The 72,089-nt window shown below is 37.7% G+C and overlaps 5 protein-coding genes across 6 annotated transcripts in view; 4 read left to right on the top strand and 1 right to left on the bottom strand.

Annotated features, from left to right (window-relative positions):
* The window catches only part of cgref1 (cell growth regulator with EF-hand domain 1), a 16,169-nt gene extending 8,044 nt beyond the window's left edge, over positions 1-8,125 (top strand). For both annotated transcript variants that reach the window (XM_059355707.1, XM_059355712.1), the window contains one exon: positions 7,154-8,125. In XM_059355707.1, coding sequence (XP_059211690.1) covers positions 7,154-7,396 — 243 coding nt within the window. In that variant the 3' untranslated portion in view covers positions 7,397-8,125. The remainder of the gene's footprint in view (positions 1-7,153) is intronic.
* A 6,282-nt stretch (positions 8,126-14,407) lies between these two features.
* LOC131990568 (XK-related protein 5-like) lies at positions 14,408-28,705 on the top strand. The gene is made up of 13 exons (XM_059355653.1): positions 14,408-14,547; positions 16,306-16,395; positions 17,043-17,148; positions 18,033-18,199; positions 18,763-18,896; positions 19,023-19,101; positions 20,190-20,359; positions 21,739-21,850; positions 22,958-23,125; positions 23,705-23,895; positions 24,062-24,136; positions 24,288-24,468; positions 27,776-28,705. The coding sequence occupies exons 1-13, from the start codon at positions 14,439-14,441 to the stop codon at positions 28,432-28,434; spliced, it is 2,241 nt and encodes a 746-aa protein (XP_059211636.1). The 5' UTR covers positions 14,408-14,438; the 3' UTR covers positions 28,435-28,705.
* A 10,623-nt stretch (positions 28,706-39,328) lies between these two features.
* ctsba (cathepsin Ba) lies at positions 39,329-48,862 on the top strand. Its single transcript, XM_059355694.1, has 11 exons — positions 39,329-39,478; positions 43,091-43,218; positions 43,290-43,375; positions 44,298-44,412; positions 44,721-44,836; positions 45,334-45,419; positions 45,596-45,742; positions 46,911-47,027; positions 47,202-47,330; positions 47,751-47,832; positions 48,142-48,862. The coding sequence occupies exons 2-10, from the start codon at positions 43,096-43,098 to the stop codon at positions 47,822-47,824; spliced, it is 993 nt and encodes a 330-aa protein (XP_059211677.1). The 5' UTR covers positions 39,329-39,478; positions 43,091-43,095; the 3' UTR covers positions 47,825-47,832; positions 48,142-48,862.
* A 965-nt stretch (positions 48,863-49,827) lies between these two features.
* adpgk2 (ADP-dependent glucokinase 2) lies at positions 49,828-62,588 on the top strand. Its single transcript, XM_059355656.1, has 7 exons — positions 49,828-50,029; positions 53,142-53,301; positions 55,988-56,178; positions 56,254-56,350; positions 57,442-57,578; positions 58,552-58,688; positions 60,009-62,588. Exons 1-7 carry the CDS (start codon positions 49,834-49,836, stop codon positions 60,564-60,566), a joined length of 1,476 nt encoding a protein of 491 aa, XP_059211639.1. The 5' UTR covers positions 49,828-49,833; the 3' UTR covers positions 60,567-62,588.
* A 3,517-nt stretch (positions 62,589-66,105) lies between these two features.
* efcab2 (EF-hand calcium binding domain 2) lies at positions 66,106-70,627 on the bottom strand. Its single transcript, XM_059355721.1, has 7 exons — positions 70,479-70,627; positions 70,209-70,293; positions 69,661-69,733; positions 69,374-69,450; positions 66,727-66,769; positions 66,509-66,575; positions 66,106-66,427 (listed from the first exon to the last, which is right to left on the bottom strand). The coding sequence occupies exons 1-7, from the start codon at positions 70,498-70,500 to the stop codon at positions 66,309-66,311; spliced, it is 486 nt and encodes a 161-aa protein (XP_059211704.1). The 5' UTR covers positions 70,501-70,627; the 3' UTR covers positions 66,106-66,308.
* Between the last annotated feature and the right edge of the window lie 1,462 nt (positions 70,628-72,089).

The following is a 72,089-nucleotide window of genomic DNA, read 5'->3' as shown; positions in this document are numbered from 1 at the left end:
AAATTTACCTCTAAAGTTCTGGCTGTAAACTCCATGAGGCCAGTTTCAGTTTGATGATGATATACCAAGTAAATCTGGAGACAAGCTCAAATATATTTAGTATAAAACGATAGAACTGGATGGAACCCTCTTATATGTTAGATTTGACACCTTTGTTCACATTTGCAACATTTACTGTAAAATTCTTTATTGAGCATGATAGTGTTTTGAAAGTAAAAAAAGATTCAAAATCACATTTTATGCTGGACTGAAGGACTAAAAAAGACACAAAATGACTTACAAAGACATGAAAAGACATGAAAATGATTCAAAAATGGACAAAATAGCCTCCATAGAGACAATGTTTGTGATGATGTTCTTCATTTTTCATTTGTTGGCCATGAATTTTGGTCCTTTTTTGTACAACACTCAGTACAGAAAGTGAATGAGCCATGTCAGAGCAGCTTTGCAGAATGTTTATGAAAGAAGAAGATAGTGAATGACAGGATTTGCAGTAAACACTTTACTGTATTGCAAATTAAAATGACTTACAGTAGAGTAAAGAGGTAAAAAAAAAATCAGCTGTCATTCATTACTGTATTGCCAAATAGACAAAAAGAAAAAGGAGCAGAAGCTGTGATCAATGTAATTTTCAATCCATTAGTTTTGAACATGAGGTTTTCTGTTTTGACAAACCGTGTGAAAGCAATTGAAAATTCACCAGTTAATATCTACTGTTTTGGTCTTGATTGAGCTTGTGTGTAAAAGGAGTTAAAACTAATTTTAAATGTGTAAAATGTGTGTATTTTGTGTCAAAAGAAGAAGAATTGTGTTAATTGTATCGTCCACACAGGCTGATGTTGTGGTAACTGTGTGAAGAGTTTTGAAAAAGCGGTAAAAGTATTGAACAACGGGTCATAGCGGTTGTGAAAAACTGTAAGTTGCCCATCCCTGCTGTAGGTATAGTAGTAAAGTCATTCAGTATTATTTTTAGCCACAAGAGGGCAGGAATGGTGGCCATGTACTTACTGGACAGTCACATGACTCCTGGAGGAAGCTACTTTCTTACAGTTTTTCACAACCGCTATGACCCGTTGTTCAATACTTTTACCGCTTTTTCAAAACTCTTCACACAGTTACCACAACATCAGCCTGTGTGGGCGATACAATTAACACAATTCTTCTTCTTTTAACACAAAATACACACATTTTACACGTTTAAAATTAGTTTTAACTCCTTTTACACACAAGCTCAATCAAGACCAAAACAGTAGATGTTAACTGGTGAATTTTCAATTGCTTTCACACAGTTTGTCAAAACAGAAAACCTCATGTTCAAAACTAATGGATAGAAGATTACATTGATCAGAGCTTCTGCTCCTTTTTCTTTTTGTGTATTTGACAATACAGTAATGAATGACAGCTGATTTTTTTTGTTTACTGCAAATCCTGTCATTTACTGTATTCTTCTTTACTTTCTTTACATTCTGCAAAGCTGCTCTGACATGGCTCGTTCACTTTTTGTACTGAGTGTTGTACAAAAAAGGGACAAAATTCATGGCCAACAAATGAAAAATGAAGAACATCATCACAAACATTATCTGGAGTCTTGCGCTATTTTGTCTATTTTTGAATCCTTTTCATGTCTTTTCATGTCTTTGTAAGTCATTTTGTGTCTTTTTTTGGTCATTTTGTGTCTTTTTTAGTCCTTTAGTCCAACATAAAATGTGATTTTGAATCTTTTTTTTTCCTTTCAAAACACTATCATGCTCAATAAAGAATTGTAAATGTTGCAAATGTGAACAAAGGTTGCAAATATAACATATAAGAGGGTTCCATCCAGTTCTATCATTTTATACTAAATATATTTGAGCTTGTCTCCAGTTTTACTTGGTATATCATCATCAAACTGAAACTGGCCTCATGGAGTTTACAGCCAGAACTTTAGAGGTAAATTTACAGTAGGGCTCCACGCTGCTTTGTTTTCTAGTCTGGATGTCATGAAGAAGTCTGGATTTGGTGCTTTTGGAGACTCCAGAGGGTTAATTTAAATGTATGATCAATACAATAATCTGTTGATTGTAAAAGAAAAAGGAAAAAAAGTAGATAAGAAACATGCAAAGTGATTCGGTTTGTGTTATTCCATCAGTTGTCAGTGTTTTTTATGACACTGTGCTGTGACTGACTAAATGTTTCTGTTGGAAGACAACTTGTGTCAGTGTTCTGGTAGATGTGGTGAACTGTGTTAGTGTATTATTGTATTTTGGAAGTGTGTCTCTGTGTTTAGTTACACTGGGTGATTTTGACCATGAAATTAACTTTTTGGGGAATTGAGTGTATCAGGTGTGATGTGCGTTAACAGTTTTGAAAAAGTTTTTAAGGTTCTGACAAACGGGTCATAGCGGTTGTGAAAAACTGTATAAAGCATTGTATTCAAAGGAAGGTATTCCTGTTTTAGCTGATTTTCCAGTTTGCTTACATATCACATCGTACATGTAGCAGGTGGAAAACAACAGTGATACTTAGTGAGCCGCCCTGCTGCTCTGTTCATGGTGTATCAAGTAGCAGTCTGCTGGTTCAAACCACTGTATCCTGCTCAAATGGAAACACTTGTTGACTGAAGTTTCTGCCTAAGATTACAGTTTTTCACAACCGCTATGACCCGTTTGTCAGAACCTTAAAAACTTTTTCAAAACTGTTAACGCACATCACACTTGATACACTCAATCCCCCAAACAGTTAATTTCATGGTCAAAATCACCCAGTGTAACTAAACACAGACACACACTTCCAAAATACAATAATACACTAACACAGAAGACCAAATCTACCAAAACACTGACACACGTTGTCTTCCAACAGAAACATTTAGTCAGTCACAGCACCGTGTCATAAAAAACACTGACAACTGATGGAAGAACACAAAACCGAATCACTTTGCATGTTTCTTATCTACTTTTTTTCCTTTTTCTTTTACAATCAACAGATTATTGTATTGATCATACATGTAAATTAACCCTCTGGAGTCTCCAAAAGCTCCAAAGCATGACTTCTTCATCATCCAGACTAGAAAACAAAGCAGCGTGGAGCCCTACTGTAAATTTACCTCTAAAGTTCTGGCTGTAAACTCCATGAGGCCAGTTTCAGTTTGATGATGATATACCAAGTAAAACTGGAGACAAGCTCAAATATATTTAGTATAAAATGATAGAACTGGATGGAACCCTCTTATGTTGTATTTGCGACCTTTGTTCACATTTGCAACATTTACTGTAAAATTCTTTATTGAGCATGATAGTGTTTTGAAAGTAAAAAAAGATTCAAAATCACATTTTATGTTGGACTGAATGACTAAAAAAGACACAAAATGACTTACAAAGACATGAAAAGACATGAAAATGATTCAAAAATGGACAAAATAGCCTCCATAGAGACAATGTTTGTGATGATGTTCTTCATTTTTCATTTGTTGGCCATGAATTTTGGTCCTTTTTTGTACAACACTCAGTACAGAAAGTGAACGAGCCGTGTCAGAGCAGCTTTGCAGAATGTTTACGTATGAAAGAAGAAGATAGTGAATGACAGGATTTGCAGTAAACACTTTACTGTATTGCAAATTAAAATGACTTACAGTAGAGTAAAGAGGTAAAAAAAAATCAGCTGTCATTCATTACTGTATTGCCAAATAGACAAAAAGAAAAAGGAGCAGAAGCTGTGATCAATGTAATCTTCAATTCATTAGTTTTGAACATGAGGTTTTCTGTTTTGACAAACCGTGTGAAAACAATTGAAAATTCACCAGTTAACATGTACTGTTTTGGTCTTGATTGAGCTTGTGTGTAAAAGGAGTTAAAACTAATTTTAAATGTGTAAAATGTGTGTATTTTGTGTCAAAAGAAGAAGAATTGTGTTAATTGTATCGCCCACACAGGCTGATGTTGTGGTAACTGTGTGAAGAGTTTTGAAAAAGCGGTAAAAGTATTGAACAACGGGTCATAGCGGTTGTGAAAAACTGTAATCATCTTACAAGGGAAAGAAATGTACATTTGTTCATCCAGTCTGCACGTCGGCTTACTGTGAATCAATGTGCATTTTTTGCCAAATTTTCTCAGTCACTTTGGTGCATTTCTCACATCACTATTAACATTTGCACAACAGTTAATGCATTTCTCAAAACAATAAGTAGTTTTGAACATGAGGTTTTCTGTTTTGACAAACCGTGTGAAAACAATTGAAAATTCACCAGTTAACATCTACTGTTTTGGTCTTGATTGAGCTTGTGTGTAAAAGGAGTTAAAACTAATTTTAAATGTGTAAAATGTGTGTATTTTGTGTCAAAAGAAGAAGAATTGTGTTAATTGTATCGTCCACACAGGCTGATGTTGTGGTAACTGTGTGAAGAGTTTTGAAAAAGCGTTAAAAGTATTGAACAACGGGTCATAGCGGTTGTAAAAAACTGTAAACACAGACACACACTTCCAAAATACAATAATACACTACAGTTTTTCACAACCGCTATGACCCGTTTGTCAGAACCTTAAAAACTTTTTCAAAACTGTTAACGCACATCACACTTGATACACTCAATCCCCCAAACAGTTAATTTCATGGTCAAAATCACCCAGTGTAACTAAACACAGACACACTCTTCCAAAACACAATAATACACTAACACAGTTGACCAAATCTACCAAAACACTGACACACGTTGTCTTCCAACAGAAACATTTAGTCAGTCACAGCACCGTGTCATAAAAAACACTGACAACTGATGGAATAACACAAACTCAATCACTTTGCATGTGTCAAATCGACTTTTTTCCTTTTTCTTTTACAATCAACAGATTATTGTATTGATCATACATGTAAATTAACCCTCTGGAGTCTCCAAAAGCTCCAAAGCATGACTTCTTCATCATCCAGACTAGAAAACAAAGCAGCGTGGAGCCCTACTGTAAATTTACCTCTAAAGTTCTGGCTGTAAACTCCATGAGGCCAGTTTCAGTTTGATGATGATATACCAAGTAAATCTGGAGACAAGCTCAAATATATTTAGTATAAAATGATAGAACTGGATGGAACCCTCTTATGTGTTGTATTTGCGACCTTTGTTCACATTTGCAACATTTACTGTAAAATTCTTTATTGAGCATGATAGTGTTTTGAAAGTAAAAAAAGATTCAAAATCACATTTTATGTTGGACTGAATGACTAAAAAAGACACAAAATGACTTACAAAGACATGAAAAGACATGAAAATGATTCAAAAATGGACAAAATAGCCTCCATAGAGACAATGTTTGTGATGATGTTCTTCATTTTTCATTTGTTGGCCATGAATTTTGGTCCTTTTTTGTACAACACTCAGTGCAGAAAGTGAACGAGCCATGTCAGAGCAGCTTTGCAGAATGTTTACGTATGAAAGAAGAAGATAGTGAATGACAGGATTTGCAGTAAACACTTTACTGTATTGCAAATTAAAATGACTTACAGTAGAGTAAAGAGGTAAAAAAAAAATCAGCTGTCATTCATTACTGTATTGCCAAATAGACAAAAAGAAAAAGGAGCAGAAGCTGATCAATGTAATCTTCAATTCATTAGTTTTGAACATGAGGTTTTCTGTTTTGACAAACTGTGTGAAAGCAATTGAAAATTCACCAGTTAACGTCTACTGTTTTGGTCTTGATTGAGCTTGTGTGTAAAAGGAGTTAAAACTAATTTTAAATGTGTAAAATGTGTGTATTTTGTGTCAAAAGAAGAAGAATTGTGTTAATTGTATCGCCCACACAGGCTGATGTTGTGGTAACTGTGTGAAGAGTTTTGAAAAAGCGGTAAAAGTATTGAACAACGGGTCATAGCGGTTTTGAAAAACTGTAACACAGTTGACCAAATCTACCAAAACACTGACACACGTTGTCTTCAACAGAAACATTTAGTCAGTCACAGCACAGTGTCATAAAAAACACTGACAACTGATGGAATAACACAAACTCAATCACTTTGCATGTGTCAAATCTAATTTTTTCCCTTTTTCTGATTATTGTATTGATCATACATGTAACTTAACCCTCTGGAGTCTCCAAAAGCTCCAAATCCAGACTTGTTGACTCCATCCAGACTAGAAAACAAAGCAGCGTGGAGCCCTACTGTAAATTTACCTCTAAAGTTCTGGCTGTAAACTCCATGAGGCCAGTTTCAGTTTGATGATGATATACCAAGTAAAACTGGAGACAAGCTCAAATATATTTAGTATAAAATGATAGAACTGGATGGAACCCTCTTTTATGTTAGATTTGACACCTTTGTTCACATTTCAAATTCTTTATTGAGCATGATAGTGTTTTGAAAGTAAAAAAAAGATTCAAAATCACATTTTATGTTGGACTAAAGGACTAAAAAAGACACAAAATGACCAAAAAAGACACAAAATTACTACAAAGACACAAAAAGACACAAAATGACTAAAAACAGACACAACATGACCAAAACAAGACATAAAAAGACACAAAATGAAAAAAAAGACACAAAATGACTTACAAAGACATGAAAAGACATGAGAAGGATTCAAAAATGGACAAAATAGCCCAAGACTCCATAGAGATAATGTTTGTGATGATTCATTTTTCATTTGTTGGCCATGAATTTTGTTCTTTTTTTTTGTACAACACTCAGTTCAAAAAGTGAGCGAGCCATGTCAGAGCAGCTTTACAGAATGTTTATGAGAGAAGAAGACAGTAAATGACAGGATTTGTAGGAAACACTTTACTGTATTGCAAATGAAAATGACTTACAGTAAAGTAAAGAGGGAAAAAATCAGCTGTCATTCATTACTGTATTGTCAAATAGACAAAAAGAAAAAGGAGCTGAAGCTGTGATCAATGTAATCTTCAATCCATTAGTTTTGAACATGACAAACTGTGTGAAAGCGATTGAAAATTCACCAGTTAACATCTACTGTTTTGGTTTTGATTGAGCTTGTGTGTAAAATTAGTTAAAACTAATTTTAAACATGTAAAATGTGTGTATTTTGTGTCAAAAGAAGAAGAATTTAATGTTAATTGTATCGTCCACACAGGCTGTGGGGTGTGGTAAATGTGTGAAGAGTTTTGAAAAAGCATTAAAAGTATTGAACAACGGGTTGTAAAAAAACTGTAACTTACTATTTCAACCACAGGACTCAAGCAACAACAATGCATCTGACCAGGAGAAGCTGTCAAACCCCAGTACTGACGAGGAGGAAGCAGCTGCAGCAGAGCAGAGGGAGGAGCCGCAGCCTCAAGATGAAGGAAAGACAAAAGAGGAGGAGCTTATAAACCAAGTAGATGAACAGCATGGACAACAAATCCCAGAAGCCCTAGCAGCAGAACATAAGCAGGACCACCAAGTCCCTGTTCATCAGGGGCAACCAGAGATGTGAATGTACACATAATCCACATAATAACTTCTCCTGAGTCAACAGAGGACTGATAACAGAGCTAAAAATACCACTAATACAACTTATTTTTATTCTACATCCCCACAGATTACCTTTCTTTTTTTCTCTGAGATTCCACTTTTCATTTCATTTGACTGTTAAACACATAGGCATTTGATTAATGAGAGAATGAATGTATTGAAAGTACTCCTGTCAACGTTTTTTTTTTCTGCAAACATTAATTATACGTTTTAATAGTGAATGCAAAGATCTCTAGAGTTGTGTAAAGGACAAAAGTGCTGAATTCAAAATGCAATATTATTCCTATTAGTAAAAGGGAAGCCATCATAATAGGGATTAGCACTTAGCTTTCTTTTCCTAGCAAGTAAAACAGTTGATCATCTTTTTTTTTTCATTTGAAAAGTGTAAAATGTGTTGGCCTACTTTATTTGCACTAATTGGATTTATTTATCTTTTTCTGTTATTCCTATAAACACGATCCTATTTTGAATGCATGTGTTGATGTAGAGACTTGTTTCATGTACACACTGATAGGCCTTATTGTGTCTGACTGACCCACTTAAGGCTACGATTTGCACCAAGTAGTTATGCACCAGACTGTTAATCAGTTAAACTGGTCAATTTAGCCATGACATTACATTTGGTCTTTCTTAAGTATTTTCTCAGTGTACACAGTGACTTCATTTACCAAATACAATTACGTTACTATTGGCTACGTCTTTCTTTTGATGCACTTGTATATGATTCAGTGAGGATTATATTTTGATGAGGATTTTAATGTGCCTGAATGAATTGGGATCCATGGAATTAAATAACAGTACACTGACTGAGTGACACCCTTGTAGAACCTGATAATGTAATAAATTCCCGATAATGTAATAACCCCAATAATGTAATAAAAATCTGCACTTGAGTCCATTGAAAATGTAATAAAACCTGATAATGTAATAACTTCCCGATGATGTAATAAAGTGCATTTCCCAATAATGTAATACACTTTTTACCAATAATGTAATAAAGTATAACATTAATGGGAGGTTATTACATTATCAGGTTAGCCTTCATTTCCCAAGTCCTGATAATGTAATAATTCCCCAATATTGTAATAATTTAATTTAAAAAAAGTGTATTGCATTATTGGGAAATGCACTTTATTACATTATCGGGAAGTTATTACATTATCAGGTTTTATTACATTTTCAATGGACTCAAGTGCAGATTTTTATTACATTATCAGGGTTATTACATTATCGGGAATTTATTACATTATCAGGTTCTACAAGCCTTCTACAACCACTCTAAAGAACAGGCTTAAAAAATGTCATCTTCATTAATAATGAGCTGAAGGAAGGCTCCATTGAAACACAGGTAATAATGGATGTAATGTTATAATAAATGTGGTTTTATTCTGCAAACTTGAAATGTGTTTACATTATAAAAGGGTTTACTATTTTGTTGTATTTTTTCGTTTGCCCTTTTTAAACATTTATGTGTTTATACAGCTGGAGAAAATAAAGCAAAAAATGTTTTGCCACTCTGTCTTTACTGTACCTGCTGTTTCTAAGATCTGTTGGATTTGTCAGATTTCAAAATAAATCAGTAAAAGTCTAAAAGGCACAAACATAGTATCTAAAAACACTGGATATTACTCTGCAAATAAAATAGGGAAAACTTCAATAAGAAAAACAAATTGATGGTTTGCACAGATTAATTATGTGTACTGGGACAGCGATTATTTTTCTTCATATAACTTAATGCATGAGACTTACTGGTGATGAAAAGATTTATGAATGCTACAAGAGCCAGCCTGAACTTAACTGAAATAACATCTGATTAACAGCTAACAACTTGTCATCTAACATCATATTTCCACCTTGTGTCGCACCAGTTTTTTATTCACAAGCTGCCATCAAATCAAGAACTGAATTTTAAGTGTGAGATATGAACAGCTGAAAAGAAAAAATCTTTATGCCCATACCAGTTTTCATTTCTGAATCTGAAAAAATTAAATACAAAACAAATTACTAATATAAAGCAACATAATACAATACAAAACATTACAATCTAGGGATGAAGAGCAGGCTGTATTTAGAGTTGGGTGATATAAATCGGTCCTCTGTCTCAGTAAATGAAATTTTATACAATGATCTAAAATATCCAGATGGAAATGCTGACTGTGGGCTAACTCCATAAGTAAATTGAATGACAGTATATAATATTTTAATGCTTTATTCAAGTCAAGTCAATTTTATTTACATAGCCCAAAATCACAAATCACAGATTTGCCTCAAAGGGCTTTGGAGACTACATGTTTCTGTGAATGTTACAGATGCTGGTACTGGTTTTGTTTGGAACCTCTCCTAGCACCACACCACAGTTCAACTCGTCACTAGCACTTATAGAATAGAATGCCTTTATTGTCACTATACACATGTACAATGAGATTTGAGAGCTGACTCCAAAAAGGATTGCGACAATAAATAAAATACAAAAAAAATATACAATATAAACATACACATACTTAGGCAAGTAAATGTAAAGACATTTTTTTTAATGTAAAACATAGGCATGAAAGGGAGGTAAGGTGCACAGTCTTCAATTCAATTTGCCAGAAGCAGATATGATGCTATTTAGTATTCATAAATATATTGCACATTAAAGGACAATTTATTGCACAAATTATTGCACATTGCCAGTTATAGCATTGTAGAACCTGATAATGTAATAAATTCCCGATAATGTAATAACCCCGATAATGTAATAAAAATCTGCACTTGAGTCCACTGAAAATGTAATAAAACCTGATAATGTAATAACTTCCCGATAATGTAATAAAGTGCATTTCCCAATAATGTAATACACTTTTTACCAATAATGTAATAAAGTATAACATTAATGGGAGGTTATTACAATATCAGGTTAACCTTCATTTCCCAAGTCCTGATAATGTAATAATTCCCCAATATTGTAATAATTTAACAGCAGACCACCCATTACTTGGGTCCAAGTGGTGATACTGTGTAGGCAACTCTAGCTCAAGAGCTCTAGCGCCACCAACAGGTCAAAGTTGAATGTTTATTAACTTTTGACCCGTTCATCTGTTTTTCGCAAACGAGGTATCCATGACACACGAATGCATTCAACAGCTTCTTGAAATCTAAAGGTGCTTGGTGTTATACTTTATTATATTATTGGTAAAAAGTGTATTACATTATTGGGAAATGCACTTTATTACATTATCAGGAAGTTATTACATTATCAGGTTTTATTACATTTTCAATGGACTCAAGTGCAGATTTTTATTACATTATCGGGGTTATTACATTATCGGGAATTTATTACATTATCAGGATCTACAAGCCTTCTACAACCACTCTAAAGAACAGGCTTAAAAATGTCATCTTCATTAATAGTGAGCTGAAGGAAGGCTCCATTGAAACACAGGTAATAATGGATGTAATGTTATAATAAATGTGGTTTTATTCTGCAAACCGTCAATAAGAAAAACAAATTGATGGCTAATTATTAGGCTAAATTTGCTTCACTAAAATATTAGCAAACATAAATGAGTTGTTTTTTTCTAAACAGGATTGCACTAACCCTTACCCTCACCTCCATTTATGTCAATGGAGGTGCACATATTTCCAGACATCTTCTGGTGGATTTACCTTGCTGGGCAGCATGAACGGCTCTTTAACACTTGTTCTCCCCATGTCTGCGTGGGTTCCCTCCCACAGCACACACATGCCAGGTCAACTGGTGTGTTTGGCTTAAAACGGCACATGAAATTAGAATTTAGCTCAAATAATAAAGTTTAACCAAACTGCTCTTCAGAGGAAAGAAAAATATGTTCCTCCTGCCCTCTAATGTTCACAAAGTGACATCACATGTCCACTAAATACAATAGCACATTTCATCAGACTAAATATTGTTTAAGATTATGGATATCATGATATTGTAATAGATACAAGTGTTGTCTTTTCCAGGTTTTAAAGGTTGCATTATACAGTAAAGTGATTTCATTTTCTAAACTTGTCCCATCTGCTATATATATATATATATATATATATATATATATATATATATATATATATATATATATATGTATATATATATATATATATATATATATATATATATATATATATATATAACAAAAAGCTGATTAAGACCTATTATTAGACTTGCTTTTATTAGTGTTTTTATGTTTTTAACTGGATTCCTGCATTTTATATCAGTTGTTGTGTCTCTTTTAATTGCTATTATGTATTATGTTGTGAAGCACTTTGTAACGTCTGCTTTTTAAAGGTGTGATATAAATTAAAACATTACTATTATTATTATTATTATTAGTAGTAGTAGTATAATTGTTATTATTATTGTTATTATTATTATGATTATTATTATTAATAATAATATTGTTGTTATTATTATTATTATTATATATAACTTGTCTTTCATTTCAATTCATTATTGTCATTATATCCACATACTTATCATTTAAGCTCATAAACTCAGTGTAAAAATGTTGTGAAAGCAGCTATTGTCAACCCTACAGTTGTAATGTTTATAAAGGTCAAAAACAGTGTGATAGTTAGATTCATGAAAAACTGATGCAATGGTTGATTTTAATCAACGTTTCAACCACGGAGTTTGCTTTTGGTCCAAAAAGTATGAAGTCTAGTTTAATACTTTTGAGCATCTTTGTGACAATAAGGGAATAGAATATGTTCTATGACTTTATTATCTGTCAGAGATTTTAACTGTTCGCAATTGTGGCAGAGCCCTGCGCTCTTCGGGTCAACTTCTCTTAGAGGTCCCGAGGACACGGCTTAAACAGTGGGGCGATCGGTCTTTTGCTGTCGCTGCTCCAAGGCTGTGGAACAAACTGCCCCCTTACATTCGTTTCACTTCTGATCTCAGCCTTTTTAAATCAAAGACCCACTTTTTTAGGTTGGCATTTAATTCTGCCAACTCTGTTTCTTAGGTCTACTCATTTTGTTTGTTCCTTTCTATGTATGGCTATGGTCCATGGCTCGTACTACCTTGCAGCACTGCAGCACTTTTATTTTGTACTTATATGTTATGCATGTGTTATGTATTGTTTTTATGGATTTCCTGTGAAGCACTTTGGGTACCTTCTGGCTACTGTAAAGGGCTATACAAATAAACTTGATTTGATTTGATTTGATTTATTGAAGTTTATTGTAGTCATATCCTGGTCTATTCTGTTCTTACACCTCCCTTACATGTTTGCCCAAGGTATGGCTAAAGCCATATGCATGATGAAGATGAAGACACTACATACAGAGCAAACTCTGTTTGCTGTCATAATATTGAAGAAATAGTTCATTTTTTTGTCTTTTATAATTCTGAGAGACTTAAGAAGATAGTTGAATTCAAGTAGAAACACCTTAAACTTTGGCTTAGCTTTGAGAAATCTGTGTTTGTGTATAAAGAACTTACAAGAGAGAATCAAGAAATTGGTTACAAATTCAACAGATTTGTTACAATGAGTAAAATAACAAAGAACATATTTTTTGGTGAATAGGTATGAGACACTAAGAAAGTTAGATAAATTATTTCTCAAGTCCATCCAAAAATCCTGCACAACATTACATTCACAAAATGCATGAGTAATAGATTCCTCCACATCACAGAAGACACATTTACTACACATATCCATAAACTTAGATAGCATAGCATTGCAAGGGTAGATTTTGAAAAAATGTTAAAGTGTATTTCTTTAATCTTCGTCTCAGTGCTTTTTTTTCAGATCTTTATTAACAATGAAGGAAATACAGGCATTCAGTATAAACAAGACATACAAAGAAAAATGTCAGTTACAGTATCTGTATAATTAAATATAGGCCTATATATAAAAATAAAATAACATAATAAGGCACATAGGGTATAAGGTGCTTCCCTTTATATTATTCTGGGGTTTCTGAAAATAAGTTTTTAAAGTGTATGAGAATGCCTTCACATTTGTTATTTGACATCAACTCTAAAGTTTTGATATACAATTTTAATTCTATTGTAAAAACATTAAAGTTAGGGAGGGATTTGGAAAACTTCATCCTGTGGATGTGAAACTTACTCATCAGAAGCATAAGATGTTATAAAGCATACTGTTGTTATTAGATTAAAATTTTGAGATCTTTAGGTTAAAAAATGATGGTCTGTCCAGTCATATCGAGTATGACTTTTTCCATATCCCTTCAAAATATAGATGACAATGGGCAAACATAAAATAAATGTAATGTTGTCTTTGGTTCATCTCCACAAAAAGTGCACATTATGCTTATATCAGCAAACCTGGAAATTGATTTATTACATGGGTAAATATTATGCAACATTTTAAAATGAACCTCTTTGATCTTATTTGAGAGACAGAATGTGAAGGGACACAACCATGCTCTACGCCAGTTTATTCTTTTACATTACATTACATGTCATTTAGCTGACCCTTTTGTCCAAAGCGACTTACAATAAGTGCATTCAACCTGATGGTACTAGACATAGACCACAGGAATCAAGTAAGTACAGAACTTTAAGAGCCAACTGTCATCGCTACAGGAGTGCTATATGTTAAAGAAGCAAAGAAGAGAAGAAGAGAAAAGAAGAAGAGCATTTTTTTAAATTCATATAGGCCTAGGTGACCATGACTTAACCGAGGTATTGTTGGAAGAGGTATTCTGTTCTATTCTGTGAATCCCAAAAGAACTTTCCTCTGGGGGAAAGCTTATTTTGCCTCTGTAAAATTTTATTGATACGTTTGTTTATGCATTTTTATCCATCATATCAATCCCACACATTTTTAGAGAAGGTATATGAACAGTAACATTTCATCTTCGTCTCAGTGCTATCGCTTTAACGGGACGGGCGGTGACGTTGGGACGGGGAGCCGAGTGCAGGCTGCTGCAGCTGGACTGATTCCCGACCGGGACCAGATCCACACCGTGAGACAGACTGACACACGTCCTGTTATCACCGTTAATCTGAGTCCGCTTCTCAGTCCGCCATGAGGGACTACTCAGCCACTCCGGGCCATCAGGACGCCTGTATGCCGTGCTGCCAAGTTTGCGTCTTCGCCTTTACCGCATTTCTCCTCGTTGCAGAGAGGACGGCGCGTGAGTCTTACCTGGGACACATGCGCGCGCGCACACACACACACACACACACACACACACACACACACACACACGTACACACTCACAACAACACACACACATAAACACGCCCTGCGGACAATAATTACAGTTCAGTATCACTAACTGTGTTGGTTGGTTATGGATATAATGTGGTGGCATGTGTCATGCGCATCCCTGTTGTATGTTATTTGACTTTTATTTGCGTGCGCGTGCACGTGGGTGCGTGCCTTTTCGGCCACAGTCAGGATGCAGTGTGAGACAGTTTTTAGGGCTGCTGCGGATGGATCAGAGATGCACGCATGCTGTAGATGAGACATGATGTCATTTAGTTGATTTTTTAAAACTATCATCCTAAATTCAAAGTTGAACATTAGTTTCCACTTGAGCAGCTGGCTCTGTTGTCATGAATAATAGAGTTAGAGTCTGCAGTCAGCACCAGCGCGCCTCTTTCCTATTTTTATACGCTGCATGTTATGAAATCCTGTATGCAGCAAAACTGCAGACTCATGCCGGTGATTTCCTCAGTTTCTCTTCAAACAGCTGTGTCATTTCAGCTTCTAACAGATCTCTCCTGAATGCAAAACAAAGCGGAGCCATGTTGCGGAGCCATATTTCAGCGCCCTTTTTTTGGAGGTGCATGAATGGACGAGGGGATGGGCGTACCCCATGATGGGGCCTAGTCTGCCAGGCCAGCCCGCCTGTTTGGCAGACATAAAACGGTTCAGATTACATCAGTGGAGGGAGGCAGAGCTGCAGAGCTCAGCCAGGCCAGGAGAGGAGGAGAGGAGTGTGTAACTGAGGAGAGAAGGGAAGAGGAAGCAGCCTCCTGTTAATAAACCTCAGCTGGATGCAGGACAGAGGTCATATGTGGACACTAGGGTTGTCACGATACTAACATTTTCAACTCGATACCGATACTCAGGAAAATATTTGATACTCGATACCATTTTCGATACCACCAGGATAAAAACAAAGACCCCAAAATTTAACAGAAATATTTTTATTAACAAGAAAAATGCAACATGTAAAAATTAACAGAACCACAGGTTAAATATTAATTAAATAATAATAATATGAAATAAGCTTCAGGTCTGAGGTAGTGCAAAAAATAAATGAAATACAATAAACGATAACAATTAGAACAATAATTTGAGGTTGTATGTTGTGCGCAATATTAGGCAAGATTGATAAAAAAATTACAATAACTTAACTTAAGTGTTCATTCCTTGGCTGGGTATCGATACTTTTGAAAATGAGTATTGTATCCGGATACGATGTTTTAGTATCGATACTTTTTTGAGTATCGATACTTTTGACAACCCTAGTGGACACTCACAAGTGTTAGTTGCCCTGTTGTAAACACTGCAACATAAGCAGCATCACACACACTACTGTTAGTCTTTTATATACACTTGCGTTACAATATTAAGAGACAGCTATTTTCATACAGATGCTGTGTGAATGTGAGTTATGAAGTGAAACCATTTTTATGGTCCTGCTTTTCTGTGTAAAGGCGAGGTTTGTACAAACATGCACAATGTGATTTACCTGTATATTTTTTTAGGATTGAAATCATATTACAATTCTCTAAAGCAGCTGCAGACTGAACTGACAGCAACAGCTCACATCCGGATCACAAACAAGACTCATTATGTTCATTAACCATTGATGTGAGTTCTTTATTTTGTACTGTAGCAATATATATTGTAAATGTGTGTGTTTCTGCTCTTTCCCCAGTGATATACTGCTTTGTGTACTATCTGTGGATTGGTCACAACTACTGCTATGCCCATCTCGCTGGCTTCACTGCACTGTTCTTGCTGCCAGGTGAGACAACAACAACAACAACAACAACAGCATATCAATCTAAGTTCAACAGAAATATTTAAGTAGGGGTATTCAATTACAGAGAGGGATAGAATAATGAGAATTGATTATTCTTAAAAGTATTTTAGAGTGGTTAATCATGAACAATAGATGGAGCTAGGGTCATGACTCTCCAAATCCACAATTTGATTTCCTTGTTAATTTAACATTTTTTTCAACACTGTTGGACTGGATTTGTAATGACTGACAGATCATTGTGTTTTTGACCCTGTCATTCACTTTTTCTAATTATTAGAAGAAAAAAAAGGTAGGTCACGTAGTATCAAGTATGGTATAACTGCCATAATTTTTTGAATGTACCACACTTAGATCATATGATCAGATTTTATTGATCACAAATTAAAGATCATTCGTTTGGATAGATAGATAGATAGATAGATAGATAGATAGATAGATAGATAGATAGATAGATAGATAGATAGGTAGGTAGGTAGGAGGTAGGAAGTAGGTAGGTAGGTAGGTAGGTAGGTAGATAGATAGATAGATAGATAGATAGATAGATAGATAGATAGATAGATAGCTAGCTAGATAGATAGATAGATAATATTTACTTCCTTTATTATATTTTGTAACTTTATGTTTCCCAGGTTGGGGCCCTCAGTGGCTCAGTTATCTCTGGTACCTGTCAGATGGACGCATCCGCAGGAAGTCTCTCACCTGGACACACATACTGCACCTGGGTATCTTCAAAAGGTGAGCCAACCTTGTGCATCTTTATTAGTGACTGGATGTATAACAATGCTAGTGCTAACTTGAAAACTTGTTAAACAAGGACAGTTAACAGTAAAAGTCAGACAACTGAACATTTGTTTATGTTTGATGTTTTGATGATGATTATGATTATATATATATACACTACAGGCCAAAAGTTTGGAAGCAACTTAAATGTTCTGTTCACAATGGTTTTCTTAAAAACAGTTTGGATTCTTTGGGTTTCTGGATGTGTTTACTGCATGATCAGACTTTACCTTTATTGAATTGAACCATTTTCCTCAATTGGCCTTTAGGTATGCATTGATGTTACCAGACCTTTGCTGAATAAATGTTAACTAAAGAAAAGAAGGGCTTAGTTTTAGGGTTGAGAAGATTTGGAAGAGTCACAACTTCAGTGCAAAAGTAGAAAACAAATCACAGCTTGCATTATTCGCTTCAGCTCTTTGGCTTTTGAGAGTTTGGATACAAAAATCCCAATAAATCTCAACTGTGTTCATATCTCTGACAAACTACCACAGAAATAAAATTAAAGCAGCAGAGGAAAGAAACAAGAGTACAGATTCATACATTAAGGAAAGAAGGAAACAGAAAGTCTAAGCAATAAAAACCCAAAGACCTCATAATTATAGTAAAAATGTGTTCTAATAAGTGACTCTTTTATAATAATCATGTTTATTTTGTTGCAAAGTATAGCAATGAAACTGATCTTTTTTGTACAAATTTGATCTTGCTTCCAAACTTTTGGTCTGTAGTGTGTATATATATATACCGGTATATAAATATTTATAGTGATGTGCATATTGTGGCCTCTATTTCTCCATCTCCCACTTTTCTTCCCTTTGACCTATCGCTGGCCTCTGCAGGCTGTGGGGGTGCATGTGTCTGTCTGACGAGGATGTGTATGGTGAGATCATGCAGCAGGCTGATGTATCTGCCTTACGTCTGTTTGAGGCCTTGGTAGTCACCCTCCCTCAGACACTGCTGCAGACCTATGTGCTCATCTGCACTGACATAGGAATCAAATCTCCAGGTACAAAGAAACTGAATACCAAATGTGGAAACATGTGTGCAAGGTTGAGAAGGACTTCGACAAAAACAGTCATTTTGCATTGCAGAAAACAGGAGTTGCCAATCTACTATTGCTTGATCAGTCTGTTTGTGTTATTGTGACATTTGGTGAACCTGAACTAACCCTTCAAACCCAAACAAACTAACCAATCAAGGCAGTAGCAGACCAGCAACTTCCATTTTCTGTGAGGTAAAATTACTGTTTTTGTCAATGGAGTCTGGTAACTTTAAAGAGGGCTTCAATAACAGCTTCAGTTCCTCCTGTGTAAACTTAAACAGGGCTGTCTGACCGCAAAGTAAAGTAGTGAAAATATTATGAATATAGTGTTAACTTTTTCTCACATAAGGGAGTATGGGTACCTTATACAACCCCACTGTTAAACAGCTGAGCTATCCCTTAAATCAAACCAATTTATCCACTATTTAGAGTGTGCATGTGCAGAAGACTCATATCTGATATACAATATGCATATAGCATTATAATATGTCTCTTCTCTGCCTACTTCCTCCTCCCTCTACTTTCAGCCTTAGCATGTTTTGTGGTGTGTTTGTTATCTCTGGCCTGGGCCTTGGTCCTCTACGCCAGAGCCTGCTCTCTCATCAGACCAGGACACCTACAAATGACGCCTGCTGCCATTCTCTGTCGACTTCTGTGGAGGGTGGGCATATATACACAATCTTCAGCCAATATGCCTAACATACACCCTTAATATCACAGTCTAGATTGAATGAGCGGTATATTTATTTACCTGTGTTTGGCTTTGTTTATGTGTCTCTGTCTGCAGGTCAGTATGTTGGGATCTCGGTTTGCCATTCTCATGCTCTTCACACGTATCTTCAAGCAATGGGTCCTGGGAGTCATTGGTAAGTCTGGATGCCAAGGTTTCATCTCTATGCTCATACTTTTTTGACTTGACAAAGGGCGAAGGTGAGAACACCCTCTTATCTCCTGTACTCAGGTTGTCTAAATTAGTGTGTTTAGCTAGCCTGGGTATACCTATACTGTCTTGCGCGCTCGATTTCATTTCGAACTGCGATAGGGTCTGGCAACTACGGCCGTTTCTTAGCCCTGTTTTAGGGATCCAATCACAGAACGGGGAGAGACGGCAAGGCGATGACGCATACTATTCGACAGATGGAAGCTTGTAGTTTTGTAGTTTTCTTACGGATCCAACATGGCTGCAGCAGACGCGAAACTCTCTTTAGATCTAGCTGTAGACGGCGTATTAAATAGTTTAGAGCGAAAGTTGATTTTAAAAGAAGAACAACAATTAACTTTACACTCTTGTTTCACCGCGAAAAAGGATGTTTTAGCCTTGCTTCCGACAGGATTTGGCCAAAGCCTAATCTACCAACAAGCCCCGTTACCATTTGCTGCTGTAACGCCGGTGATCTCGCTACGAGCCGGGGGACAGCGGAGCTGCCCAGAGACCCACAGCAGCTCGTCTATTGGCCATAAAATCAGTGGATGTGTGTGGCTGAATGACATGAGGGGGAATAAGGCGTAAAAATAAATAATCTTGCAGAAAGGAGAACTGGCAAAGACATACACACACACACACACATACACACAGACACACCAACACTGCCGGTAGACTGTGAGCAGCCAGAGTCAGAACATGCTGCAGAAAAACGTTGCAGAAGCACAACTGAGCATTTTAGTCTCAAAGTAGAGATGGGCTAGTTTGGCTATGTAAACATCAATTTCTGTCGTTCTACATATGTCATCTGGTATAACTGATACGATTTGCTGAGAGCTACGTATAGACGATTTTGATAGACATTCGTAGCGCCCAATAAACGGCTCTGGAGGATCGTAAACCACGCCTCCTCTACGGAGAAATGAATGGCTGGTTTCCAGACTAATCTCATTTGTGATTAGTCTGCCGTTAGCCAGGCTAGTGTTTAGGTACTAAAAGTTGAAAATGTAAATGGTTGTGTGTGTGTCTCAGGTGTGCACTGGCTGGGTGCAACTTTCTGGATGGTGTCCCAGCAGACCGACATCATACGTTCAACTAGTCGATGGAGAATCTTCAACCTGGTTCTTGGAGCTATTCACATCTTCTTGTTTCTCAATGTGAAGTATGGTCAATCCAGATACCGCATGGCTGGGTTCTATCTGGTACGTGTGTGTTTGTGGTCAATTGATGCCTGTTAGGTAGACATAACTTCCTTTTCGGGTAGGGCCATTGACAAAACAGTAACACACACAATACACAACATTTGAGACTCTTAAGGGTGCTTTTACAACCCAAAGTTTAGTCAGTTTCAATCAAACTCTGGTGTGGTCAAAATCGTTGTTACGGTTTGTTTGGTTGTGCTCCAATCGTAATCTGGTGCAGACCAAAACAACCCGTCTGAGACCACATGCAAGAGGAGGTCTCTCGCAAGTCCTACAAAGCCTAGTGTGGTTCGATTGCACTGTGAACGTGATCCGACCCAGTTATAGGAAATTAACCAAAACACAGCAGGTTGTGGGCTAGCTACATGGGCATTTTATGAGATGCAACATGATGCAGAGAGGACTGACTTGGACTTCACCAGTCCGATGTTTGATTGACATCTGGTCCAGAACACATATAGGAGATGCTGAATAAAGTCCACAAAAACAATGGTGTTTATAAGATCATTCGGGATCAACCAGAGGAGAAAGTTGCAGAGTCAAGGTAATATTTTCATGGTGCGTTCGTCTTCTATAGAGGAATTCTATTGGGGAAAGTGTAAATATTAAAAAAACATGAATCACAATACAGACATGAGTTATGTATGAGATAGTGAAAACATGTAAAGTGCATGTAAGGGCTACTTGCATTTAAAAGTTAAATGTGATACAAAAATGTATTTAAAATGTTAAAAAACTAATCATCCCTTTCTTATTATTCAAATATTTTTATTGGCTTTTTATGCTGAAAACACATACAACACAATCAACAAGACCGCAAACAGCAGTCACAAAATATATGGAAAATAAAGCCACAACAATAACATAAATATATATGTATAAAACAGAAAATGTATAGTAATGATGATAATAATAATAATATTAAAAGCAACAATAATAAAAAATAAAGCGTACAAATTCTAACCCATTACAGAGATTGTGAGTCAATTAAGTAGTAGTCTCAGTGTCCCTAGCCGGGAATTCCAAATTGTAGTAGTTCAAAAATGGCTGCCAAACATTGTAAAACCTCTAGGTTGATCCCCTGATTGAGTGTTTCAACTTCTCAAGTTTCAAATGCACCATTACATCCCCAACCCAGCGCCTGTGCGTGGGAGGCCTAACCGATTTCCAATTATACAAAATAAGGCACCTGGCTAGTAGGGATGAAAAGGCGATGGCATCCGACTGTGCCCCAGATATTGCGACCTCAGCAGGGTCCACACCAAACAATGCAATTTCAGGTGCAGGGCCTATCTTTTTGCTGCAGATATAAGAAAATGCGTCAAAAATTGAGGACCAAAGTTGTATCTAATCATCCCTTTCTGTTCATTCTTCTTCAGGCCATGTTCATAGAGAACGCTTTTCTTCTTCTGGCCTCGTCATGGTTGTTTACCATGGTGTCCTGGGACACTGTGGGAATCCCAGCTGCAATCTTCTGCAGCTTCCTCATTGGTGAGACTCACAGCTACACTGTATAAAAACATGCTAGTGGCTCTGTGAAACCGCACTTCAGCACAGCTGTGCTTTGAAATAAATGCTAATGTGGGCATGCTAACTGATAATGTCAATCTGCTGAAGTTCAGCAAGTATGTTCACATAATTAGTTTAGCAAGCTAACTATTGCTTTTAGTACTGAACAAAAAGCAAATGTTATTGGTTTTGCGTTATTTGGACATAAACCAAAGTATTGAACCTATTAAATATTCACCAGATGGATGTGCTAGATAAAAGTTAAGAATTCACCAAACTTATCACAGTTCATGCCAGGGGGAACGTATCTGTCTGCACCAAATGTCATGACGTTACATTCAGGAGTTGTCCTGATATTTCACTCCAAACCACCAAAGTCAACCTCCTTGTGGCGCTACAAGTCAGACAATCACCATTTTTTATGGATACAATATCTGGGAACCACAAATCTCTTTACAGAATTTTGAAGGAATCCATCAGGTAGATGTTGAGATATATTAAACTGGATAACTGAAAATGTCAACTTTTTGTAGCGCTACAGAAAAAGTCAGGTGATCAAAGTTAGTAGGATTCCTCCTCTGGAGAGCATGTCTGTACAAACGTACATCTTTTTATGTTAAATGCAAAGCACTTTCCAGTTGGAGGATGGTTCACAGATCGTAGACCCAACTACACACAACATAGCACCCTTGCAGGCTTTTAACTGGCTCAACATGTAGTCGGAGCTCTGAAAGATTTTGTATTGAAAAATGCCTCCACACCAGGCAAGTTGGTCAAGTTGTCCAAGTTGTCAAAAATATTTTTTCTTCTTTTTATATAGATTACATCCATTTTGCGATGTTGAGCAGGATCAACCAACCCTGTGATATAGTCCCGTTCTTGTATTTCTAATTCACTCTATATATGACTTTATCACTTCCTGCTCTCCGTCTGAATTTTGTGTGCCATAATAGTCATATGATGCAAACAAGCTATTGTGTTCTGCATGGCGTTATGTATATGTATAATATATGTATGTTTATATACGTGTGCAAATACATTCTCTGTTTCACTATCTGTTTCTATTGACTTGTTCCCCTCTCTCTCCAGGAGTGATAGCGTTGGTGCTGTACTATCGATTCCTCCATCCAAAGTCCTTTGAGATTTTCCAGAGTATTCGCCACAGGGGGATAGGAGGAGCCTGCACTGAGCGTGGATCTACACTGTCCCTGGAGGAGAAAGTCACACCCACTTTCCATCGCCATGCAACATTGTCTGGTCTGTTAGAGATCTATCTATCTATCTATCTATCTATCTATCTATCTGTCTGTCTGTCTGTGTGTCTGTCTGTCTGTCTGTCTGTCTGTCTGTCTGTCTATCTATCTGTCTGTCTGTCTGTCTGTCTGTCTGTCTGTCTGTCTGTCTGTCATACAGGGTTCATAAGGGTGCTTGAAATCCTTGAAAATGCTTAAATTTTAATGTTGTATTTTCAAGGTTTGAAAAGTACTTGGGTTTTGGACAAAGTGCTTGGAAATGCTTGAAATTCTTACAGTATTTCTCTTGCAATCTGACTATAGATAATCACATGTTCAATGAAAAAATACTAAATTGAATATTGAGATTAGCAAACTGTACTTTTGGTTGTTAAAAATGTAAAACCATCACTGTTGGTATGGTTGAGTGAAATTACCCTTTTAGTATGTAAGTACTCATCTAAAACATGCAACTTACAACCGTTGAAAGGTCCTGGAAAAGCTTGTAAATGGACCTTGAAAAGCCTTGAAAAGTGCTTGAATTTGACCACTCAAAAAGTGTATGAACCTTGGTCATAATGACTATGGTTGTTAATCTAATCAGGAGGTGGGACCCTCATGGATCTTCCTATCCAATGGGAAGGCTGGAAACATCATCACTGGCTGCTGATTCGCTTGGCGATGAAGACAGGGGATGTCACTAAAATCTGGTCGTCGTATGGCGAGGGGGGACTAGCCGGACTGATGGGTCTGTCTGAAGAGCTGCACTCCCCTGATGAACATCGAGTCCCTCGTGTGCGTATTGGTTTGAGACTTTCTGATCTACTAAACAAGTGTGAATTTCAGCAGAGATATTGAATGTCAGCTTCCTAAATCTGTACTTCATGGATGCAGCATGTGTGATATATTTTATTATTACATAAAAGGGTGTCTAATTTTTTTTTCTTCTGTGATTTGCCAGGTTCCACTTGTTCAGCCACATGTTCCTCAGATCACACAACTTCCACATCCAGCCCCTCAACCAGCTCCACCACAGGTGAGCCAGGCTCCACAGCAAGATCTTTGTTTCATCTGCCCCCCTTATCTTCACTTAAAATGACACACAGTGACTCAGAGATTCTGGTTCAACTAATCCTTTCAGTTTGTCCGTCTGCAGTCTGAGGCTCAGCTGTCTGTCTTGTCCCCAGGTGCAAGAGGTGGTCCAGCCACCAAAGCCAGTTCCCTCCACTGTAATAGCCCGGCCAGTGAGAAGAGCTCCACCCACAACTATCCAGGATATGAGAACCTTTCCAGAGATCATCCCGGTCCAGGAGGTCATTATGGAGGAGAGTGCTGAAGACGAGTCCAGCGCTGCACCATCAGAGAAAGGTTGGATGTCAAATAATCACTGAACCCTGCTGGAGCACAAGCACAAAGACACACAGAGCAGCAAATAGTATAATAACTAGGGCCGGGACTTTAACGCGTTCATTTTTGTGTAATTAATAAATCTTAATTAACGTGTAAAAAAAATTGACCCATTTTAATCGCACTTATTTTTGCACCGCGGAACGTTTCTCACTGGATGAGTTTCAGGCGGACCGATTATACTGGAGCACCAACTAGCGTTCATGAGTTCAGACAACAACAAACCACAGTGAACATGAAGGAAGAAGCTGATGAGACGCTTTGGTTGGCCCCGTGGATGATGGGACATTTTGTTACAAAAAATCAACGAATGGAAGCGTCGATAAGAGCATGATTGTGTTGCTATGCAACAAGGAATTCACATATCACCGCAGCACATCGAGCCTCAAGTATCATCTCAATGCAAAACATATAGCAGCTAGCGGCTAGTGTGGTAGCTAGCGTGGATCGTGTTTTACTTAAAAAACCAAAGTATTATAGTTTACAGAAGGTCTACCTACCTATAGGCTACCTGAATTTCTGAAATGTACTATATTTCTAAATATGCTATTGCTACACTTATGGCAAAAATTGCACTGGTCTGTTGGACTTGAACAAAAATAAACCATATTTTTGTTGCTTAAGCTTATGTATTCAGTCATTATTCAATGGTATACTAAAAATCCATGTGAAAAAAATTACTTCTCACTGTTCTCAGGTCAAATATTTATATGCGATTAAAATGCGATTAATTTCGATTAATTAATTACAAAGCCTCTAATTAATTAGATTAATTTTTTTAAACGAGTCTCGGCCCTAATAATAACCTTATCCCAATCTCACACTTTTATCTATTAGGGAGAGAACATAGACACTAGTGATGTGTCGGTCGCGAACTCTTTAAAGTGAACGATGGGAGCCAGCTCACGTCCTTCAGTGAGCCGTTCTTCTTCTTTCTTTTTTTTTGGGAGGAGGAGACAAGCAGAGAGGAGAGAGAGGAGTGAAGGCCAGAGAGGAATGTAGTTTAGTGAAAGTCTAAAAAGAAGTAGCATTTTGACACTTGTGACAACATGAAAGCACAGTGTAGGATTTGTGAAGTGAAGCTCTCCTTTCGAACAGGGTCCACTAATAACTTACACAGACATTGGAGAACTGTACATCCAACAGTTCAGTTGGAAGAAAACAGGCAGGCTAGCATGCTGATTCTCCTACTACTCCACCTGTTGCTCCTGCCATTAAAATGTCGACAGCTGTCTTTTATTAATTATAGGCATTTTATATCTGCTTTGTGTAGCAGAGTGGTTCTTCAAGCAAGTTATAGAGTTACAAGGGATTTTACAACTGTAAATGCAATTGGCTACAGCAATTTATTAAAATGTAAGCAATGTATGTGTTCAAATACAAATCCCAAGTCAAAATTTTTAGCTGTTCTTGGAGAGCTGAGCCAAATGATTCCCATCACTAATAGACACTGTGTTTTATTCATAGTTACAGCTCCCTTCATTCACTTCCCCTCAGCCCTTGGTGTTATGTTACAGCAAGAAAGGCACCTTTGAGAGCAGAGAGAAAATGGGCGAAGGAGAAGTTTGGGATTTAAATTAGACGCCCCTGCCTTTGTACACTCACAAAACCATCATGTATTAATGCTATACTGATTTTCACAAATCATGAGAAATAACTGCAGACTCAGTCTCTATATACATTTATTTTGTAATCTGTATCTTTATTATCATAACAATTATTGCTATGCGCTAATGCTATCTTGAAAAAAATAAATACATTATTTAACCTTTATTTAACCAGGGAATATCCCATTGAGATTAAGAACCTCTTTTTCAAGGGGGCCCTGGCCAAGAGGCAGCAAACACAGAATACAGTTACATATTTACATAAGATACAGACCTCAAACACGTCATGAGAAACAAGTGCATGTTGTGGAATTGGCGTCAATAACTCTTAGTTTGGATTTAAAAGTGCTCAAAGAAACGAAGTCAGTTAGTTTCCAGTCTTTCTGTAGCATATTCCAGCATTAGGTGCAGAGTAAACAAATGCCCTTTTGCCCAACTCTGCACGAGCAGAAGGGACAGAAAGCAACAATTGATCTTGTGAACGAAGAGAATAAGATCCAGCATTTCTCACAGTAATTAAGGTGCAAATGTATGAAGGCAGCAGTCCCAATATTGCCTTATAAATGAAAGTATACCAATGACTAGCCCTTGGAGTGGCCAGAGCAGGCCATCCTACCCCAGAGTATCATTCACAATGGTGAGTGGACATCTTACAGTTAGTAATGAAGCTCAAAGAAGCATGATAAACAGTATCAATCATTCTAAGACATTGAGCAGCAGCATTCATGTACAAAAGAGTTCCGTAATCCAACACAGGTAAAAATGTTGCAGTGACAAGACGTTTTTTTACATTAAAAGAAAAACACAACTTATTTCGAAAATAAAAACTCAATTTTAGCCTCAGCTTCTTCACAAGATTTTCTATGTGTGGCTTGAAGGTGAGTGAGTCATCAATTAAGACTCCTAAGTATTTATAGATATGAACCACCTCTATTTCGCTGCCCCCAAGAGTGGACACTGGGGGAACCATTTGAGGCAATTTTTTTACTGTTAGAAAATAACATAAGCTTTGTTTTATCGGCATTGAGAACCAGTTTCAAGCGAATTAATGAGTGTACAGCTACAAAAGCTTTCTGCAAAGATTCCACAACCTGAACAAGAGTTGATCCATAGCAGTAAATAACTGTGTCGTCAGCATAGAAATACACATTTGCACAATCAATGGATTAACAGACAATGGGGGAGAAGTTGTTGGCCAGACACTGAGAGAACTCAGTAGAGCTGAAAGGAACTGCAGACGAGTCGTCATGATCTGTTGTAGATATAAAGATATTCATCATAGCTGCTTTAAGTGTGGTCATTTGAGGTATTTGTTCACATGCAATGTAAATGTGAAATGTGCCGCTGTTGCACAAAGGTGTTTACACAGTAGCACATATACAACTATGCACTCTCTGGTCACTGAGTGCACTCACAGTCTGAACATACCGTTGCTACTTTACCAAATCTTTTAATCTTAACTTTGAAATGTTTATACTTAAGAGTGGCATGGATGTTAATTGATTCACTCCTTGCTAAAGCAAACTGAGTTTAGACTTTTTGTAAGCATTCAAACAAATAATTTGTCCTTTTTAAATTGGAATGTTATAATATAAATCCCTAGTATGGTATTACCTGTAGATCTGTATTAAACACGCTTTAATGTGTTTTCATTTTCAAAGGAGAAGAGGACTTTCAGAGTGCTGCCTACGGCTCACCAACACCTTCATCTCCACGGCAACCAGGCAGCCTCCGCCACATCGACAGCAACGCCGCATCCCTGACCGAAGCCTCGTCCTCCGTAGGTTCCCTGGACATCAAGACTCCCGGCTGGTCACCTGAGCGACGTTCCCCTCTCCTGATCGGTTCCCCGGAGAAAAAACCAGCGCTCCCCGGAGAATCCAGCACCACACTGTACTTCAGTGCAGATGCACAGTCTCCCTCCAGTGGGAGCTATCTTGGCTGGGGCTCCGAGTTGTCGCCCATCTCCACCTACAGAAGTCCCTACCGGATCAGGGAGGCTCGTTTTATTACATCCACCCCACGCCTCGAGCCTCGAGCTGGGGCCGAAAGTCCTGGTCCTTCCCCTGTTGTTATCATCCCTGCCACTCCTGGTACAACGCCAGGCCCCACCCCAGGTGGAACCCCTGGTGCGTCAACTCCTTCAGCTTCTACACCTGCAGCTTCGACTCCTGGTGCTTCGACTCCTGGTGCTTCAACTCCTGCAGCTTCGACTCCTGGTGCTACAACACCCGGTACTCCAATCGTTCCACTCACTCCACTCTCCCACGCTCGCAAACAGCTGGTCCAGTTTGTGGACAGTAGAGAGAGAATGGTGTAAGGAGGATGGGGGGTGAAGGGGAAGAACAACTGGGTGGGCAGTGATGTATTTTTTAATTTAGCAGTTAAGGGTATACATGAATTCATACATTATCTAACCTGGGGAATGCTTGGTGCAGGGCCTTTTAGCTCAGTCATGGGGGGATATATGTAGAACCTGATAATATAATAAATTCCCGATAATGTAATAACCCCAATAATGTTCTAAAAATCTGCACTTGAGTCCATTGAAAATGTAATAAAACCTGATAATGTAATAACTTCCCGATAATGTAATAAAGTGCATTTCCCAATAATGTAATACACTTTTTACCAATAATGTAATAAAGTATAACACCGAGCACCTTTAGATGTCAAGAAGCTGTTGAATGCATTCGTGTGTCATGGATACCTCGTTTGTGAAAAACGGATGAACGGGTCAAAAGTTAATAAACATTCAACTTTGACCTGTTGGTGGCGCTAGAGCTCTTGAGCTAGAGTTGCCTACACAGTATCACCACTTGAAACCAAGTAATGGGTGGTCTGCTGTTAAATTATTACAATATTGGGGAATTATTACATTATCAGGACTTGAGAAATTAAGGCTAACCTGATAATGTAATAACCTCCCATTAATGTTATACTTTATTACATTATTGGTAAAACAAAAAGTGTATTACATTATTGGGAAATGCACTTTATTACATTATCGGGAAGTTATTACATTATCAGGTTTTATTACATTTTCAATGGACTCAAGTGCAGATTTATATTATATTATCGGGGTTATTACATTATCAGGAATTCATTACATTATCAGGTTGTACAATATACAATATAATATCATCATTTATGTTTTTCCTTGACATATAAATACAAAGATTGAATTTGCAGAATAAATAGGATGCATAGGTAGCACACTTTGACAACAACTGCAGGGACATTGGCTAATTCAGAGTCCTGCACAGGTCCAGCTTTGCAAACCTGCACAAACGAACCTGTACCAAAATGGATCTATTACCTGCAATTATCTCCAAGTCCAATCCAAATATAAGTCCTGCAACCCGACACATGATATAAGACACAGTCCCTCACTTTAAATTGCTTTATTTTTACTACCTGTGCTCCTGCTGCTATGCATGTGTTTCCTCTGCAACTCTGTGTCAAGCTTGTGTCAAGCAAAAACATTTTGGCACTTTTTACAAGCAGCAAAGCCTTTTCTTTCAGTCTCTGATCACACCAAAGTTCTCCCAAACATCTGACCTGGCCTACAACAAGTCATTGTCAATAACTGGCTATGTTTGATGTAATGTACTAGCTAGCAGCTAGCTTACATTGCTGTCAGATCAGTGACTTCCCATTCAGCTTGTTATATTAGCTCATTTTAATGTAAAACCAATTTCTGATTCCTCCAGAACTTTTTTTTTCTTCGAATATTTTATTGTAGTACACTTTTACCAATGCCCATATCTGTACATTTATGTGAATATATTTTTACATATCACACAAGTTTTTTCATCGGGTACCTGTCAGGGACAGCTGGGTACCCAACCTGTTGCAGGAATCTGGATCAGTTCTTAATAGTGTCTTTTCAGTTCTGTAGAACCAATTGATGGAGTTAAAATATTACTACAGATCTTTTTTTTTTTTTTTTTTTTTTTACAGAGAATGTATCTGGGTTACTCATCAAAAGAAAACACAGATACAGATTCACAGGTGCTAATGAATGTAGGCAATCCGTTTTTATTCATTTACATTTACACTTGGTAGTTTTTAACCACAGAAATCCTAATGCAGTTATTCAGGCAGTGGAGACAGCTGAAATTACCTCTGATGAAATTTCGGAGCAAACTGGTTGTTAAAATAATCCTAATTACAGTATGACACAATTATTATGAATTGTGATGAAACAATCAAGGCAGTTCCTTAACTGGTTACTGGATCTTAATGAAGATGAATTTTCAAAATAAACCAGGTAATTAATCAAGTTTACAAACACCAAACATGCTGAATCTCGCCAATGCCAGTCTCTTTTCTTACATTGGTGAGTCTGATGTGATATGAAACTAATAATCTGTTCTGAAATATAGAAATAATGCAGACTTAAGGCAAATCCAAGCATACTGTACATTTGAAGGCTTTGGTGTTATTATGCTTGCAAAAATCTTTTTATTATGTTTACAAGAGCTTTAGATGATGTTGAACATACCGTCCAGTTTTCATCCATCCACTCAGTTAGTGACTGTGTGTTCACACATTACAATACACATCCGACTATTAGAATCTGGTCAGATTTGTTCATCCATGTCTTGATCAGATGAGTAAATGACAAAAAGCAAAGGTTTGAAGGGAATTCTTGTTTTTTTATATATATAAATGATGCTTTCCTTTGCTAATTGTAACTGCAATAATTTAATTTGGCACTTCACAACAGAAAAGGTCCAGCTATAGTAGCATGATATTCAGTATAAATATAACATGAGAATACATCAAAGGGAAATCAAGCAATATAGAATATTAGATGATGTTGATATTATTTTAATGCAGCTTATTTTATTCATCAAATATTTTTAATTTGCCCATGCCTTGTTTTAGTCTATTTTAGTCATCAGATCTAGCATAACTTATAGAAAGTACATTATACTTATACTTTGTTTATGACTTCCAGAAATACTTTAAATAAAAAGTAAACAAAAAAAAACATTTCCATAATTAAGACATTTCCCCATACGGCCATTTCAAGAGAAAAATTGTGAAAAAGCCACAAAATTAAGACAATCACATTTTGTTTATTTTTGTTATTTTATTGATAAAAAAGGGAAGTATATGAATGATGTGAAGATACAGTGTGTGATACAGGACAATTAATAATGAGCTGTCTGTGCTGGGATGGACGTTAATATTTTACTGTTGTTCTCTGACAGCATTACATTTGTAAGCCAGCACTCCAAATAGTTGTGCTCCCAAAGTATAACTGATATTTGTCATTTTTAATTTGCCATTCGTCTTCCAACACCTTTGTGTTGATTGATAGAAGTTTTTACTGTATTTATGCTCACGTAATTATTATCATTTAGCATCATTTTGGCATTCATGCGCTGACATTGGTTGGATTGAAAGCTGTTGTGGGCTCATGTAGACAAAGGTAGAAAGTAACTCAGTACATTTACTCGAGTACTGTATAAACAAATTTGAAGTACTTGTACATCACTTGAGTATTCCCATTTAATGCTACTTTGTACTCCTATAGTTACTTTTTTGACCAATATTGAAAACTTTTAATCATCTTGAAATAACTATAAAAATAGCTTTATTATAGGTTAAAGTGCCCAAAATGTATGATAAGCTTCATGTTGAAAAATTTAAAATACTGTGTAAATATCAATAAATCAGTGTTAATATACCAATTACTTATGAAAACTAATGTTTAAATGGGGACAGTTTTCATAATGAGTATGTTTACTGTAATGCTCTTGTGTACATTTTTCTGCCAGTTCTTATGTCATTTTACTTGAGTAAGATTTTGAATTCAGGACTTTTACTTGTAATGGAGTGTCTTTGTTGTATTGCTGCTTTTACTTAAGTAAAACATCTAAGTACTTCTGAAAAACCATATACCTCCCTAGTGAAGAAAGTTAAACATGTAGAATGCGTGAAATAAATGTCAGCAACGGGGACGATGTGCACAAGTTGGACCTGAAACCCGCTGCACTTTTAAAATTGGCAATATCGAGGTCTATTTTACTTTCCGTAGAGGAACATGTCATTTTAACATAATGTTAAAAAAACTATAACTCTAAATATGTTGAGAGTATTCTTATGTAAAGCCCACTATGTGTCGTCCCTCTGCCTATTCTTTACTGCACCTCCTACCTCAACAAAACTTCATTTTCAAATGACAAATCAGAGTTTATGATCTTTTATGTCACAGTGACAAAATGTATCTGGTCACTGTATGACTGAAAACACATTTGTTTATCTGTATAAAACATTTTTGATAATTAATCTACCAGAAGGAGGGAAACAAAGTGTGGGCCAGAGTTTTAGGATAGAAATGTTACATAAAGCTAAATGATAATTAAGTTTGGCCAATGTCAGTATTATATAATGTTATAATGAATATTATTTATTTCATTGTGTGAAATCTGATCAGTCTTCCATCTATATTTCTCTTTCATTTTTTTTTCTTTATTATTTTTAATATAATAACTATAAAGTAGGGTCTATATTTGTGATGAGCAGTTAAATGTTTGTTGATAAAACATGGAATATAAATTGGGGTTAATGGAAGAAAGTACAGAGAAAAACTTGCTTTATCAAGCTGTTATCCATAAAGCTGCTGATATAAAGAGTCACTGCATGTTACTCTTTCATCCAGAGAATTGTATCTATTCCTTTAGAGAAAGAAAGCACTCACTGTAACTACACGCACACACACATATCACATTAACACACATGCTAGAATAAACGCAGAAGCAATAAGCTAATAAAATGTATCTTAGTGCACAAATCAAAAAAAATCTTTGCACACGCTTTAGACTGCAACGATGCCTTGGCTTGATCATCATGAATCAGCGATTTTCCTTGTAGACAGTCAGCTTCAGCTGCTTGTGTGTATGCTTTATATTAGAACAGTATGCTTTGCTTTTATGTACCTTATGTGTATGATAATCTTAGCTTGGGTTTCTAATTTGACTCATTTTGTATTTTTTTAAAGTTTTTCTTCTTTTATATTTGGTCACATTTACTGTTGTGAAATGTGTGGACAGCCACGGTGCAGTGTGTCAAGGTTTTGTGCTGAAGTTTCACATGTGAAATTGTTTAATGACTCTATGGTATTTATTGACAGACTGATATTAGTTTTCTGATTGAGTGTAACATCACTTAGTCACTGGGTGGCCTTCATTTATCAACATGCATCATCTTATCTATACAAGGGTTTCCACAGAGCAGCTGTGGTTGGTGGTAGTGAGTCATTTACTGTGCTATTGATGTGACAAAATAAAGTCATTAGTCATGATCAGAGCTCAGAGTGCTGTGTTGTGTATACATGCATTGTATTGTATATAATATACCACCAGCTTTAGACACAAAGTAAAGTGTAGTGAAGTGAAAATGGATAATCACAGTGTAAAAAGTAATAAATATATTGTATTTGAGTATAATCACAGTAAATAAGCAGGGGGTCCTAGTACTTTAAAGGTGGGATACTCAACACATAGAATATAGAACATTAATACAGCAGTAAACAACTCTGCAATGTAGGCTACACATGAAGTTGAGTAATGGTGTCCCCCCTCCCGTAAAACACAGGATTAATGTTCCGTTAGTCCATCGACTTATGGTTCGTTCAAGGTCTACTTTGAGTGTAAATTAAACACACCATACTGCGCTACGGTAAGAACGTGTTAGGCACGCCTTCAAAATAAAAGCAAACACATGTAGCTTTCAAAGCAGAGTCCACTACATAATTTACAAGACTGTCAAAATAAGATGCCTTAAATAAAACATAGAAGAACCCTTATCCTACTTCACAATTATTCTCTAAAATATGCAATGATTAAGATGGAATAGTGGCATTAGAATATGTGAGAGGCACCAAATTTAGACTTTTAGGGCAAAAATGTTCTCCAGGGGAGCGTGCCCCCAGACCCCCCTACTTTGTTTGGGTCCCATCATAGGCTCAAAAAAACCCTGTGGGAAACACTGGTCCTCAAGGCTTGACAGACTGGACAGACAAGAAATTGCCCAGCAGTATGTTCAGGGTAATGAGAGATGTTTTTGGATCCTTCATTGAGTCTGCTTCAAGTCAGTAAATTTGTTTGGTTGCACTGGGAAATTCATGCACAACCTTCCATTTATTTATGTTAATATGTTGGTTGTTGTTTACACTACAGTTTATTTAAAACTGTTTAAATAAAACATATTTGGGTTAAGGCATGAAGTGGAAAAAGAAGTCATTGAGTTGAAATAATGACAGCTTCGTCCCCCCAGTTCAAAAATCCCATCTGCGCCCCTGCACTCATTGACTGTATAATGATAGTGGACTGAGTCACCCAGAGGTTTGTGGACTGCTGCTTTAAAAGCCTCGAGTCAGGCATTTTGGCTGTCATCATCTTGATTTTAGCCATATTGGTGTTTAACAACCAGTATATGTGTGAACAGACTGGGAGCTGGAATGATGCTACATCATCAGCTAATGCTAGCATGGGACAATCTCCTTTTAGTCCAACCAAACACTGAGAGAGAGATTCTTAAGTGACCACATGTTACAGATAACTGTAAACTGAAAACACACTGTGCGCTGTCGGAGTGACCTGTCAATCATACGGTAGCCCCGCCCTAAAAGAGGTCTTTTTGCAACTGGGGGTGTCACCCACTGTTGGCCTTTAAAAAGAATGCAGGTTTAAGACAATTTGGACAACTTTTGAGTCTATCCCTGAACTCTGAGTTGATTTACTCTAAAAAAAACCTTTAAAGAAGTGAGGACCGGCCGAAATGTCCTCACTTTGCAAAAATGCCCTCACTCTGTTGGTTAAAAACGTGTCTGGTCCTCACTTTGTAGGAAGTACAAGAACACACACACACACACACACACACACACACACACACACACAAACACACACACACACACACACACACACACACACACACACACACACACACACACACACACACACATTGTGTATCACAACCTAGACTTGAACAGCTCTTGGCCTGTCCATGTCAGAGGTAACTGGAATAAAATACGGTTGAGTGATTTATCATCACAGACATCGGGGCTCATTCTGACTGGGATCCTGCAGAGCTGTGTGTCAGTCTGAGTCCAGCACTGCATAACTTTACCTGTGACCTAATAAAGGCCTGGGTTGAGACCTTTTTTTTCTCCGTAGTGTGTTTAACTCTTGGGTTTCCAGTCTATGAACCTGAGACCTTAACGCTTTGGACTGGAGTAGTTCCTGTACCCTCTAGGTGTATTATTGGAATTTCCATTTTCTTTGATTTTCCCCCATCTTCAAAGATAGGAGGAATCATATGGTGGTGAAGACATACAGAGAGAGGACGACCTGGAGATTTAGTTGAAAGATGAAGAGACACTCTTGGGCCTTGCAAGTTTGTGTTTTTGCTTTTGTTACAATACTTTATTGTAATGTTATTTTAATTTGTTGTAATTACTGGGAATGTAAGGGCACTTTGTGGATAAATGGTCGTTGTAATGCTAAAAAGTATATAAAATAAATATTGGTTATGCCAGGAAGTTGTAAAAAAAAAAAAAGCATAAAAAGGATTAAAGAAGAAGTTGTAAGGACCACTCCAACAAACCATTCACCACACAGTGAACCAACTATAATAAGCCAAATAATAACTTCATTCAATTGAGAGTAGAATGTGATTTTGGTTGGTTCACCTAGTTGAATAAGAAAGTGTTTGTTGGTCACTCTTGTTTTACTTTAAAAGGAGGATCTGCTCTTATGTAACTCGCCTGGTCAAACAGTGATTAAAGCTAATGTGCTGTGCTTACAGTATTTTTCCATGTCATCATATTGAAAGTCAGATGACAGACTCATTAAAGGAAGAGAAAGTAGCTGTATGAATGATCAGCAGGTTCCCTGTGGTCAGTCATCCACAGCACCATACAGCAATTTAAAAAAAAAACTCAGTTACAAATCACAAGTTAGTTCTCAAAAGAATAAAATTGGGGGAAAAAAAATCACTGACAAGCTACAAATGGTCAAATATCACCATGCACATACATTGCTGTCCATGCCTTATTAAAAGAGTTAATCAGCATTATGCTTTACGTCACAGATTAATGTCTTAATAATCTCTTAAATGTTCAACTTTATGTCAGAAGTTATCATTAGAACACCCATTTAGCAATCATCTGAATAAAATGAATAACAAATCACCTTTAGGCTTGAGTTGTTATAAAGTATTTCAGAGATTAAAGGCCAGAAACAAATATGAAGCACCGACAATAGTCTATTATTTATAACTGGGATGTGATGGTGGTCTCATTTCTCAGCCTGGCTACAGTGCTGAAAATAAATCTTGGGTTGTTCTTATTTTTCTCAATTAATGACGAATAATAGGCTGATCTGGCTTTACGGAGGGCTTTCTTATATGTTTTAAGACTGTCCTGCCAGGTTAGAAGAAATTCATCCAGGTTGGTGGATCGGCTTTTCCTTTCAAGCTTTTGTGATCATTTGCTTCAGTTCACGGGTTTCAGAATTGTACCATGGAGTTAACTTTTTGTGTTTTATTGTTTTCTTTTTCAGTGCAACAATAACGTCTAGCGTCAATCGCAGTGAATCTGCAGTACTGTCAACAAAATGATCAATTAGGGACGGACTGAAGTTAACACAGTCCTCTATTATGTTGGAGTATAAAGAGTTAAAGATAGGTTGAATCACTTCCTTGAACTTAGCTACAGCACTATCAGATAAACATCTGGTGTAGAAACTCTTGTCTATTAGTGTGAAGTCCAGTAAAAAGACTGGTAGAAGTGCTGATTCCCAGATTTTGTGTCATTTTAGACAAACCTGACTAAACAGGCATCCTGGACTCAGTCTCTGGGTCCAACTGCTCTCGTGTGACTGTTATCATTTCTCACTGGAGAGCTCAGTCAAAAGCGAAGATGTAATGATCAGGCTATTTTGCTTGTGTTCTCATATGAGTATTTGATAATACAAAATCTGATCTGACATTTCTTTTAATAATATCTTTGTTCATTGTTTCCCCCACAAACACAGCTGGCAGAAAAAGAGTGGATCAAAGGCATACTTAGCCAACAAACATGATTCTGATATAATAGGTCTATTTCAATCCAATCAAATCAAATCAAAATTACTTAATTTCTCCCCGAGGGTAAATCCAGTTATTCTGGTAGAATCTCTGTTAGAATGAGACAGCCTGATGGCTGTAGGAGAGAAGGATCTTTTGAATCTCTCCGTCCTGCAACAGAGAGAGAGGAGCCGTCCACTGCTGTTTTTTTGGTCCATAAAGGTTTTGTGTGGCAGATGATCTGGGTATTTCAGGATGGCCTGGAACATGTTGACAGGTCATCTCTCCACCACCTCCTCCAGTGTGTCCAACCTGGCTCCAACCACAGAACCAGCTCTTTAGACCAGTCTGTCCAACCGCCTTCATCTCTGTGTGTGATGCTGCCTCCCCAGCAGACTGCAGCATAAAACAACACACTACCACCACAGACTGATAAAACATCTGCAGCATCGCACAACACATGTCAAGAGATCTGAGCTTCAAGAAGAAAAAGAGGAGCTCTGCCCCTTTTTGTAGAGAGCGTCAGTGTTTAGGGACCAGTCCAACTTATTATCCAGGTATACACCTAGATGCTTAGAACTTGGCACCACCTCCATGTCCACCCCACAGGTATTCACTGGCTGAAGGGGGGCTTGAACCTGCGGGAATGATAATGATAAAAATGTAGATTAAAAAATATTATTAATATTCAAGGCCAAGGTCACGTTTATTTCTAGAGCATCTTATACAAGGTGCACCTTATATGTTAGGCTATACAAGTGCTTTACATAACTGAATAACAACAAAAAATCCAAAAGATACATAAATCAATAACAATAAACTGAAAAAATAAAATAAAAAGACAATTTCATCTAATAATATATGACATGAGATGTACAATTCAACACTCTGGAACAACTTTCTCCTCACGCAGGTTAGAAAGCCTGGGAGAAAAAATGAGTTTTAAGAGAAGATTTAAAAATGTCCAAAGTCTTTCACAAGCGGATATGCAGCGGTAAACTGTTCCACAGCTTAGAGGAGACACTGCAACAGATTGATCGCCTTTTGTTTTCAGCTGCATTTAGGCACATCGAGGCAGGACTCATTTAGACCTCAGAGCTCTGGTCGGTCTGTGAACATGTATGAGTTCAGCTAATTACACTGGAGCCAATCCGTTTAAAATTTTAAAAACAAACATCAGGATCTTAAAATCAATTCTGAAATGGACAGGAAGCCAGTGCAGAGAGGCCAGAACTGGGGATATGTGTTCACGTTTCTTGTTGCCTTATTATCATTTTTTAATATTAAATAGGGTGGATTCGGGTAATGTGGGACACTTAACGTCTGGCTGGTTTATTTCCTGCTTAAAGTAAATATAGTCATCAAAACCTTTACTATTGGTCTACCATGGGTGTCATGTGACTGAAATTACATAAAATATTTTTAAATTTAGAAACATATAACAAAGTCAAAATTGCAAAAAGTGTCTCACTGGTCCCACTGCATCAAACTCTTTGGTCGTTGTACGCGTGTTTTTGCCGGTTAGATCCAGATTCAGGTCAGTATTTCTCTCTCTCTCTCTCTCTCTCTCTCTCTCTCTCTCTCACTATATATATATTATTATTTTTTTTTTTTAACTTTATTTAAGTATTTAATTTACAAATGATGTCAAACATTAACACATAACACAATACATAAGAGCTCTTTCACAGATACAAAAACGAAAAGTCAATAAATAAATAAATAAATTTACAGAATATATTCCCAAAGTCTCAGATAAGATAGAACCTAAATAATAAAAAACTAAATGAATAAATAAATAAATACTAATAACAATACAATATCAATATATCATAAAATGCCAGAGAGTACATCAAATATCTTTTCATAGTAATCTAAAAATTGTGTATTCTTTTTATTTTTAACCAGGGATAAGGATTTATAAAATTAATTAAAGTCAACCAAAAAATGAGGAAAGGTTGGCTTGGAGGCTGACATTTTTTGCTTATGAATGAAATATTTTCCCAGTAAAAATTCACTAAATACTGAAGACACATGTTCTTGTTATTTTCATAGTAACCATATAAAGATCAGTATGTCTGTGGCATAGTCTGTGGTTTGGTCCGTTACTGATCACATGAGCGTCACTCATGTGACACCGGCTCACGTGGTTCCAGAGATAAATAGAAGAGAGAGTTTCCCGACAATACAGTGTGTTACTCGGCCAGAGAAGGACAGGTCGGCAGGGCTATCTGGAGCTGAAGATTTAAAGTTCACACCTACAGCTGAAGCACCATCTACAGGTAAATGATTCATGTTTGGTGCTTTCTAGTTTCCGGTTGTCTTCGTCAGTTCCAGCTCGTTTACACCGAGTTAGCTGGGAGCTAACCTAGCTAAATCTGTTACACTTTACAGAAAGTAATACAGAACACATTAAATGTTATGTTCATTTGATACTTTTTATGGCTTAAAACGTGTCTAATTTGATTCTGAAAGCAGTTTAAGTCCAGTTTGTTTTCGTAGCTCAAACGTGGTGGTTGTTGTTTTTGACTGTCTGACCCATTTTAGCCTTTATGGTCCCAGGTGATAAGATAAACGTGTGAGAGCAGGTGGGGCTAATTTGTGCCAACACACGCCTCAGTTATTAATGATTAGGACACATGGAAAGGAAGAGGGGGGTCTGGAGAAGGCAGCACCTCCAATTAAAGACAGGAAAGAACTCAAAACCAGAGTTTAAAGTGGATGTGAAACATGATCCTGCACCGCCAGGCTCATTGCTACATCAGGGACATGGAGAGTGAAAGTATGATTTTATAAGAGCTGCAGGCAGCCATTCTATCCTCAGCTTACCCAGACTAATGCTACCTATACACCAGAAGACTTGGAAAAGACTCCTGGAGTCAAGTGTTTAGTCTCACACTGAGATTTTAGACCGACTGTGAATCCCGCAGGGTCACTATTTACAAGACTACAACTAGATTCTTTTAGCAGTTTTTTCCCTACGATACAATTTTTTCCCCCAACATGCTCTCAGTAAAAACTTCCAAATGGAGGAGAAGCAGCTTTTGGCTCCAGCTGCTCTAGTGTGTGACTCAGTGATTTGTGTTGGGGGGGGGGGGGGAACAATAAAAGGAAGAGAAGATGCCACAAAAGACTAAGACTTGTTTTACATAGTTATAAACTGATACAGAAGAGGTTAAGCTGAATTAACTGGATTGTATAATGACATCGACCTTACTATTGAGTAATCCAAACATGAGATTCTTCCAGTCAGCAGACCCTCTGCACCACAACAAGGAACCAGGAAATTAGTTTTATCTGCCAGTAGACCAACAGGGAACAAACCAGCCACATTCATAGTAAAGTATTAACAGATTTGTCAGACCCCTTGCATTATTTATCCATGTGTGCAGGTAAGAAGACAGGTGTGTGGTACTTTTTATATTCCAGTATGTTGACACTGACTCCAAGTTTTTAGTGCTGGAGACTAGAGGTTAATTTTATAGCAAGGAAAGGTACAAACAGTATGATGCTATGTCTCTGTGGCTGGGCGATATGGACCAAAAGTTATATCCCGATATATTCAGGCTGAATATCGATATACGATATACATGCTGATATTTGTATCCCAAAGAGAGAGCAAATGTTCAGTCAAAGCCAAATATGACATGTCACAAGTAGTTTTATTAAAGTGAACTTAAATACTGTATAACAGGAGTACCTTTTAAAAAAAAAAAAAAAAAAAAAATCAAAGCTCCATAAAGTGCACATTTAAATAAAAAAAATATCTTAAAGTAGCCTATGAAACAAAATAGGCCAATCTTTTTCTGAAATAAATATATTTAAATGACAAAAGAGCAACGAACATTACAAAAGAACTACATATGACAAACCCTAGTAAGGGCAGCATTTATATATAAAGAGACATTTTTTAACTGTATTGATATATGCGATATGGTCTAATTCCATATTACATTTAAAAAATATCGATATATTGCCCAGCCCTATAGGTCTCTAAAATAAACTGATTAGCTGCTCTCTCTACTCTTTATATTCTTATCGTATTGTTTATGACATCCACAGTAAATGGGGCACTATGTTTGAAGGTCTTCAGCTGAACTCAGAACAGTGTTTCAGGACTTAACAGTGTTTGATCATTGGCTCTACTTATGAAGTCGGTGGTGAGGAACTTAAATGTCAGAGTTTTGGCGATGACTCACCCATTTATCTTAAATCGCCCACACATGGGGAAAAAACATCACCACCTTGGTTAACATCAGTTGGTCGTTAAGCTAAAAGCAGGGCTGTTTTTTTCTTTTGGGGGGGGTGTTAACATTTTAGAGATGTGAGTACTTCCAAGTGACTGACTGTGACTCAGCAAACTGGTGTAGCCTTTAGAGGTCTTGCTATGATGACAGTGATGAAAGTTACTGTCATGAGACTTGTTTGTTTCTGATGAGTCAGCACGCTGAACATTCACTTCCACAAATCAAATTTCTTCACTAACAACTGAACAAAACGTTCGTTTTTCTTGTGGCACATCTGTAAATTTGTTTTCTTAGTTGTCCATATTTTGCACACAGTTTAGCCTGCACATAATGTAAATGGTTCACATCTACAGTTTTTAAATCATATATGAGCTGTTTGCAGCTGGAAGACCTATTGAAGTTTCTCTAAATGAGCTGTAATAAAAATATACTCCTAATGCCCAGCCAGGGACTCACTACTGTCCAGTGTTCCTGTATTCCACACAATGATACAACAATTGATTGAGATATGAAAGAAGTTGAACACGAGTTAAGATGTGAGAAAGTTGATAACAGTATGTAGAGCAGTTGGCCCATGTGATTTCAGGGAACAGATGTTGATCTGTAGTTTTTTAGTTTCACTTCCTCTGTGTGCTCATTATATTTCATTCATGTTGCCTCGAACCAGTTTCACTGGAAATATCCCCCATCTGGACAGTTTTCATCAGATTCTCTTCTGTTTTTCTCTGTAATAGTAACAGGACATGTCTAAACAGGTGGACTGGTTTTACAGATAACTAACAATCTCTGTTTAAACCTCAACATGTCAAAACTTTTGTTCTCTATTTGTGCCGTTTAGATCTCAGTCACCGGTTGCTGCACGTTAGTTCATCTCATCTTTATAAAGAAGCACAGTGTCTGCACTGGTATCGATTATATACTTGATGTGTCTGGCTTTGGAGCATCCTGAGCACATTTAATAGCCTACATTATAGTAGCTAATGGCTTCTGGTCCATTTCAGATCTTGGACCACTTTGGGCATACTTTTATCTAAGCATTTTAAGGGGGAAGTGAAACCCAGCCTTCTAGAACTGAAAGTCCTGTAGGTTTGATCTTGACGTCTTGGTTGAAATGGCAGATCTGTTTATATTGTACATGTGTGTCTGCTGATGCAGCGTGTTTAACCACTGGAAAGATCTGAGTGTGATTGAGGTTAAGAGCTTTTCTCTGCTCTCTGTACACTGTGATGCATGTTCCACTTGTTACTGCAATGACAACCACCATCAGTATGTATGTGTGTGTATATATATATTTATTTATTTTTCCCCTTTTCAGTTGGCCTAATTTCAGGAGTGCATGTCGGCGTGTTTAAGCATATCATTGTGTTGTCTCAGGCTTGTATGTGTACATACTATTGTATGTGCAGTCACTAAGAGTTAAGTACCACAGGTTTGTTCTTGTATCTTTCTCTGTGAGCCAATGTCAACCCCTTTACCACTTAAGGTCGAGAAATGAAAATGCACATTTTGCCTGGAATTGCAGCAGTTGGTGTTTGTTAAATTTAATTTTAATTTAGCGATCCGAGTCAGAATTTATGGAATAAAATTACCTCAGTTTGATTAAAACTTCTAATGTGAATAACAAACTCATTCTCTTGTGTTTTTCAGGCAGAATGTGGCATGCAGCCTTCCTGTTACTGGCTGCCAGCTGCTCAGTGAGCCTGGCCAGACCTGGCCTCAAACCACTGTCCAGTGAGATGGTTAACTACATCAATAAGATGAACACTACCTGGAAGGTGAGGCTGCGTTGTTGGTATTTTCTCACCTTGGAAGCAGTTCTATTTGACTAAATCTCCTCCTCCTGCAGGCTGGTCACAACTTCCATAATGTGGACTACAGCTATGTCCAGAAACTGTGCGGTACGATGCTGAAGGGACCTAAACTGCCCGTCATGTGAGTCTCACTCATGGAATGCATGAGATGTGTTACAAATTAGTATAACATTAGGTTTGCATCAGTGAGAGTACTGTCCATACAAACACAGTGGTTTCAGTGCTATAGACCAGGGGGGCGCAAAGCCCTCTTGGTTTTAAGGGGTGTAATAAATCTAATGGGTTAAATGTATACATCTATACCTATAAATTTGAGCGGAAAAAAAACAATCTACAAACTCTCAACACATGGCAAGGCTTCATGCAAGTTTGAATATCTGCGTTTTTCAAAAGTAAGTAATTTAGCACATAACTCAGGGATGGGCAACTTAAATGCTGGAGGGGGCCACAATTTTTCATGGACACTACCACATGGCCAAATATAGGACCGTGCACTTAACCAGATATGATGAAATGCAATTTTAAATATGTTTACAGTGCAGAAACTTAACATATTTCATGCTCAAATGCACGTATAAATAGGAATACAAAAGGTTTGAAGCAAATAAAAAATAACCACTTATTGTGATTTCTTTTTTTCAGTAAAAGAACAGCAGACCAACATTAATTGGTAAAATAAAAGTAATGTTGTGCATTTTTACACTGCACTTTTAAGATTTCATGCTCAAATTGAGGGCCACTTCAATTGAGGGTGCGGGCCGTATTCGGGGTAAAGTGTAAATTTAACCTCTTAAAACCGAAATTCCACACAAATTTGGCGTCCCATGAAAGAAGACACTACGCTGATTACAAAGATATTTGTCACATCACTGCAGCGAAAACTCAGCAAAGTAAAATTGTGGGTCCCTCAAGAAAAAGGTTGGGAATCACTGCCATAGACCACAACCATGTACCACACCTGCCCTCCACATAATGGAAAAGAACATCAATTCTGCTTACACTGCAGTGGTAATGGTGCACAGTAACACTGTTTCCCTCTGCAGGGTTCAGTATGCTGGAGACCTGAAGCTGCCTGCCAACTTTGACTCTAGAGAGCAGTGGCCCGACTGTCCCACTCTGAAGGAGATCAGAGACCAGGGCTCCTGTGGATCTTGCTGGGTGAGCCAAACTCACTCTGTCAAACACTATGTGACTCTTTTAACTGGGGTTGAGGCTTAATATTATGGGAGTAACAGATTATCTTGGGGAATTTAGTAGTGTGTCGAAGGATCACACAAATGCCTACGTTAAAATTTGGCATTCATTTGTATTTTATTGACACTGTATACTGGCCTAAATCACAAACTTTCTGCAGGGACTTGGCAATGTGAACAGTTAACGGCACCCTCCATTCTTCAATTCGGATAAAGAAATCTTCCGAAATTGTGTTTTTTGTGTGTGAAATGTGTTTGTTGTTCTGCCCACAGGCGTTTGGTGCTGCAGAGGCCATCTCTGATCGTGTATGTATCCACAGCAATGCCAAGGTCAGTGTGGAGATCTCCTCAGAGGATCTGCTGACCTGCTGCGACGGCTGTGGCATGGGGTGAGAGGCACTAATGTGTCACTGTTTCACTACTGCACTGACCCACTGCATGTCAACCAAATGAAATGATTTAATGAGTAGAGAACGCATTAACTCACTACAAGCTCTCCAGTGAGAGAGAGACCTGATGGTCAGATTATTTTTTATTTTTTTAATCTGTGCCAAAACTAACCTTATTAAGAAGCAGATCCAGTATCAGTCATGATGTAACTGATCCCCAGAAAATCCAGTGGCTACAGTGTAACCTTGCATAACAATGTTGCAAATACGAGCCACACAATGAAGCTTACATATTTTAAAGCAAGCAGTAGAGCAAATAAGTTGTTGGTATCAGCAGCACTAAGAGATAACATTTAGATTCTGTGTATCAGGAAAGGAAAGAGTTGTTCCAGTCAATGCGTGAACATGTGGAGTTTGAGCCAGGTAGTGCATAGTGGTTGTCTTTTAAAGGAATGGATTTTTTTTTTTTTTAAGTTTCTTTTCCAATCTCTGTTTAGATGTAATGGTGGCTACCCTTCAGCTGCCTGGGACTTCTGGACCAATCAGGGGCTAGTCTCTGGAGGTCTCTATGACTCCCACGTTGGTGAGTTTTTTTGTACACAGCTGTACCACAGTTATCTACAACTAATGTCCTTTTGCTGAAGTCTCTGGGCAGAAAACAGAATAGCCTCTGTTAAGAAAATGAAAACAAACTCAAGTAAGATTCTTCAAATGTTTTTGAGCATGACTGAGCAGTGTGTTACTGCTCCGTACCTGCAGGTTGCCGGCCCTACACCATCCCCCCCTGTGAGCACCATGTGAATGGCAGCAGACCTGCCTGCTCTGGGGAGGGTGGCGACACGCCTCAGTGTGTCCACAAGTGTGAAGATGGATACACTCCCAGCTACACAGTGGACAAGCACTATGGTAAGAAATGCTTCCATTAGGTGTTTGGGAGGGATTAGAGTTAAGCATGCTAACTTTAGCTCTGTGCCTTTACTTCAGGCACAGGGCCAGAACACTCATACTGCTTACTGTGCATATATTAAATTGGAAATTCAATTTAGAATGTTAGTATTTTTTGTGGCCCTGTGATATTCTTTTTTTCCACATGGAACATGTTTCTCACTTTAGTTGTGTTTTATATATATATATATATATATATATTTGTGAGAGCATTATAATACAGTGCTTACTTTCAGACAATATACAATAGTATTTCTGCCACTCACAATCAAGGTTTTTTTGTTTTGTTTACAAAACAAACAAGATACAGAAAGTTAAGTGTATTACATTTGAGAATTTTGAACAAACTGGGAAAGGTAGACATATGTAAAAGAGCAAATGGAAAAGAAAAGAAATTATCCACCAGGGAGTTTCGAAATGAAATATAAGTAATGCAAAGTAATCATTAGACCCAATAAAACATTAAATAATAAAATACAAAACAGCATTACAGGGTCATCCATACAGTACTTCTGTCTGTTCCAAACAGTGGTTACCAGCAGTTATCAAAATACCAAATATTCATCAGCTTGCCTGACCTGTAAATCTAAATTTCCTAAAAAATAATATGGAAAACTGCATGGGTAGGTTAGTGTTAAATATCCCACTTAATACTTTATTAAACTCTATCCAGAAGGATTTTAGTTGTGTTATATTTTATTGTAACGTCTGCATGTCATTAGCTGATGCTTCATTGATAAATGCAGTAAGAAAAACAATGTCCTTTTTCCGTGTAAAGACTGGGTTAAAGCATGGGTCATTAACTTGTAATAAGTAAGACCATACCACATACATAGAAAAATGTTTCTGTAAAGTGACTTTAATTAGAAGTTCTGGTTACTCAGCCAGTCTGTTATTGGGTATCATTGTAGAATCAGTTGTCAAAATGTTATTTATGTTCCTAACATTCATACATTTACACTGAAGGCTTACGCTCTTGATGAAGACAAACTATTTTGTCATTGTATCCAGTCGTGTCTTGTTAATCACTGTGTGCCACAAGCAGCATGTTTGGTCTAAAATGAGACTAATCCTACTTCTGGTAAACACTGCTGTGTGCCAGGTTCACAATCCTAACTCTGTGTTGCAGGTAAAACGTCTTACACCGTGCTGTCAGAAGTGGAGGAGATCCAGACGGAGATCTACAAGAACGGCCCAGTAGAGGGAGCCTTTACCGTCTATGAAGACTTTGTGCTGTACAAGAGTGGTAAGAACCCGTGCACCTGTAGTATAAATACACAGAATACTGAGGACTTGTTGAACACAGGCCACATGCTGATTGCAGATTTTGCTCAGTGACTCTTTAAGATGTTGTGTGACTTTCTTTCATGAAGTTGAACTGTGGCTAACCCTAACCTGTGTTTTTCCTTCTCGTCTCCAGGTGTGTACCAGCATGTGTCTGGCTCTGCTGTGGGCGGCCACGCCATCAAGATCCTGGGCTGGGGAGAGGAAGATGGCGTTCCCTACTGGCTCTGCGCCAACTCCTGGAACACTGACTGGGGTGATAATGGTGAGCAAAGGCACATCTACTGCTGTTAGAATACAACAATAGTCACACTTGATTATAAACAGTAGCCCTCCTATTAACTTTCATAAAGGGAACAGAATATTGAGAACTCTTCAGTATGATGCAGTCTAATACACCTGCAACCTCAATTACACAAACTTTTCATACCCATCCAAGGCTTTGATTGCCTAGTTTATTCTAGCTGTTACTGGGTGGTATTGCTAAGTTTAAACAAAATGATATGAATACTTGCCTGTTTCGTTTCTTGCAGTTTTGTATGAGACAAATATGCACATACTATGTTCTCACTCTTGGATAGATTTGAAGATATCTTATTCTTAAAAATGCAGTTGCTGGTGTTATGTAATTTTTTTTTTTTTACAATCTGTGTGAACTGCCATCTTGTCTGTTTCTGGTTTTCAGGGTTCTTTAAGTTCCTGCGTGGATCAGATCACTGTGGTATTGAGTCTGAGATTGTGGCTGGGATACCTAAATAAATTCTGAGGTGAGACAACTTAACGACATTAATGGTAATCTACATTTTTGGCCTCCAATCAAACCTGTGTTTACTGTTGGCCTATTCAATAAAAGGCTGCTATTCTGTTTCAACCTCCCTGATGTGTAAACTTTACTTAAGTGCATGGATTTGTATTTTCGCACATGGCTCCATATTGTGACTGTTGACCCTGTATCAATCCAGCGGTCTTCATTTCAAAAGGCTTTTGTGAAATCCTCTACAAACTTTTAAAAGTACAATGGGTGGGGTTTTAAGTCTAAACTTTAGATCTTAAACCTTTTTTTTTTTTTCTTGCAGGTTTTGAGCTGCAGTGTCATTACATGTTCACTAGAGGGCGACACACAACTTTCCTGCTCTAGAACTCCTTTTAGTTAAAGCTCACTGATCACCTTGCAAACATGATAAAAGGGTTTCCTTTGACAGCAGACAGAAAAACTCGAGAGCAACCTTCCCCTTACTCAGATGGAATATGTGCTTGTGCACGAGTCACCATTGTTGACTTGAAGGTGTTTTTGAGACTAAGCTGTAAGGTACATTCACCTCTTAAAGCAAGGTCTATCAAAGGTTGCACAGGAGGAAAAATAAGACGTCTTGTGTGCATTTAATTTTTATCTCGGAAATTTAAAGCAAACTGTCACTATGTAAAATTTGTTTGCCTGTCACTTTTCTTTGCTGCACTGGTTGAAGGGGGGTGGGGGGTGTCTGAGATAAATGTTGCCCACAATTGAAAGAAAGTACAAGACTCTGCCTAATGCAGCAGAGAAGGTCAGTGAAAGTGTCAAATATCTAATCACAGCTTTCATATTGGAGATTATTATTTAATAATATCTCTGTGCCTCAAATACCACTCCATAATGTTAGGCTGCACTCATTGTGATTGGTGCCTGTATGTGTTTTTAAAGATTGCGTATCAGATGAGAAATTGATTAAGGTTTTTTATATGGTTGATAACATGTTTTTATTGCCTGTATCGATCAAAATAATGACACTGGAATTAAATAAAAATATTTGGTTCGCAGTATGGTGTTACTTTTTATTGTTGACTGCATTGCTTTGCCTGATGGGATTATCTCACAAAGAAAACACGGGCCATGTTATCAATGACTGGGGAAAAGATGGGAGACAGCTATTGTGATGAACATAATTTTCTGTTGAAAGAAGGGTATTAACAGACTTTTGCTTGCATTAACGCATAGTTTAGTAACATTCATTTTAAAGCCATTGCAAGATTTGTCAACAACCAAACAGAACTCATTACAGGGTACTGAAGGTAGAACTACCATGTGAAATAACTACCAACTACCATGTGAAATAAAATGTAGATCAGGTTTTCTAGGGGTGCTGTAAAATGCTTGAATTTTAATGTGTTTTCAAGGTTTGACAAGTACTTCGATTTTGGTGTGATATAGGATGCCAAGTCTACTTCCAAAGAGGTGACACCGTTTTGAGACTGTGTTGTTTGGAAAGCTGACACAATGATCACTCATTTATGTGATAAAGTTAAATATCACTACATGTAAAAGTTGAATATTACAATATGCACTGTATATAAACACTGTATGTAAATTAGACGCAAAAACATGCTTAGTTTAAAAAAAAAGGTTCAAGCTTTGCCATTTCCGCCTTGTCAGCAAAAACAAACACTCCCCTTCGTAGTAAAATAAAAGTTGTTTGTTTTGGCTACCGACATCCACCGGTTATCAGCCTCAGCGGTGCTTGGGTAAAAACACTACGAGAAAGAAGACTCCATTTACACGTTGTCGGAAGTGGTTGTTTACAGCAGCTGAAACTTGATGTGGTGGTATTTTAAAAACAATAGCGGAACTCTAGGATCCTACACGGTAGTCACACAGTTAAGTTACATCCGGGACACTCCGCCTGGCAAAACAAACAGACCCCAGCGGCAGGCCTGTGATTGGTGGAGCGGGCGGAAGGAGCTTGTTGGTGTCAGGCTGCAGGGAGAGTCTGGAGCTAGTCACACAGCCAGCGATGGAGGGGGGAGGCAGGGCTTCGTGGATAAAATATGGGCCTGTTGTGTCCCTATTTGTGGTTCTTTTGGCCTTGTGGTTCCGGTCCCCCCAGAATGGCGGACTGGACGAGCGGCTGGACACCGTACTGTCCTCTCTGCTGCGGGCTGAAGGCAAAGTGGGCATGAACAACGTCGCCAGACCGAGAGTGGCTGTCGGTGAGTGTGTGTGTGTGAGAGAGAGAGCTAGCTGTCACTTTTCTTTGCTGCACTGGTTATCATTTGTTCTTTCCATTTTCAATTGGCAATCAAAAATATAATAATGAAAAATTGACTGGTTATTTACATTTTACAAGCATTTTACAGCACCCCTACATAATAATGAGTGCTTTACAACCGGCAACGTCGCCAGACCGAGAGTGGCTGTCGGTGAGTGTGTGTGTGTGAGAGAGAGCTAGCTGTAGCTGCCCTCTGCTTCTGGGTTAATAATCCATTAGCCCAGGTCTGAATAAATAGCTTTCTTAAGGCAATAGTCACCATTAAAGCTGGTAAATAACGCTAAATGTATCAGTTGCTCCGACTTTCTAGCTAAACGGAACAATAAAGGTGATTGCTTGTGAATGTAATGGACTTCTATTTGAATGTTAACCTACAACACATTGAAGTGTGATGTAGGGAATTGTTAAACGTATGAGAAAGAGGTTTTGTCAAGTCAAATTTATTTATATAGCACATTTCATACGGCAGGCGTAAACTCAATGTGCTTAAAGATAAATCATACATGACAGAAATATACAATATACATACACTAAACATTTCATTAACATATGTAAAACAGATAAAATAAACCATAAAATAATGTGACATACATAAAAACATAAGACAGCATAAGAAAATGAGGGTAGAGTAGGGTAAGAGGTAGTGGTATTATCATTGTTAAAAGAAACAACAATAGTACTGCTTTTAAAATAGCCTTTTACCCTTTACCTAACTGAAAGCTTGAGAAAAAAGTATGTTTTTAAAGGAAGACATTGTTGTAACAGATCTGAGTTCATGTGGTAAAGAATTCCAGAGAGTAGGACCAGAATGACTGAAGGCACCATGAGCTGCTTCAGTGTTTATTCTGGGTGAGGAGACCTTTATTGATGACCTCAAGGATCTGTCTGGCGTATATTCAGAGACGTGTGAACATAAAAGAAACAAGCAGAAGTCAACCTATAGCTACACTTTTATTTCCCTTTTCTGTGGATATCAGCAGATTTGTCAGCAAATGACTGGCCATGTTAAAGCAATGAGATCTCACTTATTATCATGTGTTGAAGCCAGACAAACATCACAGTGGAGTGGAGTTTGGTGAAGGAAAACAGAGAGATTAAAGAGGGGGGACTGAACCAACAGGACACCACAGAGCTGATGGGGGAGGTTAATGTGGACGAGGTGGTTCCAGCATTTGTAGTAGGGCTGGGCAATATATCGATATAAAAGGTATATCGATATATTTTTAAATGTGATATTGAATTAGACCATATCGCATACATCAATATAGTTCAATTTTTCCCCTTTCTTTCTATATAAATTTTGCCCGTATAGGGTTTGTCATATTTAGGTCTTTTGTAATGTTCGTTATTCATTTCTCATATTTGTATATTTATTTCAGAAAAAGATTGGCCTATTTTATTTCATATGCAAATTTTATTTAATATATTTATTTATTTAAAGGTGCACTTTATGGAGCTTTGATTTAAAAAAAAAAAAAAAAAAGGTTCTCCTGTTGTTATACAGTATTTATGTTCACTTAAATAAATGGTTTCAATAAAACTACTTGTGACATGTCATATTTGGCTTTGACTGAACATTTGCTCTCACTTTGCGATAAAAACATCGGGACATATATATCGTATATCGATATTCAGCCATTCACCTAAATATATCAGGATATGACTTTGGTCCATATCGCCCAGCCCTGATTTGTAGTATGAATGTAAACCTAACTAACAGCAACCAATGTCTTGTGTCACTCGTACATACATTAGCCTCAGTGAAGACTATGATTGCATCAGACAACATGTTATTTAGCCCTATTCACCTGTGTCTCAACTGTAGTAATCTAATCCATAAATCTAGTCCCTTTGAGCTTTGTTACAAACATGCAACAGAAGTGATCATCATATCTGTCCAACCTTTACCCAGTCCAACAACACACAGCCACGCAGTCAGACCGGTTACATTGTTTGTTTATTATTCAGAGTCACATAAAACTGTCATCTTGGATAACATCACATGTCTGTTTAGTCACATAACACCACAGATCATTGGATCTAATCTAAATTATCAGTTCAATCAATCAGTCAAACTTTATTTATATAGCGCTTTTCATACATATAAATGCAACTCAAAGTGCTTTACAAAAGCCATCAGCCCGTCCAAATGTATAAAACACCCACAAACAGTATGACAGGTAAACAGGACAGGAAGACAGGAAATGAAGAGAGAGAAATACAGCACATGTGAGGAGAGAAAAGGAGGGAAAAAAAAACCTCAGCAACATAAGCAAAATACATTCACATCACAAACATGAATAGGCTTATGATATGCCACAGGGGAGGGGGGGGGGGCAGCATAGCCAGGCAGCCATCCGGACCTGCAGCCATTTACGGTGCTGTTCACAGACCCGCCTGTCTCGCTGGGGGTACGAAGCATCGAAGGTGTGGGTTGGGGGGATGGGGGATGTATGCATATCTGTATATGTGGAAGTTCTGGGGCCCAACAATAAAATAAAATAAAGGGCGACTTTGAAATGCAGTTAAAAACAAGCAACTGAAGTCGATGTTTCTTGAAAACAAGCAAAGCACCTACAGCCAGACTAAGTTAAATATTCAAAACTAATTCAAATGTCAATCAAATCAAACAAAATTTTGCCTTTTAGCTTCCCTGAGAGGTTGCTTACACTCAGGCTTCTTGGGTTGTTACACAGCCTGTTGGTCATGTTCAGACCTGACAGAAAATGTTATGGATGTTTGATCCAGCAGCTGAAACTGTAGAGTCCTATCATCTGACCAGCCACGGTGGCAGAAAAAGAAGCTTTGCTGCATGCAGCTCAGCAGCTGCACATTGTGTGAAGGTCTCTGCTCAGTTTACTGAAGCTGCACACTTGTCTTAGCTCTGTTTCTACTTTTGTTTGTCTGCAGCGTCTAAAAGGAAATTGGTGATAGAAAAAATTCCCCTGGAAGTCATCTCCATCTCCTGATTCTTGTTGATGCCACTATACCTGCTTCTGGTCATGGTTTCTATCACATATTTATCTCTCTCTGTCCCTCTTCCTCATCCACAGGTTTTGGAGGCTGTGTTGACCTGATAGTGGACGGGGTAGCGCTGCTTAATAAGATTGGCCTCCGACCCACAGACCAGCCCCTCCACCATGACTACATAGAGAATGAGGTGCAGCTCGCTCAGAGCTTTGCCTACTTCTTTGCCCCGGGAGCTGCTGCAGAGTAAGTGCTGTGTGTGAATGAGATCAGGCCTTTAGATAGTTGAGGTCTAGTTAAATTCACAGTGTGGGAACATAAATACATGTGTGGCTGAACCAGCGCTCTTGCAAATATTTTAATACTCGAGTCTCTGCCTGTTTTTCTTAGTAGTTTGTTTATTTAAAAAGTGTGTTTATATTACTTAGTAAAAAAGAGGCAGGGTATTAAGTCAACAGATTGTGAGGCATGCGACCAGCCAAGAGCAAATTAAAAAGCTTTTCTTTGTTGCCTCAGGTTATTGTGCTTTATGTCTTCACGTGCTCTTTCACAAACACATTCCCATTTCACCATGAATGTGTAGAGCTTTATTTCTAAAGTATAGACATAAGCCGTGTTTCCACTAGGGGGAAAAGTGGCCACCAGGAAAGTCTCAGGCCACACCCTCTCAAAAGTCTGCTCACTCTGCGTGTCTCCACTAGGGTTGTCACGATACTAAAATTTTCAACTCGATACAGATACTCAGGAAAATTTGGAATAGCCACGGGATTCATTAACTTGTCATTAACTTGCATTGTAGCGAAATCAGTGTCAGTTTCACGGAAATTTGAGTGATTCTGTGGCTATTCCACGGATTTTGAGTTAAGTGAATCCGTGGCTATTTCACGGATTCCTGTGAGACCAGGTTCTTAAAAACACTCAGTTCAATCAGTGCTTCTCTGTATTTTCTCTTCTTATTCTTTGCTGACTGCTCCCGTTCTGGCTGTGGCGCCTCTGAGCCCTTGCTCATTGTCTGGAACTAACACCTAAATGCAACATTCTTGCAAAATCATCACGGACAGGAAGGGCAGGGGAATGCCTGAGAGAATGAATAATGACAACAAATGCTTAAAAATCTTGATAAGGCAAAGAAACAAGATCTTTTCCAGCTCAGCATTTAGAGTTATTTCTCCTGCTTCTTTCTTGACTGTTTTCTTCTGGGGTTTGAGCTGTGAGGACGGTTATTCTAAAGCAAAACAGATGAAGCTGAGAGATAAGTGCAAAGAGCAGCAGAGATGACTGGGTGTGTCTGCCAAGTGCCGACCAGCTCTCACCGCATGTGTAAAGGCTTCATTTTGCTCAACGTTGTCAGTTCTGCCACAGTTTCCCCACATTTTAAAAAGGGTTTTATTTCTGCAGCTTTGCACCTAGAAATAACCTTCCAGCTTCACGTGCAGCACTCACAATGACAAGACCCTGAAGTTAGAGATATTTCAGCTTTTATCAGAAGGGTGCCAGGGCTACGGTGTCATAGCAACAAGAGGTGCTACTACCTGTATCTCACAGAGGAGTTTATCCACTTCTATCATTAACCCTTGGCTTCCCGACCATGTTTCTGTTGTGTTTAACTTTCTTTCACTCTCTCCACATTCATTCTTTCACCTAGCACGTGTAGTTACATACATTTTCTTTCTCAGTTTGTGTTTCCTCTTTCTTTGCTCTTAGACTTTAGAACTGTTGATATTCTTTGCTTTGTATTTGTTCAGCTCAGAGAGGAGAAACATTGTTTCACACGGTGTTCCAGTTGACATGTTAATATCAGTGAACAGACCGGGTAAACAAGTTCAGCTTTAATAAAGCTTTAAGAAAGGGCATGGCACAAGTATAATGATTGGTAAACAGATGATAATGAGAAAGGCTTCAACGTTCAACTCGATACAGATACTCATGAAAATATTTGGTACTCGATACCATTTTCGATACCACAAGGATAAAAACAAAGAAAAATTTAACAGAAATATTTTTATTAACAAGAAAAATGCAACATGTAAAAATGAACAGAACCACAGGTTAAATATTTATAATAAAAAACAGTTGTGCAAAAAGAAACTGCAACTATGATAACAAGCTTCAGGTCTGAGGTATAAATAAATACAATAAACAATAACAATTAGAACAATATTTTCGGCTGTGTGTGTTGCTGTTTGGTTGCAGGTCGACTTTTCTCTGCTTCATTCTGGGACTTCAAGAGAGAAAATAACATTTTTCAGTCACCAACATTTATCTAAACTTATTATCGATACTTTCGAAAATGAGTTACGTTTTAGTATCGATACTTTTTTGAATATCGATACTTTTGACAGCCCTACTATATTCTTCACAGGGCAGCTAAAACGTATCTGCATACACTGATTATTATGGGCTGTTGTTGGGTGACTGGCATGGAAATGAAGGTGGAGACAGACTGGGTTCATTACAGGGAAATGTTTACTGGAAGACTATTTGTAGACAGTGAATTTCATATGGGACAATGAATAGACATGCAATAGTGTGGTGGTTGTCTCCTGTTAATACAGTTTAACATATTGAGCATGGATTAATTGTACCTGTCTTGGACTTCTTATGTACTTATTTTTATGTTATTGTTTTTACTTTTGTGTTTTATTTTCATAAGATTTTGTATCTTAATTCTGCCCCTTTTTTTCTCTTTTTTTTCCCCTTTTCTTAATTGGTTGTTAGTGTGGTCTTGTAAAAAAATGTAAAAACTCAATAAAAGTTGAATCATAAAAAAAAAGAAAGGGCATGGCATATTTACCTATGGAGTATGAGTGCTTTACAACTTGCATAATAGACCGACAACATAATTAGACAAAAAGCAACAGGCGTTAAACGAAAACAATGTGGGTACTTTCAAGTTTTAACATAGTCTCGCTGTTTTTTCTTTGTCTTGCAGGCGTTTTATGTTCAACGACACCTTATTCAGTGAGCTGGTGGAAGCGTCCCGTGACTTACCTGGGAACAGATGGGCAGTAGGCGGCAATGCCCCAGTCATGGCTGGTCGCCTGGCAACCGAGGGATGTGATATATTGCTAGGGGGGAGCTTCAGCCCCGATTTTACTGATGTTTTCTCCCAGCACATCACAGGTACACACACACTCAAACACACAGATGTATTTGAACACTCCCTGCTCGTGTACTAACCTCTGTGTGTCTTTGCAGTGGCAGGTAACATCGTAGAAGAGCCAGACATTCATCTCATCCTGGAGTATCCAGCTGGTGCTAGCTGGGGCCCCTATACCTCACGGAGAGCCAACAGGTGTGTGTTTGTTAATCAGTAATGTAAACTGTGTTTGTGAGAGTATTTAACCCATTTAAGCCGGGAAAGCATTATCGCATTTCTACCATTAAAACCGTGAGCGCTGTTGTGTTATTCTACCATTAAAGCCCGGAAAGCGGATACGTCGGTTTGTAGTATTTGTAGTTTTTTCCACCTATTTTCCGTCTCTTGGCCAATGAAATGCATCAGAATACATGCGGGAGTGTCGCAATGCAACATGGGACTTTTTCAGAACTTTGAAATCATGGAGGAAGACGACTATAGCGGAGGAGCTCAGCAGTAAGTGACGGAAGCGATCTGATGAAAACAGCACCGATGATTTTATTGCTGATCTGGACTTTGAACCCTCAGAACCAATCGACCAGGATTTATGGATGAGGAATATGTTTTTAGATGACATATTTTCACCGAAGAACAGACAGATTTGTGGCCATCTGGAGATAATAACAATAATAATACTAATTGATTGTGATGATGATATAAGAAATCATGACAGTTTATGTCTTATATTACTTTATGCGTCGTTGAGTACCCTGAAAAGTGCAATATAGATAAAATGTATTATTATGATTATGATTATTATTATGTTTTATTACAGTAGGCTAATGAGAACTATGTCTATTTCTTCCAATGATCATATCATGTTTGCATCTTGCTAATGGGCATGTATTAATATTAAGCATAGGATTTTTATTCAGTCAAATGTAACATTGCTGAGTTTGTTGATTTAAAAAAAAACTTTATTGAAGGTTTGGACAAATAAACTTCTCATGAAAGCCACCGGTATAAACTCTCAAATACATTTTGAATTTCATTTCTATCTGCTACAGAGGCTGGAAAATCTTCTGTTGAATTTCCAGAAAAACTTCAGGTTTTAGGGGGTTCTTTCAAATCGCCCAGAGGTTTTCCAGGCATTTTTTCCAGGTGTTTTAGGCCTAAATGGGTTAAGCTGGTGGTCTGGATTTAATGACAATGATGCTGTGAGTAACAGAGTGTTGTGTGTGTGTGTGTATAGAGGAATATAAGTGTACGGCTATGTGGTATTAAAGGGTGACTGTTTGTCTCCGTAGATATATAGTCCACAGTGATGACCATAACCCCTACCTGGACTCCATGGAAGAGTTTGCAGAGAAACTGGAAGACTTCAAACCAGATCTGCTGGTGGTGGGAGGGCTGCAGATGATGGATAACTTCCCCTTCCAGTCAGGTGAGAGGAAACTGCTCACAACCTGTTTTTTTAGTTGCTGATGTGAAATCAGCAGCAATGTGTGATGCTTTGAGGAAGTTGTAGAAATTGAGGATGTGAATATTGAAGAAAGCAGCCTTCTCTTAACAATTATTCATGATCATTAATCATCATTTTTCTCAGTGGCTTTGGTGCATTTCTCACATCACTATTTACATTTGCACAACAGTTAATGCATTTCTCAAAACAATAAGTACAAACTGCAAAACCTAGTTGATAACCTGCAAAAGGGAAAAAAAACAAACATACATATACATAGTACTGTAAATCATTCATGCACATCATGATATTCCTCTCTGTCTGGCCACATAGTCTCATCTACATCACAGCCAATATCATCTCTGGCAATGCAGCGAGGAAAGTATCTCCTCCAGTGGCGAATCCCCCACAGTGAAAGCTGAGGTTCACCTGAGAGAAATTGTTCAATTTAGGAGACATTTAAAAAAAAAAAGGATTTAATAAAATGTATAAAATTAGCTTGACAGATTTTGACAACTAGTTCAACATTTTTGTATATAATGACTCAAGCAATGAAATGAGGACTATTAGTTTTATATGGAATGACTATTCAGCATTCACAAGTATAGTTAATTTTGACTGACATGACATAAGTAAATGATAATGTTATAAAACAGCAGAGAGTTGTATAAAAGCACTTGATGACTGTCCAAAATCATTTATAATGTGTTGTAAGGGATGAGAAACTGCTACTATGATGAGCACAAATGACTCAATGTTGTGGAGGTTGAACTAACTGTTGTGCAAATGTTAATAGTGATGTGAGAAATGCACCAAAGACACTGAGAAAAGCTGTAACATTGTTCCACATGGCTCCTCCTTCTCTCCTCTGTATGTCCTTCACTCTCTGTTGTCTGGCTTCATTTTGTCTGAATTTCTTCTTTTCTCTTTCCACTTATTTTTCCCATCATTCCAGGTGAGCGGGATGCTCTCCTCTCCCGCCTGGCCCACCTCCTGTCCTCGTCCTCTCCACAGATTGGAGTTCATTTTGAGATGGCCAGTTTTGTAGAAGAGAGTATAATGGAAGACCTTCTCCACTATGTCATCCCACATGTATGTATGACTGAACAGACTGTTGCTGAACACAGTATTTTACATGGCAGGACACTAGTACAGCAACACAAACACAGAACTAAAAAATAAATCAAGCTTTCACTCACAGAGAAACAGAATGAGGTAGTGAAATCTGTTTTCTATGAGTCTTAGTAATACAGTCTAAATGTAATATAATGTATCATGTTAATAAACCTCATATGATAATATTGTGAGCATAAGTTAGGGCCTCATAAATAGTCTTGCTTTATTGTGTACCGTATTTCCTCAAATAGTAGCCGGGGCTTCTATTAATAAAAAATCAGTTTGGGACCTGGCTAATAATAGGGGCAGGCTATTATTTGAAGGAGGCTTTTATAAAAAAAAAAGAAATCAGACCAGCTCTGACCGGCACTTTTTAGAGTGTTTTACACAGCGCCAGTTACCCGGATGTCGGCCATATTGGAAGTACTCGGATGTAAACAAACAATGAACAGCACGCTGAATGTTCATTTTAAGCAGGATTTAAAATGTCTACACTACTAAAAAGCCCAGAAGAATGTGCGTAAAAGGCTGGACTTTACTGAGAATGACTAGGACAGCGGGAGAAACAACAATATTTACCTACAGTACTAACTCGTGTGGCCAAACCTCAAAATACAGGTGTTGTGTCGAAATCTGTTACCCGTCAAATGATGTTTCCTGAATGGTGTTCTTCGTAGCATCACCTCTGCGGTTGGAGTTAGGATTTAAGTTTAAGGTTAGGCCTTGAAGAGAGAACTGTTTGGGGTTAAGTTAAACTTGGGCTCATGTTAACAACTTAAAGGAGGACTGGTTGGGGTCAGGGGTCAGGTTGGTGCAGGTTAAGGTAAGGGGGACACATACCGACGGGGGAACAGACTTTGACATAACACCGGTAAGACACCCAGCTTATAAAAGAGGCTGGCTTTTATTTACTAAAAATTGTTTTTATACCCGGTTACTAAATGAGGCAGGTCATTAATAGGGGCCCGGCTTTAAATTGAGGAAATACGGTAGTTATTTTAGTTTAGTATACTTTGGATTTTTTTTTGCCAAAACCGGAGAAGGTTAATGTTGAGTGTTGCCTGTAGTTGCCAACAGTCAGACAACTCAGCAGCATCTCTACTGATGCAGAACTACGTTTAGAAATACAACTGGAGCCATTAGTTTGTACTTATTGTTTTGAGAAATGCATTAACTGTTGTGCAAATGTAAATAGTGATGTGAGAAATGCACCAAAGCCACTGAGAAAAATGATGATTAATGATGCACAGCAGTTGAAGGCTGCTCTTCAGTTGAATCCTGTTTCTGCTCTTCCAGGCCGACTCTTTGGGGATGAATGAACAGGAGCTTCCTAACCTGCTCAGTCTGCTCAAAGGCTCCAACATCACCGTGCTGTCAGACCCAAACCCTCGCGTCGCCACCGTCCTGGACCAGATGAGGGAGGTCTACCGCATCATGAACCAGCGCGCTAAGGACTCCGGTGCAGACAGTGAGAGAAACATTGCTGAAGCCAAGCCGCTGACCCGGCTCCACGTTCACACGCTGGCCTTTCAGGCCATGATTGTGACACGTGGCTCCCAATGGAAGAACACCATGTCAGCCACCGCCAAGGCCTCCCTCACAGCCAACCGCCACGTCTGTGGCTCTGACCACATCGACCCCAGCAAGGCCAGGCTCATCATGGACGACTCATTCTCCGTCAGCCGGCAGGAGGGCAGCCAGCGGATCCCCCTGCAGGAGACCCGGCCCGTCAGCTGCTGGGAAGAGGACGACTACGAGATCTGCGTGGCCCCAGTGCTGGTGTGTACTGATGTTTACCAGACTGCAGGAGGAGGGGACAACATCTCCGCTGCTGGCCTGGTGCTGCAGATCTAGACGGGGACACAACGTGGTCTGCTTGTGTGTAGTTCTAACTACATAAAACTTGATCAAGGTGTGATGCAAAGTACCCGGCAAACACGGGTACTGATTGTAAAAGGTATCATGCTAGGCTGTCACTCTGGCAGCTCATGGTGGAGGAAAACTGATTAGCATTGGTAGGAGTCAGCTGATTAATCAGCACATATCGCCAGATTTTTAATATATGGGCTCAGTCTGGATTTTAGAGGTGGATGCAGTCAAAAACTGGTTCAAGTCAAAGATTACAGTAAACCAGACTTTCTGCAGTTAATTCTCAGTTAGCTATGTGTACGTGTGTTTACATTGGGTTGAAGGGCACCATCAGTAGTTTCATCCCTCTCTCATTAATGTTGCGTACATAATATGTATGTACACGTTGCAAAGCCCCTTCGCTTCCACTTAATTTGAATTTTAGAACCAAAACATTGAAAAAGACACTGCCTTGCTTTGTTCTTCTTTGATTCAACCATCATCTAACTTCTGTCCTCATCTACGCCTCCAAGGCCGTAATAGACTGGAGTCAGATTAGATGAGGAGGGATGAGGTTTGGATAAAGTTCATAAATACCAAATTTAGTTTCAGTTGGTTGCTGACAAGCTGCACAGCTTCAGTTGTAGAATAAATTGTGTCATTTAAACGTGACTCCTCTATGCAGCAAACCTTCAGGTGTCACACACTTCACAGTCTACATGTCCAACCAGTAAACAGGGTAAACAGACCACACTGCCTCGCAGTATATGCAGCTTCACCTAGTCACCATTAAAAGGTCACACCTGAACCGAAGCCTCCTCCCTCCCCTAACTCATTCTCAAAGGCAAAGAAAGATTTCAAGTTGAAAGTTAGTGAGGTTTTCACCTCCTCTTCTTCCGAAAATATGTGAAAACTGTGCATACTGGTTTGGGTGTGTTTGATTACCATTCCTCTGTGTGTTCGTTGCAGTGCAATAATGCAAATTCAAAGTTAGAGACCACTGTTAGTAGCTGGATATGATGTCAAACCTCCTCTCTACCTCCACACTATTTCTGTTTCTCCTCTTTTCCCCTTTCACTCTTTTCTCTGTTACTTTATCAAACTTTTTTATTGTCTGTTGTGTCTGTTCTTGTGTTTGTCGACGGCTCTTTAAGGACCAAATGATCAGTGTGGACTCTCCCTAAAAACACTGCTGCAAAGGACAAGTTACTGGCATCCAGTTGTCATATGATAAAGCTGCATACAGTGTAACACTCATCTCTAGTTTCAGGTTTATTTAAGAGCGAGGGGGTTAGATATATAAAATTGTAAACTTGACCTTTAATCTGTGGAATATTGGAGCACACAGTACATATTTCGGCCTCTATCTTACCTGTAGTAGGATTAGAAGCCAGACATCGCTACCTTAATAAGATCTTGAATTGGACCATCAACTCCTATTTCACTCTTTTCAGGGTTTAAATCACTTTTATTTGAAATGTTTTTATTTTGTCTTACAATGTACAAATCAAGCATTCCCCCACAGACCCAGCTTCAGTTATATTCTCGACACAACATACGAGTATGTTTTACAAACTTGATTACACTTTTAAATTCTTTATTAGTTTCTTCCAACCTGCTCATCAGGGGAACACATTCATTCTTAAATGAGTTAAAGAAATGCCTTTAAATGTCTCCTCTGCATATCGTCCTGTACTGATTTGAATCTGATGCTGTTTAATTCTGCTGACGGTAAATGAGCCTTATTCTGTTTAGACTTTTGATGTTTAGTGAAAAGGGAATGTTTAATACAGACTTTTTCTATGACTGTAGGCTTTTTGTTTTATTCTCTGAAGTCTTTGGAAGACTAGAGTAACGGGTCGTGTTTTTACTGTGAAACTGTTTAAAGCAGAAGTTCATGCACTCATGTTTGTGTCTGCTACCATATCATAAACTTATCTAAGCTTTAGATAAGTCCTGTCTTTAAATGTTCCATGCATGTCAATTATTCAATGCACAATCAAGATAAAATGCTATGCTGATAAAGCACTCATTGCTTTGTTTATTTTCTCATACTTGGGGTCATTTATTAAGACGGTTCATGCCCATAATGGCTGCTCAGTAAACTGCAGTTGTTTTAGAGCAGTGGTTCTCAACCTTTTTTCAGTGATGTTCCCCCTGTGAAATATTTTTTTCCCCCTTTACCAGGGCAAAACCTTTTTGGTTGAAAAAAAAAAGCCTTAAAAACAGAGCGCTGTCCCATCAGTGTCTGATTTATTAAACTTTGGAACTGATAAACACATACAAAATTCAAACATTTGAAAAAAACAACAACAATTATTTCAAACATTTTAAATGTTAATAATCCATGACTAAATGTATTGCAAATATTTCTCATCACTAAAATGTAGTGATTCAAACTAATGTAGTAAAAACAGTGAGCATATAACCATTTAAAACTATAACTGCTACGCTTCAACCACGACTCCATCTTTGAGTTTTCCAGTGATTGACAGGTGATGCCAGGTGGCATATGACAGGTTGGGTCCAACCATCCTGGTATGGGGGACACTCTGGGTTTTTAGGATCAGGAAATTGAATATAAAATTCATTTTATGAACTTATACTTATATTTTCCTAAAATATTTATTAAGTAATTGTTTTTAAAGGAGTTTTGCATGGATGCTACTTTTTAAATGTATATTTTAAAATCTCACGTACCCCCTGGAGTGCCTTCATGTACCCCCATTTGAGAACCACTGTTTTAGATAATACTTTGACCAGAAAGCACTTGATAAGCTTTGATTTAGTCTTTACAATTCAGGAATTCCTCCAGATGAGTTCTGACTATTGAACTGTCACAACATAACTGGCCATGATGCTTTCTTCTCTCTCCCAACATTGAACACATTTCATTTTTATTTCCCTTGTTGTCCATCGGCTGCGCATACTGTAACTGCCTTATGAAATGAATAAGCAGATTACCTCCTGTTTATGATTCCACCACTGGGACCAGATGTGATCAGCAAACAAGGAATCATTCTCAGTGGAGTTAGAGTTTCTCTTCTTCTCTTTTTAACTTTGAGATGTTCCGGTGGCAGGCTTGTACCCTGCAGCTCAACGAGGGATTGAAGCAACACTTTAAAAATGACATAAAGATCTTATTTTTATACTGCTGTGTGTTGTCTGTAGAGTATTTACCTTCAATTACTCTCAAAGATTTAAGTAAGAAAAATGTTCTTAGATAAGTCTGTAGAACCTGATAATGTAATAAATTCCCGATAATGTAATAACCCCAATAATGTAATAAAAATCTGCACTTGAGTCCATTGAAAATGTAATAAAACCTGATAATGTAATAACTTCCCAATAATGTAATAAAGTGCATTTCCCAATAATGTAATACACTTTTTTTTTACCAATAATGTAATAAAGTATAACATTAATGGGAGGTTATTACATTATCAGGTTAGCCTTCATTCCCCAAGTCCTGATAATGTAATAATTCCCCAATATTGTAATAATTTAACAGCAGACCACCCATTACTTGGGTTCAAGTGGTGATACTGTGTAGGCAACTCTAGCTCAAGAGCTCTAGCGCCACCAACAGGTCAAAGTTGAATGTTTATTAACTTTTGACCCGTTCATCCGTTTTTCACAAATGAGGTATCACTGGAACCCTTGGGCCAATCCGAGCTCAATGCATCCTCAATGGTTTTTTTTTGGCCATATTGGATTTTCCGCCATCTTTGATTTGATCAAAAACCTTCCATTAATGCTATACTTTATTACATTATTGGTAAAAAAGTGTATTACATTATTGGGAAATGCACTTTATTACATTATCGGGAAGTTATTACATTATCAGGTTTTATTACATTTTCAATGGACTCAAGTGCAGATTTTTATTATATTATCGGGAATTTATCACATTATCAGGTTCTACAGAAGTCTAGCTTCACTTGCACCACAAGTCCACTACATTGTTGTGATTTAATTTGATCAACAAAACTAAACTTAATAAATATGTAGAAAATGTCCCATACTGCTGCAGAACTTGTGAAGAGCCTTTGCCCTCTGGAGTCTCCAAAAGCACCAAATCATGACTTCTTCATCACATCCAGACTAGAAAACAAAGCAGCCTGGAGCCCTACTGTAAATTTATCTCTAAAGTTCTGGCTGTAAACTTCATGAGGCCAGTTTCAGTTTGATGATGATATACCAAGTAAAACTGGAGACAAGCTCAAATATATTTAGTATAAAAATGATAGAACTGGATGTAACCCTCTTATATGTTATATTTGACACCTTTGTTCATATTTGCAACATTTGAAATTCTTCATTGTGCATGATAGTGTTGTGGAAGTTAAAAAAAAAACCTGATTCAAAATCACATTTTATGTTGTTTTTTATTTGTTTCTTTTGGGTTCAAACTGTTGATCCAGTAAATCAGAATGAAAAATTATCAGGTCATATAGGTGAGGTTGTGCTGTAAAAAATCAAACAAAATGGCATTTAAACATTTTTTTAAGTGGTGTATACAGGCAGGATGAAAAGGATTCAAAAATGGACAAAATAGCCCAAGACTCCATAGAGAAGTCGTAGTAGTGTGGCAGTCTCTGTTCTGAATGTTGAATGTCTTTTTAAATACAAACCATGTGCCATTAGCTAGCATACCTGACTATATCACAGTGGTGTGTGGTGATTTATCTGGATGTAGAAAGTAGACTGCATCACTCGAACTGCTGCACATGTTCTTTACAATTTAATGTGATTGTTGAAAACATAACATGTCTACCATGTCAGACAGAGTACAATATGTAAATGTGTGGGAGTATAAAACTTCTGTATGTTTTACCAAAATAATGCTCCTGCATTAATCCTTTTCCAGAATTTGTCAGTTTGAGCAAAACTTATTTTTAACTGAATTGAAAGACAATTCAAAGTCAGCACTGTGACATGTACATTTATTTATTAAACCATATCTGAACTACTGACCCACATTAACCCTTTATCGGGCGAAAAACTATATTTGGTAACTTCAGTGGATATCTAAATGAGGTCCCCAAGTCTCTCTGTTTGGTTGTAGAACCACATGGATTTCTTCCAGCTAATCAGCAAAGATCAGGCTACGTCACAGTCGGTGACACCATGACATCTGACCAATCACTATGATAATAATATAATAATATTAACTTTATTCACCTTGATCTCCAATGTAAAATTGAAAAATTTAGGAAAAAAATCTTCAAGAAACAGTTGGGGTATTCTTCAATGACTTGTACCAGGAGAACTTGACTATAACAGCATATTAGTGCATATTAAGTATGAATAACAATAGAAATACAATGGGGGGGGGTTAATATTTCGGGAAAAAAGTTGCAAATTTACTAGATTAGAGTGGCAAATCTACAAGAAAAAAAGTTGCATATTTAAGAGACCTGCGTGAAAAAACTTGCAGATTTATGAGAAAAAAGTGGGAAAAAAAGCAACTTTTTTCTCCCAGATTCACCACTTTAAATCTCATAAATCTGCGCATTTTTTTCTCATAGATTTGCCACTTTAATCTCGTAAACTTTTTTCTCAAAATATTACCCCCCTCCCCAGGTCCGTATGTTTTTTTTTTACACATTCTGGCTGTATGTAATATCCTTCAATATTCTCTAGGGTTGAAATTTTGAATTTGCAAGTATTTCAATGAGTGCCCTATTAAGGGTTAAAACATGCAGGCATGAACTAATATTTTCATCAAGCAGACACACACACTGGCTACATGTCGGGGTCAATGGTCAGCTGGCTGATTAAGTCTTTGTAATAGACGAGGTTCTTCTCACGGTCGGTGAGTGCTGTCAGCATCTCGTCCATCTCGTCCTGAGTGAAGCGCTCACCTGGTTATGAACAGAAACAACACAGTAAGAGGAATGTTGGATCATAAAAACATCTATAAAAAAGACAAGCGTCTGCTTTACCTTCCTGTGTCATGTACTTTGTCAGCTCCTCAGGCTCCAGGTAGCCTTTCTTATCTTTGTCCAGAACCTGGAAACAGTCTCGTTATTCTTCAACAAATATGAGTCACTAACATTGTGATGTCAGTTCACTCTGTTGACAGTGTGATGTTCACACAGGCTCAAACTGAAACGTATTTTAGATCATGTGCAGAATATCAGGAAACAGAAGCTGATGTCACCTCAAAGGCCTGAAGTAGACGGTCCTCAGGGATGGGAGGGAACCTAGCACAAAAACAAACACACACAACATATTGCTATTTGTGTCTGTTGTCTGATGTCATGGGTGGATTTTGACACAATGGACCCGTTGGCACAGAATGCAAACGGCCCAAAAACCTCTCGTACGGGGAGCAAGACACGCTCTTGTTGTCGTTATTTTGTGCCTCTTGTAGTTATTACGTATCTACCTCTGGTTTTGTATCTCTTACTGGTCATTTTTTGTCTCTGGGGAGTAGTGTTGTGGCACTTAATGTAATGCTTGTAATTGTTCAGTAGTTACAGTGGCTTGCAAAAGTATTCATCCCCCTTGGATGTTTCGACCTTTTGTTGCTTTTACACATGAAATCATGGTCGATATAATTTGGCCTTCTTAAAAAGAATTTGCAAAAAAACCCTCTTTAATATCAAAGTGAAAATAGATTTTTACAAAAATAATATCAAATAATTAAAAATCTATAAGGTAAAATAAATCATTGCATAAGTATTCATACCCTTTAAAATAACTGACCTAGTTGATGCAGCAGTGTCACAGTTAGTGAAATGGAGATCACCTGAGTACAGTTGATTTGTGTCAAGTGATCATTGTATTAAAAAACATGTGTCTGGGAGGTCCAGTCTCTGCTTCATCACTATTCCTGCTACAATTGTACCATGAAGACAAAAGAACACTTCTAGTAACTCAGAGAAAAGATCATTGTAAAGTATAAGTCAGGAGATGGCTAAAAAATTTTTAAACTCACTGGACATCCCACAGAGTTCAGTTAAACCATCATTAAGAAATGGAAGCAGTATGTCACTTGTTTACATCTGCCTAGAGATGGACGTCCTCACAATCTGAGTGACCTGACAAGAAGAAGACTGGTCCTGCAGCCTTCCAGGACCTGCTGCTGAGGAGCATCCCCAGAGCATGATGCTGCCACCACCATGCTTCACGCTGGAGATGGTGCGTTTGTGGTGATGTGCAGTGTTTGGTGTTCGCCAAACATAGTGTCTAGTCTGATAGCCAAAAAGGTCAGTTTTTGTCTCATCAGACCATAGAACCTTCTTCCAGTTGACCCTGGAGTCTCCCACATGCATTTGGGTAAATTCCAGGTGAGATTTGATGAGCTTTTTTTCTGTCCCGTACAGCTCAGACTGGTGAAGAACCAGGCAACAGTTGTTGTATGTACAGTCTCTCCCATTTGAGCCACTGAAGCTTATAACTCCTGCAGAGTGGTCCTAGGTGTCTTAGTGACCACCCTCTCCAGTCTTCTGCTTGTCAGGTCATTCAGATTGTGAGGACGGCCATCTCTAGGCAGATTTAAACAAGGTCCATACTCCTTCCATTTCTTAATGATGATTTAACTCTGTGGGATGTCCAGTAAGTTTTTTGGGGTTTTTTTTTGTAGTCATCTCCTGACTTCTACTGTTCAATGATCTTTTCTCTGAGTTACTAGGAGTGTTCTTTTGTCTTCATGTTGCAATTGTAGCAGGAATAGTGATGAACCAGAGACTGGACCTCCCAGACACATGTTTTTTTATACTACGATCACTTGACACACATCAACTGTACTCAGCTGATCTCCATTTACTAACTGTGACTCTGCTGCATCAACTAGCTGGAACTAGCTGGAATTAGTTCAGTTACTTCAAAGGGTATGAATACTTATGCAATCATTTATTTTACCTTATATATTTTTAATAATTTATACTATTTTGTAAAAATCTGTTTTCACTTTGATATTAAAGACTTTTTTTTTTGTGCAAATTCTTTTTAAAAAGGCCAAATTATATCCACCATGATTTCATGTGTAAAAGCAACAAAAGGGTGAAACATCCAAGGGGGATGATTACAGTGGCTTTTGCAAGCCACTGTAATTTTTGCTCTGTGGTTGTTTTGCCCCTTTTCATAGTTGTTGAGAGTCTCTGTGTCTCTTTACAGCAGCTTGGGATCTCTCTGTAGTTGTTTTGGTCTGGTTGTAGTCTTTTTAAGTTTCTTTGTGATCATTTGAGTCTCTTCCTGGTTGGCACATGTCTCTTTGAGTGACAGTTTGTAGGGGAAGACCAGGGGGTCCCTGACAATATGGGCAAGTGGAAGAAACTCCTTGATGGTATTAACACAATGACATAGTAAAAACACTGTGATCAAACATGATGGAATTAAACATAGCCTCAGTTAATAATTTCCAAGTCCAATTATCACTAGAGACTGAACTGTACTGTGCTTACTAAGAGGATCAAGTGGTTTTAGGTGAAGATGAACCGTTGTCAGAGTTACAACATAAGAACAAAACGGTGTATCAAGGAGTATATGCTTTAAAACCCATGTACCTGCTTTAAGCACAGAAAAGCATGTTAAAATGAAAAGTGCATAGATTAAAATAAGTCTTGAATTATTTTCAAGGGTGGTGAAAGTACATAAAGGATTAATGATCATAAATTGGTGTACAGTGGTAGCCTTTGTGGACTTTTACACCACACTTGTATTCTACCAGATACTGCAGTAACTCAACAAAATGACCTTATATAAAAGACTGATCATTTAGGTCAAAATTCAGTTGGATAAACAAAACAAAAACAAAATGACATCAATCAAGAGTAACCAGTGAAGATAACAGAACTTCTTACTTGTGCTCCAGCAGCACTTTGGTCATGACTGGGAGGAACTTGTCCAAGTGACTAAATCCTGTGTGGTCCTCTTCAACCTGGTTAGAAAGGGCCAGGCTGCTGAGTGTTGGCCTTTTAAAACAAGCTGCTCATAACATAATATAATACATGGCAGCCGATTTTAATACAATATAGAGATTGATAGATTGATTCCTCGGATAGATCTGAGGAAAGCCTCAGATAACTTTGTCTTATTTATTTATCCAACATATGAGCAGTTGAAAAAAAGATAATAAAACAGTCCTGACCTCAGCTATTATGTCATGTAGGTCTGCCTGAGTGGGGAAGCAGCCCAGGGAAAAGATAATGGTGCCAATCTCCCTTGAAAACAAACATCATGTTAGAACACACTGTGTCTGCTGTTTCTGTTGTATTGTAAAGGCTCATCTAGATACGATTGACGCTACATACCTGTCCCTTTACAAATAAACATACATTAAAATAAATAGAATAAGGACTGAGTATAATGGTGCTGATCTCACTGAGAGAAGTATTAAGACATTTTATTGACCTAACTCAGGGGTGGGCAACCTGCGGCTCAAACTGTTCCAAAGCGCAATTGACCTATAAAATACTGACAACTTCAAAGAGACAGTCTTAGGTAGAGGTAGAGTAATCAGTCCACTATTCGCCATTGCACATGGTCATGACTTGAACTTAGACCTAACTGATGGGAGCCTGTAAACAAAAACAAAATAACTTGGGTATTCATCCTCACATGTCTGGTGCCTGGAGTCAGACCTTGTTGTGACCTAAAGGGTTTTTACATTACAACAATGGATCTCTAGGAGCTCACCTGACATCCACTGTGTTGTTAGAGGAATAGTCAAATGCTTCAAAGGCTGCTTTTATCTTCTTGTGGATATCTGACGCTGTGACATCTGATGGACAGAAGACAGGAAGCAGAGCTACTATTATTGAAGCAATAACTCCAACGGCCAAGCTTTCAAGTGAACAACTTTCACTTTGAAGTAAAAAAAAAAAAAAGACATTTATGAAAAATAATGTTGCCTTTACTGTTGTCTGAACATGATAATCTAACGCAGAACCAGTAGACTGGACCAACCTGCACTCTGTTTCTCCGCCATCCTCGCCTGGTTGTTGTTCTGCTGCCTAGCAACCCACTGGTGTTCTTAAAGGAGCAGCTAGCCACACTAGCTTGTTAGCTTGATGAAGCGCTACATCCTGGCACTGGAAAGCCATTTATGATGATGTGTCCTATGTAGTAAATATAAGTTATTGAAGATAATAATAATAATAATAATAATAATAATAATAATAATAATAATAATAATAACAATAATAATAATGATAACCTAAGGTACCTAAGTTACCTAACTGTATCATTTGACAAAGACAGAAATAACCATGCTAAACAATGCACCAAACAACCAATATGTCTATTTTATTCTGAAAGTTATTTAAAAAAATAAAAATAATAATAATAAAATAAAACGATACTTGAGACTGTTAATAGAGTGTATTATATTATATTCATATAATATTTGCCTTGCGTGGTTTGAGGAAGAAAAGCTGTTGAGAGCAAATAGAGTCTTTGAAAGTCCCTAAAGTTGATTTTATTTCCTCTTCGGACAGAAGGGCCGTGAGAGAGGCACAGAGTGGAGAGGAGACCGTTGGGGATGGAGGGTCTCTTCTCCTTCAGCTCGACGACCACAATAGTATATGTCTGCAGACCCGGAGGCTGCAGATCTGCACCTGTAGATTTAGACCTGTAGTTCTGGGCCTCTTGTCAGTGCCCCTACTGGATGTATGTGGAACTGCAGGAGACTGCAGACTCAGACCTGCAGTTCTAACCCCTTGTATCTGACGACAGCGTCCCCTACTGGACGGCTGTAGAACTGGAACTAAATCAGCATCTCATCCAAGCACCATTTTTTGAAATAAATTACACTTGTATTACAATTTACAATTAAAAATTTTTACTACACCCGAATAAAAATACTAAGATTTAATTACTGATGAAGCATTAAGCTTCTAACTAAAGAATTTCCCTCCAGAAATCAGTCTGATTCTAATGAAGCTATAAGTCTGCCTTCTAAAAGGTTTTGAAGAATTATTTACACCATCAATTCTAACAGTTTAAAGGTTTAGTATACCTCAATACTTAACAGTTGGAAGGGTGATTATACCAAAATACAAAATACTAACAAATGATTAAAGGTTTGTTACACCTATGTTTTCTTTACATTTAATCACCCCCAAATATTTATTTACGTTACATTTATATAATTTACACGTTGTTTGATCCAACTATTTCAGTTTTTATTTCTTAACATTCATCAGAGCACAAAACTTGCACTGCATTGATCAAACCCACTACAACATAAAATAGGAAAAGTCTGGTCTTGGGTGTCCAGTCCTCACTTTTGTTGTGGGAATTTGAAAGAAAAGCTGTGAAATGTTTGTTTCTATGTTTCGTTATCTTTTTTTAATTATTATAATTATTTTCTCCTTTTTTTTTTTTATTATGTAAAGCGCTTTGTGTTGCATCTCTCTTGTATGAAAAGTGCTATACAAATAAAGTCTGATTGATTGATTGAAATACTGAAATGGTTTAACATGTTTTATTGAATGAACACACCAATGAATAAACGAAAGTTACTTGAACACAGAATAAAACAACAAAAATGTGCTAACAATGCATCAAACAACCAAT

The sequence above is a fragment of the Centropristis striata genome, chromosome 2, assembly GCF_030273125.1.
Source record: "Centropristis striata isolate RG_2023a ecotype Rhode Island chromosome 2, C.striata_1.0, whole genome shotgun sequence".
NCBI lineage: Eukaryota > Metazoa > Chordata > Actinopteri > Perciformes > Serranidae > Centropristis > Centropristis striata.
This window is presented reverse-complemented; position numbering and strand designations above follow the sequence as displayed.

Bases quoted from the DNA above. Each gene is read 5' to 3' on its own strand.
- ctsba (XM_059355694.1), top strand. From the start codon at position 43,096: ATGTGGCATGCAGCCTTCCTGTTACTGGCTGCCAGCTGCTCAGTGAGC. The intron at 44,413-44,720 runs GTGAGCCAAACT...TTCTGCCCACAG, and splicing joins GCTCCTGTGGATCTTGCTGG to GCGTTTGGTGCTGCAGAGGC. The intron at 47,331-47,750 runs GTGAGCAAAGGC...TCTGGTTTTCAG, and splicing joins CACTGACTGGGGTGATAATG to GGTTCTTTAAGTTCCTGCGT.
- efcab2 (XM_059355721.1), bottom strand. From the start codon at position 70,500: ATGGCGGAGAAACAGAGTGCAG. The intron at 69,734-70,208 runs GTGAGCTCCTAG...TTTGTTTTCAAG, and splicing joins AACAACACAGTGGATGTCAG to GGAGATTGGCACCATTATCT. The intron at 69,451-69,660 runs GTCAGGACTGTT...CTTTCTAACCAG, and splicing joins TACATGACATAATAGCTGAG to GTTGAAGAGGACCACACAGG.
- adpgk2 (XM_059355656.1), top strand. From the start codon at position 49,834: ATGGAGGGGGGAGGCAGGGCTTCGTGGATAAAATATGGGCCTGTTGTG. The intron at 56,179-56,253 runs GTACACACACAC...GTGTCTTTGCAG, and splicing joins TTTCTCCCAGCACATCACAG to TGGCAGGTAACATCGTAGAA. The intron at 56,351-57,441 runs GTGTGTGTTTGT...TTGTCTCCGTAG, and splicing joins ACCTCACGGAGAGCCAACAG to ATATATAGTCCACAGTGATG.
- LOC131990568 (XM_059355653.1), top strand. From the start codon at position 14,439: ATGAGGGACTACTCAGCCACTCCGGGCCATCAGGACGCCTGTATGCCG. The intron at 18,200-18,762 runs GTACAAAGAAAC...CTCTACTTTCAG, and splicing joins CATAGGAATCAAATCTCCAG to CCTTAGCATGTTTTGTGGTG. The intron at 23,896-24,061 runs GTGCGTATTGGT...GTGATTTGCCAG, and splicing joins ATGAACATCGAGTCCCTCGT to GTTCCACTTGTTCAGCCACA.